Here is a 50,465-nt window from a genome sequence, read left to right as displayed (position 1 = left end):
ACACTGGTGTCTACCACAAAGCAGACTGCGTTTTGTATATACACTTTGATGAACAAGATATTTTTGTCTCTTAAATGACCCCTTATGACCCCTTGCCAAAACATTACCTTTATTTAACCATATTCGGCCAATACAGGATTTTTTCGGTTTTTTTAAAACTGCAGAAATGCAGGTGTAGTCTTTAAAATTACTAGTTTGCTTTAGAACTTAACATAAGTGACTTACTCAACTTCTGCCTCATGATCTCAGCTCCTCCGTGTCGACAGAAATCAGCGTTTGAACACTAAACATTTCACGCCGTACCGTGGAGCCTGCAGTACGATCCTGCTGCCTAGTGGCGCAGTTAGGAACCACAAGCTGCGATGTCAATTTTCCAGCAGCATTAAAACGGTTGCAATTTGTAATACTTTTAGTGTCTTTGTTTAATGTCACTGTCGCTCTCGCATTGTTTGTTGTTGTTTTTGTTCATTTTTTCTTCCTATATATGTGTGTGTGTATTTATATATATACATGTCTTACTTGTAATTCTTTTAAGATCTCTTATTTTGCTTACTGTCATTTAGATAGCTATAACTCAGTCTTCTGTTCTGTGTATCTGTTACTTTTTTTCTGTTTTGAGAATCAGAGAGCAATAAAAGAAATTATTACAATAAAATTCCCAGCTGCGCGCCCATGCTCGCTGCGCGACGGGTCCCTCGGCGGCACCCGTAGACTGACGGTAAAGTCAGACGTGTATCTAAATGGGAAGTTCATCCCTAAACAGCCGCTTGATCAACAGTGGTATGATCGCGCTTTGTTACAGTGTGATAATATACTAATGAATTCAAAAGAGGATGTCATCCGACTTAACGTTAGACTTCGAAAATCATCGGCAATACCCTGCGATGGATAGTGAGGCAGGCATCATCTCCATCGATCAGGAGGGAGAGTGGGGTAAGCAACAGCGGAGCTCACATATTCTAGAAAGACCTATAGAGAGAAGCAGTGTAGCTGACCCAGGATATCAACAGAGACAACACGTATAAAAGAGGAGTGTTTATAAGTCGGTTGTTTTAAAGACACAAGTAGGAGGTTTATGTGTTGTGCTTGTTGTCACACTCCTAAGTCTAAGTTAGCCATTTAGCATTAGCCATGATGCTGTGATGATGTAACAGCAGGTAATTGGAGTTATAACCAGCACTGTAACTGGAGACAGGGCACACTTCACACTGCATTGTCTGATCATTATTACAGATATGTAATACTAAATATTGATAATATATAAAGTGCACAACTTACCCTAAAAAAACAAAAACACGAAGATTGTAGATTTTTTTTCTAATTTTTACTGATTTATTTTAATAATCGCTTTTAAGGTCTCGAAAAGTACAACTTGTTAACAATTTATATATTTATTGTTATCTATTATTATCATTATTAATGCTATTTTTTATTAGGTTACTAATAATAGACTTGCTGTTTGCACTTACTTGTGTTTTATGCTGAATTGTGTAATAACCCGAGGAAGAAAATGTAGAAGAAACAAATAAGATGTTAAAAATGAAAGTGAAACAGATTTGTTAAAGTGTGACCATAATAAACTTGTTTGGCCTGTTAGAGTTTATGCTTTGAAAAAGACAAAAAACAAAGATACATTTTTAAGGGTACATTTTTTGGTGTTAGTAGTTTTGTCTGTAATTGTGTTATGCTGTGTTGTGCGTGTTGAGCATGCATGTTTTTGTGGCACAGTCTGAACTGTATTGATTACTTTTCCAAATTACACATTGCCTGTATGGGCTATTTATTGAATATGGCAGAACTAACTAAATACAGTAAATTTGATCATACCAGCTTGTCTCTTTTACTGGCAGTTAACCGCAAGAAAAAAGCAAAAGCCAAATGTGCCACTTACTTATTTTGAAGATATTTTTTGTAATTGTTTTGTAATTGTCTTCTTCAATAATCTCATGATAAAGATTTCTAATGGAAAGCAATTGTCTGTGTTCTGTTCTCATTGACATACAGACTTAAGCCTGTTCGATGAGCTGGAGAAACTAGGCGATGAGCTGCGGGATGCAGATGAGCTGCTTGAGGCTCTTGATAATGCTGGCTATGTGAGTAACTCATCCTCTTAATATGCAAATACACGGGGAAGTGAAAGATCAGCCCAGTGGAAATCTGAAAAAAATTGACTGTGTGGTGCTGAAGGTAGAGCCTAAGATGGCTACAGCCACATTTTGTTATGCAAGGATAGATCATGCACCAAAAAAAAAAAAAATTCCACCTACATCGTGCATGCAAAAAAAATACTGTAGACTCAAATAAATGTCCCAGAATTCAAACGTGTTTAATTTTATCAGCTATAAATGACACATTGATTGGATTTCCCTACATGCATTTGCTTCCATTCTGCTTTCTCAGGAAGTCCATTTTTTTTCAAAACCATATGTTTGATTTCTCAGGCCAATGGTGTTCCAGTTCTGGACTTTGACATCGACATTCCTCCATGGAATGAAATGGATACATGCAGCATTTCCACAGGTACGTGGTGTCACACTGCAGCACAAAATAAGGACTATATAAATAAATCTAAAAGGGATATTACTCAGGGATAATATAGCTGTTTTACTACATGCATGTAACATTGGTGCGTCATTATTTTTCAAACTTGTCCACCATGCAGTAGGTTTAATGGTCCAACAATACAAAAGTATTGAATGGTTCAATACTTGAGAGACGCATTGGCTTATGCTGAATAAGACTCGCACATATTGCCCATTGTTTCCATGTCCTTGTGCATCCAGATGGTGAGGTGAGCGTGGACTCTCTGTCACCTGCCCACACTCTGAGCTCGGTGCCCTCTCCTGCCTCAGTGGAAGCTTTGTCTCCGTGTTCCTTGCAGGTAAGACACGGTTTTCAACTCTTTGTCCTTCCTGGTTTTTCTGCATTTGAATTTCATTTCCAATGCAAATTGCACTTTGTTTCACAATGTGATTATTTACATGCTTACATGCTTTGAGCAGTTGCAGCAACAAAAATTTTCATCCAGATGGCGTTCAAACAATGACAGCTGCTCTTTCCTTTTGGATGGTCATGCACACACTTGAGACACTTATTACCAAAAGCCTTAAACACCTTGTCAGATTAATAATTTGCCATCCATCTGAAATGTGCTCCAACGTCTCGTTAAAAACAGAAAAAAAGGTGCTGACAGCTTCAAGCATATTAGCATAATTTAGCAGGCAGATGTTTTCACAGCGTGTCAAAACAAGGACAAGGGTTACATCTTTTTCTGGCCTCAACACAGTCTGCACGCATTTGTCTGCTAAAGGAATCGTCCTGACTTCTCCAAGGACACATTTGTCTGCTGGAGTCTTTGAGTACTGATAAGGACTCTATCTGTTTTTATCTGGCGTGCCTTGAGCACACATAGAGTACAAATGGCTTCACAAATTAATTTATAGTGTCACGGGTGAAACGTATTTAAACAGTGATGTGACTACACTGATCATGTCCTTGAAGATACACGATCTAAATCTCATTTGTTTCTTCATTCAGGATGAGGCCCTGTCTCCACAATCGCAGCCGTCTCCTCTTTCAGTCTGCTCAGAGTCCAGTGGCTTTTCTGAAATCTCTTCCCCACCTCGAAAAGCTGCAAAGAGGACCAATCAGGTTGTACGAGGTGAGGCAGCTTCTGCCACCACACGTCTGCTAGCTATTCAGCTTTTCTCAATATTTAGACATTTGATTACTAAAACAGGGAAGATTTGCTATTTTTGCACCACAGTATGGGTTTGCAAAACTCTGGGATGTCGAGTCCTGAAAAAAAAAAGTCCTTTAAGAATAACTTATAACTGTAAATGCATATTTGTTTTCCTGAGCTTAGGATATTTATATGAATACCGTTTCCTTGTCTAACTACTTCCATCCCTGTCCTTTGACATATGCACACATGCACACCAGCCAAGCCAGTGCAGCCGGTCAAGAAGCCGATTCAGATTGGCCCAAAGGTTTCCATCCAGCCCAAACCACTGATTACAGCTGTGCCATTGGCTCAAGCAGCAGCTCCCATGCAGGCCAAGACAATCATCATCCAGCCCCTGCAGACCACTGTGCTCCCTGTGGTAAAACCAGCTCCAGTCAGCATCAAACCAGCACCCCCTGCAGGTCAGGGCTCACACTGCAACACATCAAAACATGCTTCTCCCTCCCTGCACTGTATTGCATCAGACCAATGCATTAGTCATATTAACTGGAAATTTGATATGTCTTACTCATAATACTTTGTAACTCATAATTTAGAGATGATATTCAGGATTATGTTGTCAGTGCTACTGAATCTTTTGTAAGCAATAATTTAATTGTTGTATCTTTGCCAGTAGGTGGTGCTTTAACAACAGTTTTTGCTCTGTGTGAGGCTGTTTCTCACTATTTTGCTTGATGATCAATACATAAGAATGAAATTAGACAGTAGATTATCTTAATCAAAATATGTCCATATTTGCCTAACATTTGGAAAAAAATATGCTCTTTTTAAATCATTATTTTTTAATAAATAGCCGAACAAACTTGCTTTCTAACCAAAAAGTGAGACTGTTTATGGGCTGCTATGTGTTTCGTGCATTAGAGTCATTATTGCTGTTGTTTCTTTCTGGTTTAGCCTTTCTGGGTGACCAGTCAGGCCCTCTGTGTTTGTTACATCAGCAGCATCTAAGCCAATGTAAATACTTATGTCATTGCTTGGGTCCCAAATGGGTGGAGCATCTGACCTCTCTCGAAGTGAATTTGAACTTGGCTCCGCTGTCTGCCTTGTAACGGCCAAGATGGCAGATGGTTAAGGCCAAGACATTCAAATGCAAAGCCCCAGATGGAAATTTATTCAAGCGTGCTCAGTGCTATGAAGGGTATTGTTTTATGAGCTCATCAACATTCACAGCTGAGGAGTAAACCTCCTCAGCAACGGGACGATTTGAAAAAGGAAAGAAAGGAAATGAAACTGTTTATTGATTATTTTCCAACAAACAAACATGCTGAACCAAACGTTTGACGTTTTTTTTAGGCCTATGACTTCTTACACATGGTGAACTTGGGCGCAGGACTTGGTGTTGGCACTGCACACATTCATTAGCAGAACTGGCAAACGCTTGCACAATTAGCATTGACAGGTTTAGCATTAAAGGGGAAGGTGGCAGGGTCAGCTTGATGAGTGGTTCCTGGCACACCGCTCTGGGAGGCTTCTGCATTAGTAAGACCTTAATTTATAGTGACAGTCTTGCATTATGTTTTCCTTGTTTATTGCATTTGAGCTATGTTGTACTTCAAGTGTGGGGACACGTGCACATTTATGTCTGTTTAAGCTGATAAGCATCACAAACCTATCACGGTGGAATGTGCAAGTTTAAGACCATGGGTCAAGATGGCAAACATCTTCTCCACCTGTAATTTAACAAAAAAGTCCTGTTAAAGAGAAGGAGGTGTATGTGGGTCACCAGAGGCAGGGAGGAGTTTGGAGGAACCTGCATCTGCATCATTTTTACAGGGCACATTGGGCTCATCTTTCTTTTGTGTATTGTCACTGTACAAGACGAAGGCTGGATGAAAAAATAAATGCGAAAGCAAAGTAATCTTCATTAGTCTATGTTAATCACACAATAAAAATATGATTAGCGTGGTTAAGACCTTTAATTTGAAAAAGCCTGTGTGTCTCTCTCTCAGGTCACCCTCTTTTGCTGTCTCAGCCAAGCCAGCTACTGCAGATCCAAACACCACAGGCCATCTCTGGGAGCGTGGTCACTATGCCAGCACTCAGCCAGGACTGGTCTGTACCCGTCGCTGCTCCACCAGTGGTTTCGGGCACACTTTTGACCCCATCCTCAGAGGATGATGTGAGTTCTGAGCATTCTCTAAGAATCTTCTTTTATGAGAGTTTCTATATAATCACCCAACACTGAGATGTTACCACTTCTGGTTTAAAAGCTCTTATCCATAAAATATACAGGGAAAAAAAATTCTTTCTTATTTTGTGTGTCATGATTATTCATCTTTCTCTGTATGCTGACTGTTAACTTGTTTTTGTGGGGATTTGTTGGGTGTTTACTCTAAAATCAGGTGCATTAAATGCAGGCACATGTGGTGATATAAGTATAAGTAGTATAATTCTTATTTGTTCCACTTTTCATAGACAGGTTACAAAGTGCTTTACAAACTATACAGAGTTGGAGTTAAAAGTAAATATAAAATTAAAAGAAAGCACCGGAGTAATATATCTGATTATCGTTCAGAGCAAGTTTACCAAAATAAATAAATAAATTACAAGCTTGTAAAACATTTTTATTTTTACCCTGTGTGTTTTAGAAGCATGCAGGCCTTTAATGAGTATTTCAACGACAGTGGAGGAGTATCTTAAGGATAGGTAGGATTTTTAAGCTCACGAAACGCTGTGATGGTCGTAGTCTTTAATTTGCTACCTAACTAGCAATGTGCCCAAGTTATTCACAGGAATAAATGGTGCCTTCAACACCTGTGTTTGTGTGCGCGTGTGTGTATCGACATGCAAGTACTTGCCTGTGTGCGCTTGCATGGAGCAGCATTGTTTTGCATCGTGAGTGTGCGTGCAGTTGCTCACTTTGTGATGCTGTGCTCCGGGTGTTTACGCTTGAACTGGATCCTGTCCAACCCAAACTCCCCCATTTAAACCTTTTTTTTTTTTGTATTAATTTTAATCTCACAAACCATTAACTGTGATTTTTGGCTAAAATGGTGGAAATGAAAAAGCATTTATAGCTGTTGTTTATAATAATGAATCCATTTTTCCACACTGAGAGAAAAGTTATTACTCTGCATGGACCATGCCAGTCACTGAAGACACAAATTGCTGCTTTTTTTTGCATAGAGAGTGAGTACCAGGCACGTTCATTTACTTTATACCAGAGGTGGGACCAAGTCATTGTTTTGCAAGTCTCAAGTAAGTCTCAAGTCTTTATCCTCAAGTCTCAAGTCAAGTCTCAAGTAATGTCAGGCAAGTCAGAGTCGAGTCTCAAGTCACTGGTGTAAAAGTCCGAGTCAAGTCACAAGTCTGAAACTTTGAATTTCAAGTCCTTTCGAGTCTTTAAAAAAAAAAAACGAAAAAATAATGTTGCAGTTATGCTAAATGTAAATATTAGACCATGTAATTTTTTAATCTGTGTTTTTCTCAACACATGACAAAATAGTGAACTTAGAAAATATACACAAATTGTGAAATTGCACCTCTTTAAAATGCAGCTCAATTAAACCTAGCTCCAAGAATAATTTTCACCGACAGTTCTGAGATAAGCTGCATGTTATTCTTGGATGCGGTTGTAGGACCGGCTTTAAAATCGCATGACAAAAATATCATACACATTAAAAAAAACTGTATCACCAACGTAGCCTGGACAACATTTGCTAGTTAGATGAAGTCAGCTATCTCATCGTAGCATATTTATATGCATATTTATAATCATACGGTTCTTGGAGTGAGCGCATACACTCATGAAGTTTAGTAACTTCCGGTCACTGCAACAAGCCCAGGTACAGTTTACCGACGGATGGGTGCAGGACCTTGAAATGCACCGTGTAGAAAGTAAAGACCATCGTACGTATCATAAGTTTACCAGTCTCACAAATCGTCGTCATAAATACACATTCCTTAACCGTTTATTAATAGGACCTTTGAGCTCAACGGTAATTAATTAGCAGTGGAAATAATTTCTGGTAGCATCACAGAAATGTAGCAGTGACAATAATACTGTATGCTGTAATCGTACTGGGCAATTAGTGATACAAAAAACCTGTTTTATCCTGTGAATAAAAGTATATGTTTTTGTCAATGTACCATAATAACAGAAGCGAAACGCAATATTGTGTCAGGACAATTCACTATTTATGCACAATAAACAAAGGAGCATAGCGCGACAATTTCTGTTCAGCGCCAGACTTGCTTGTAACCTATATCACCAATTATGTTATGAAAATGACGTATTAACTACTAAAAAACACTGACCTTCCTGTAAATGCTTGGAGCAGACTAACCTGTGAGCTGGAGGGTTCTGGGACGTTATATTTGATCTTTGAATGGCTGCAATCCAGTCGCCTCTTTGTTACTTCGGAAACATGGCTCGAACAATTTCTCTTCAACGACGTAATCCGATAACAACCGATCTCTTTACCCGTCGGCTTCCCGTGGCTGTCATGCGACCGGCTATTGCAGTTAATAATACAACGGCTTCTTGACATTTTTGTGACATTTTTGCCACGAGTTCCCAGAATCCTTTGCGGTTCTACCCGTGAATGACGTCACATTTTCAATCTCTATATAATATGCATGTTAAATTTTATATTTGGGGTAAAATATCAAGTCTTTTCAAGTAAACCGGTTCAAGTCCAATTCAAGTCCCAAGTCATTGGTGTAAAAGTCCAAGTCAAGTCACAAGTCTTACAATATTTTTTCAAGTCAAGTCTAAAGTCATAAAATTAATGACTCGAGTCTGACTCGAGTCCAAGTCATGTGACTCGAGTCCACACCTCTGCTTTATACCAGGGGCACTCAAAGTGCCAGTGTAGGGAGCCAGTTTATGATGGAGGGCTATAGAAATCCACACGTGAAACACTTACTTTGCAATGTCACTGCTCAGAGGGTGGTTTGTCTTGGTGGTTGTCATTTTTGTGCGAGTTTTGTAGTTTTGGAGGGTTTTGTTTTGTTTTGCGGGTTTTTTAAACCACTGATGAAGTGGCATTTCTTGAAACCAACTCTGTTTCTTAAGACTTATGGTGGCTAGAGCAGAACTGAAAGTTACATGAACTTTTTCTTATGCAGCTCTTTTCTACTCTACATGAGCATTTGAAGTGCTTTATAGAACATGCATTCGCACAAGCACCTTTTTCTGTGCCTTGCCTCTAGACTAGTGCTTTCTCTCTAACGATCGCATACACCTACACTCTGGTGAATGCATCGGGAGCAACTCAGGGTTCAGTATCTTGCCCCAGGATTTCTTGGCATGCAGATCAGTACGCTTGGGCAACGAACCACCAACCTTCCCATTAGGAGACCACCTACTCTATCTCCTAAACCACAGCCACCCCTAAGAAGTTAAAACAGAAGAAAACTGTTCCTTTTGTCTCATTTTGCACCATTATACATAGTATGAAATGTAGAGAATCACATTCTTTCTTTGTTGTGCGCAGGGGCCGAATAAAATGTTAACAACGGCCACCATTTGTGACCACAGACCACACTTTGAGAACCGTGGCTTGAGACCACGTTATGATCTGAAAGGAATGATTTTCACTTTGTAATCAGAGATAAATCTTAAGGAATGCTGCAGAGCACTGAGACGACACAAACATGTAAAAATACAAATAGACGATGAGTGTTTTTTTTTAAATTTGCTACAGTAGAACAGATTACTTTGAAAAGGACGGGACATTGCTTTCAGTATTAATGGCAGAGGGTGTATTCTTTCGTGTGATGCGTTCAGGGGTGATGCCAGGACAGCTGCGCTTTCCCCACACGCATTCGTTTCTCCCTGGTTGATTTTTACGACAGCGTATACATGCAACCGAGGCCCCGTTAACTGCAGCAGAGACTGCCCCAGCAATTTAAAAGACATAAAGTAAACTTGTAGTATTTTTTATTGTTTATGGCACATTTTCTTGGTCTCTTCATAAAGGGTCACCAACTTTTACAAGTGCTTGTCTTATTTTGTGTGGGCGCGTTTGTCGTGATCTTTTAAAGACCTGAGGCTAGCGACTCGCTGGGACTTTTAGCAAATTCGCTGTTGTTTCGGGCTTCGGTCTCCAGCACAGCAGTTACTCATGTCTTGTTCTCATCTGACCTTTATTGGGTTGAGAAACATGTTCTCACTCTGTCTCCTCTTTCAGACTTGTCTGTTTTGTTAGCAGGACTTCCACATTCCCAGCATGTCTCCTTAGCATTAGGCTGAACAGCAAAGTTGCAAAATTGAAAAGTTAACACATTTTGAACCTTTGTTAATTATGGAAAACCATGTGTCACATTTGTGGAATGTCTCTAAAACCATGTGTAGTGATTTCTGTGGTGACAGTGGGAAAATGTATCCAGATTTCTGCTGTTATTATCTCATGGGGCAGTGATATATGTGAACATGGAAAAACAGTTCACTTCATCTTAATTAATATTAACTTGGTTAATCGGGTAATTAAAAAAAAAAAAAGATTCTGAAAAGCGTCTGGGTTTGTTGTGTTTTTTTTTTAAATAAAATGTAATGGTTGACCTCTAGCTGTAAAAGCCGCCCACCCCTAAAAGGGCGTAGAGGAACTTGTCCAATTATCGCGGGCATAATTCAGTCGAGAGAAGCACTTTTTGTGCCAGACATCGAGAGAAATGTCGAAGAATTCCAAACCTCAGAGGCCAAAACAAATACTCCTCTCAGCCATTTGTAAACCCAACCAAGTCAATAAAGTTTATAATAGGTGATTAAAAGAAAGGGTCTGTAAACATTTAATTGTGAGCAGGACAAAGAGATCCAAAGTTTTGAAGTTCACCTTATTTACCAAGAGAAAAAGGTAGTGGAAATTTAAAAAGCTCATCTGAAGAGCCTTTTAAAGGACAACTGGGGCAGTTTTTACACATTTTTGTTAAGGATGGAATGTTTTTATATTTAGAGCAATTTCAATGGAGTTGGTTGTTTCTGTGGCACAACAAGGAGAATGTAAGAGGCTCGACTCTTCGTGAGAGAGCACTGCAGCTGCGTTCACTCATCGTGGTTTGGCTGCAGCAGAGTGGTGGACTTGATAGGCTTGTGGATGTGTAAAATGCCTGTTAAAGATGGCATGCTTGTGCCAGGTGTTGCTGCATGTTGTACAGTAAGTCTGTGTGTGTGTCGCTGATTCTGGTCTCCACAGTGCTGTATTTTGGCCTGCGTAAGCCTGGATGTTAAACGGCTGCAAAGGATTACATGCTTCAGACAGGTGTTGTGCAGTGCGACAGCTGTAAATAGCCATCAGGGATTGGGTCAGTGTAGTGTAATGGGCTCCCAAATGGCAAGGGATTTAGATGTATGTGAGTGTGTGTTTGTGTGCATGTGCATGCATGCAAGGGAAACCAATCCCGTCTGAAATTGCAGGCCTCAACAAAGGTTCCCATTAGTAGGATGGAAGGATTTACAGGGGTGGGCCCCAGGAAGGCCTGGTGGTCCCTGCGTACAGCTAACTCAGATATTTAGGCATGTTTAACTTCTTTTCATCAGAAATATTTCTAAAGCTGGACAGCTGAGACTGAGCTTGATTAAAAACATTGAATCCACTCGCTGGCCACTTTTTTTAGGTATACCTTTCTAGTACTTGGACCCCTTTTTCCTTCAGAATGGCCTTAATTCTTCATGACATGGATTCAACAAGGTGCTTGGACCTATTCCTCTGAGGTTTTGCAGCAACATCACACAGTTGCTGCAGATTTGCTGGCTGCACTTCAATGTTGCAAATCTCTTGTTCCAATACTTTACGTCTCAGACTTAATCCGTTAGATTGAGATCTGGTGACCGTGGAGGCTTTTTGAGTAAACTGAGCTCATTGTCATGTTGAAGAGCCTTGTACCTAATTCTGTTGGAAGCAGCCATTGTAAGATGCATACACTGTGGTAAAAACATGTTCAGTAACAATAGTGTGGTAGGCTTAGGCATTCACACTTGGTACTAACAGGCCCACAGTGTGCCTCTGGCCTCTGACATTAACAGGGCATTTCCACCCAGAGAACTGGCACTCACTGTTTTTTGGACCATTCTCTAAAAACTCTAGAAATGGTTGTGTGGGAAAATCCCAGTAGGTCAGCAGTTTGTGAAATACTCAGAAGTCACTTAAATCACCTTTCTTTGCCATTAGCAGTTGAAGAAAGTAGGCAGTGAGTGAATAACACATGAACACTTAACTTAAGACCCCTTTTTGTAGTCTCACCGTACAAGCACTGTGCACTTCACACTACATACTGCTGATGGGGAAAAATAGTAGTAGCTGTTATATTTTTTTCAGAAGCACAGCACGGTTAATCGCTCACTGTTTATATATAATTCCAAAATTTTGTCCTTAAACTGCCAGAACTCTGATCCAGGGTTATTATAGTAACTAAACTAAAATTGATGTGTTCATTGAGAGTCAGCTGATTTCCAAAAGTTCTACTGCCTGTACTAATTTTCCTAAATCTTGCCTCTGGCTCATGCCCTCCATACAATAATCATTACTAACTAAATTAAAGCTAAACATTTTTAAACAACAAAAAATCAACTGAAACAACCAAACGCACTCTGGAAACGAACTCAAACTAAACTGAATTAATAGACTTAAAGAAGTCAAAACGAAATAAACAAAAATCACATTAGAAAATACACGACTATAATAATGATCCACTCGCATCCTATTAGCAAACTTTATGGCTGAAGTAGGTTCATCATTCTGCTTGCTCTTTGCTCAACATATTGCAACCACATTGGCTACGACAGATCTGTAACTCATCACCTCTCTCCCGGCTTCCTCCTGCATTAGCAAAGATGTTTTCTTTGTCGGTACTGTGCGCATCCTTTCGACTGTTGGGGGACTTGTGATCTCGGCGACTGTCTGCGTCACGCTCGACTGAAATGTCACCTATGGAAACCATTTCACAGTTATGAGGGTTTATGACTCACAGTAAAATCATGAAACATTTACACCCTGACCCGTTAGAGGAAGCCACTATCATCTGGATAGATTAATGGTTAATCACAAACTTCCTTTTGGAATAATCCTTGAACTGTTGAACTGAATGAGGGGTTCCTCACTTGCATTGTGGCGATCAGACTCCTGTATGCTTTTCTCTCTTCACCCATATTCATCTGTTGAAGTGCTGTTGACCAGGAGTTGGGATGATCATGCAATTAGATGCATTCACACGGCGCTGATCAGTAAACCAACAGCTGTCTGCAGCTGTTGCTGTATGAGCTGTGCTTTGCTAATGGGCATTTTCCCCCCTTGTTTGCATTTCCCACTGGCATTCAAATAGTTTGAGTGTGAACAAGTATCACTGTTAGCCTCTCAACCCGCCAAGCTTCTTGAGAAATGCCACTCAGCCCCCTTTTTTTTGCCCCTTGCCCCACATCTTCCTCCCCAGCCTCATTGTGGACGCGACGTGAAGTTCCCCGTGCTCTTCACTCCCTGGTAACTGCTTACTTGCAGTGTTCCCAGGCTCGGGCTAGTGGCACGGCTCCCAGACCTCGGCTGGGAGACAGAAGAGTTTCTCAGGAGACAGAACACAAATACAGGGATCCAAATAACTTAATCACCAGCGGGGCTATTAGACCCTGGATCTTAGAGACTTACCCTTAGGAGGACGTTTGTGTTTGGAGAAGAGGGGCGGCGAGATGGCTGGGGAGTGGGTGGACAATGAAGGTGTTTGGGTAATCTGTGCCACTGGTTCTGCTAATTTGAGAGAGGTCATGTTAACATATGCACTATTTGGGTTAGCATGCGAGACTTTGATTTCAGTTGTCATCTTACTGACGTCAAGTGGAAAGAATCTAACAACTTGGGCGTGTCTTTATTTATTTATTAATTTGTTTATGTTGATATTTTTAAAGTCTTGATTCACACAAACGCCTCAGATAAACAAATCTGAACTGAAAAAAATGCCAGAATTGTATTTATTTATTTATAGTTTACCTTGAGAGTTAAAACAATAGATGCTGGCTGTGGCCGTTCTTATGTTTCCACATTTAGACCACTAACATATAAACTGTTTCTGTGTTTATGTGCCTGATGTGAACCCATTTATCAATGAGTGACACCTTTTCTAAACACACATATAGAATAGAAGCATTGCAGGTGACCTTTTATGCCCCTAGACGATCCTGGTGTAAATATTTTACTTAAAGCATACACTTAAGGGCTCTTTGGAGCGATGTTAATGCCAGGATTTGCTGAAGAATTGTCATTAACCTTACAATACATCCTTAATGTGTCTGTTTATTATTCTATCACTGAGGTAAACTAGAGCACCAGCAACAGAGGGAGTCTCTGGGTGAGAATAACACAGTCGGCACCGGCTTTTATGTTGGGTTTATCTTTCCTGCTTCCATTTATTTTCTGCGTTTCCTGTGATTTCTTTTTTCTCATGCCAATCTCTGCAATTCAAACCTCTGCCTTCTCCCACCTCTCCTTCCTCAGTATTTTTCAATATACCTCATGTGTTCCAAGTGTTAATGAATGAGTGTTGGTTCAAGAAATGGACAGAGCAGATGTCGGAGCACATGTATGTGAAATGAAATGGCAGTAAATACAAATGAATATAACATACGTCTTTAGAATTGACTGTAAAATGATGTTTAGTTTCCCAGAGACGCTGTGGTCAGAGTAATTATGTTTATGGGCAGTTTTTTTTGTTTTGTTTTTATTTTGTGTGGTTTTTTTTGTTTCTTTTTTTGTTAATCCCATCCTCGGTTCTTGTTTGGACTTGATGGTCGACGTCACTGTGAAATCACAAAGCACACGTTCACACGCTTATTTCCCATAATTATCAAAAAAAAATACACTCGAAAGATTAAAGATCAACTACTCTGGGAAATAATAATGTTTTGCCAGCGGTATTCAGCACGATCACTCTGGAACAGAAAGTAAGTTCTGTACCGGTGGTGACTCAGTAGAGATGTAGTGATTGAGTGAATCTCCTCTGATGCTGTATTTATGATGTCTGTAATGCATATTGGATGAGACAGCCGTAACCTAACTTTTTGGAAGCACGAGATGTTTCTAGTTTTCTCCTCATTCCCAAGACACTTTTGGATCATTTTACTAAAAACAACTGCTCATGTGATTCAAAAGACTTTTTATTTAAGTCAGAAGAACCTGTGGTCTGCAGTCCAACGGGTGGCTTAGGAAGTAACTGCTTCTCTTTCCTGTTTGGAGTCGAGGAAGGATAAAATATTGGCGTAACTTCAATAATAAATGATGTCCTTGTTTCTGTTTTTTTCTCACATTCCCACTGTAGTCCAAGTTGTCCCAGAGACAACAGCGCATGATAAAAAACCGCGAGTCAGCATCCCTGTCTCGGAAAAAGAAGAAAGAGTATTTGCTTTCGCTGGAAGCTCGCCTGAAGGTGGCGCTGTCTGAGAACGAGGTGCTCAAGAATGAGAACGGCAACCTAAAGAAACAGCTGGAGGGCCTTCTGAGCAAGGTGAGATACGACCAGCGCTTCCCTCACAGTACAGGCACATGTGCACGTGTTGGAAGTCGTTTTTACTACAATGGGTTTCCTCGCTTTCTCTGCAGAACACAGCGCTGAAAGCAACAGCACCCAAAAGGAGAGCGGTGTGCCTCATGGTGGTCGTGGTGTTCCTCGTTCTTAATGTTGCACCAATGAGGTGAGCGTGGGACACTGAACAGATGAATGCTTTCACTTGCCATAAAAAGTCATTTGATACAGTGATCGATGGCTGAAATTCAATTCAAACCAAATGAGTGCTGATGACGCTGATATTGTCAGGCTGCATGAATATTTCTGCCATGATTATTGACTGAATAGAAATGGGAAGCCCCGTGACTCACAGTGGGAAGCACGCCCTACATGTAAGATATTATGCAAAAAACGTTTTCCTTTTCAGACGATGTCTTCAACTTTTTAACCGCCCCACTCCCTCAAAACGAAGAAAAATCTCTTTTATCAAGTATATTGAACAAAAAGTAAAAGGTGATCATCGGTTGAGCTAATATTTGTGTATATTAAAAGTCATTGACTTTGCATGGTAATACTTTTGGGGGTTTCCCCGTAAGACTTTACTACTATGCTCTGGAGCCAAGCACCAGAGCATAGTACTGAGTAGTATGTAGTCCATTAATGCACATGCTATAAAAGCCCACCTTTATCCTGACCAAAGCCAATCTCTTGGAAAAGAAAGTGGCGATTAATAGTTCATATGTGCCGTATTGTTCTTGTGTGTACAGTTCAGTCCTCTGATGTTGCTGCCAGAGTTTATAGGACTTCTTGACTAATGGATGAATAACTCTCAAAACACTGTGATGGGCTGGGGCAAAAGTAAACTGTTACCACTTGTGAAAGTAAAATAAAATCATTCTGGCTTCAAACATAAGAAAGAAATGCAAAAAGCATTTGCACATGGTCATTTTTCTTATCTCTGCTTGTAATATTAACAATTGGGACAAATTGTAATGAGTTATATAAAACTACACCAAAGGGGGGGGACTTGATTCCTCTCAGCTAGCAGATGGAGGGGTTGTGTAACTCAAGAGCGCAGTTCACCTCCAAGTGTATTGAAAAATTTTCTGTTCTCATTTTATAAAAATGTTTATTTCCTACTGGGAATTTCATTCTCCACGAGGATCCAAGCATATCTTTTCTGGATCTGAAACTTCTCTTTACTAAAATCCACTTTTTTCTTTCCTTTTTATCTAGAGGTTAAACATGGAAACATGCGAATGAGTTTGCTTTTGCGGTTGCATTCACAGTATCTGAAGTGTGTGTGAGCCTCTACCTGTGCTCACATCTGTGGCTTTTTGTGTTTGGGCTCTCCTCTGGAATGTAAAAAATGCCCGCTTTGAGGTTAGATCCCTTTGAAATGAAAATGCCACACAGCGTAGTAATACCACTCAAAGTAACTGTGTGTATTTTTGCTTGTGTGCATGCGCCCTTTGGGTTGTGCAGTCGAGATCAGAGTTCAGATTCTGCTCGTGGCTAAAAACAAAAATCCCTCCTGTGCACAGGATGTGGGTCACGTGCATTTCAGTCCAGCACCAAGTTCTTTTTTTTACATTTCTTTTCTAACTCAAGTGTCCTGATTTTACCTCACCTGCGGGTTTTTTGTTTTTCTTAACTGACTTTTTTCTTTGTCATCAGTCTGTTTCAGGGTGGCCCGGGCTCTTCGCTCGAAGTTGCTTCCACGCAGCACAGTGGCAGACACCTGTTGGGTTTCTCACCAGAGGCAGAAATTGAACGCCTGATCGGTCCTGACGCTCTTGGCAGCAGGCCGTCTGAGATGGGCGACAGGTAATGAGCTAAACCCCCTAACTGCCTTCACAACAGCATGTTTATCCAGTATGTAACTAGACCAGGATGCACCTGTGCTCAGTCTGAACCGGTGAAGCTCATTAAGGCCCATGTAAACACAAGTGGCAGCTGATCACCTACCTTGTCCAAACAGCCGTTTGAATGCCTCCAGCGTCCTTGCTGTAGTCTAGTAGTTGCGCTTTGAACTGCAAGGTGAGAAATTGGGGTCAGTTCTTGTTTGACAGAAAGCTGTATATTGTTAATAGTTTATTTTTCTATGTGCTTATGTATATATTCTTTGTTTTTTCTAAATGCACTCCAGATCCTGCAGTTACATTTGTAAATTGCATGAATAACATTCCTGTTTGGTACCATACCTGACTCCCCATGTCATGAAAATTATGTTTTGCAAGGTGGTCAAACATCTAACGTCTCCAAGGCATCCTGCGTTGTGTGTTAGATCTCTGCCTAGGCTTTGTCACATGTTAATGCAGACTGTTCTTGTGTAGTATCAAGTTTCTCAGCAGCATTAAACACAGCGCAGGCAGGAAGGAACACATTAGCCTTTGCAAAAGGGGTGACAGCACCAAACCCAGCAGTGAGAAGAATGATTGGGGAGATATGCGATCTAATCTTAGGGTCCCACTGAACAGGAAGCTGCTCATGTGCTTGAAGGTTAAAATGGGCCCCTCTTTTAAACTTACTATCAGGCCTCTTTGGTCTGACATGTTGTCTCATGGAACCATTTCCAGGACATTAAGAGGCGGGAAAATGAGGCATAGTCAACAAATTGGCTCACGTTGGTGAGGCCCAGGGGAGGGATTACGTCGCTGACTTACATTTTTCTTAACAAAGCCCCGCACAGGTGGGCACTTTCTTTGGGTAGTCTACATCGGCACCTCGAGAGTTACATTCACTCTCTGTAACTCTCCAACCAGAGTCAGGGAGTAAAATCTGCAGAGTAAAGTCAGGAGGTGCTGCGTGGTGCTAATCATTTGAACTTAAATGTGGTAACGTTTGATTGTTTTCATCTGTCTGTGCTCAGAGTCAGACTATATGTGACCATTTGGGTGGCAGTGCTCAACTCTGTAGCATGTTTATGATAATTGTGCGCAGGATTTACAGCAGCATGCGTCGCTGCACTCGCCCCTTTGATGCAAGTATATGTCTTCATGCATGCATTCAGCGATTGGATCACTGCCACCTCTGCACATGTTGAGCAAAAAGAACCAAAAAATTTTTTTTATTAGTTCCTAGTGTAATTATCACCACATTAAAGCCAAGATGAATTCCAATTTGGTGCCACTTTGTTCCCTGTTACTTATTCCACCATGGGTACTTTGCCTGCAGTGAACTGCATGCAGCCGTATTAGTTCTTGCTCTTTATTCACAATATTTGTAGCAGGTTGACGTAGATTTTTGAGTATCTTAGTGGCTGTGCAAAGATTTGGCTCTTTGGTTATTTCACATCTCTGTGCTTTTTATTCTGTTTTAGATCTGAAGATAAAGCCCTGATGGTGGTAAAGGATCCCATCTTTGTCAGACCGTCTCCGCCCTGCCAGCCTTCTGTCAACAGGACCAAGTGCATTGAGTAAGTAACTTTATTTCATATACAGCTTACTGTCCATATGTTTCCCCTCATGCTAAAATGCAAAGACGCACTGTGTTAATTTGGCAGGCTGGCCCATGAGTTGAGGGGTTGGGTCCACCGTCACGAAGTTCAGCAGACCAAATCGAGACGAGAGAATAACAGCAACCACAAACCCACCAGGACGATTCTGGTAAGTCACAGCAGCGTGTTTTGCAAAACAGTAAAACACACGTAATGGTCCGTGCACAAATTTACGTGATATTTGCTGCTGGCAATACATATTGCAAACTAAACCTCATTTGGATTTCAAGCCATTCCACTTTAAAAGTCTCTTGGCAACCCAGAGCCTGTCTTTCACCACTGTTTCACCTCCAGTCACACCTACCCCTTTTTCTGCCTCTCGTTTCTCTTTATTGGGCTGAATTTAATCCGGCAGCCCTGAGAAAGTAAACATAACACTTAGAGGGGAGCTATGGGATTAGTGCCCCCTGCTCCTTTTTTCCATATTTTTTCTTTTTTTTTTTTCAAAATCTGTCACAGCAGGTCCAGTCTACTAAAGCCAACCATCTGCCCACTTCATATATACACACATTGTTCTTATCTGTATTAACAGAAAAGGTGGAGGTGTTTATTGCCTGTCTGTATTCAGCTGTTTTACCCTTTCGGCCTTTGGAGTTGAACAGTAAATCTGCTCACTCTGATGTAACATGTGCCTGTGGATCACCACCTGAGTCTTTATTTCTTCATGACAGCTGTAAAATTTCTGAACGAGATGTCATTTATCAGGAGAAAACCTTGACACGTGTGTGTGTGTGTGTGTGGATCTCTAGGAGTTTTGAAAGGATAGTCTGCTTTTATGTAGGCAATACTGTTTATTTTTACTGTTCTCTTTCATGGGCATTGATGTGGTTGCACAGATTATAGCTAATTGTCTGGTTTTTCCCTGACAGAAAACAGGAAATAAGGAGGACGAAGGCAGCCAGATTGTGACGGTTCAATACACAGAAACTACTGCGGAAAAGTAAGTAAAGGCCGGCTACAGAAAATTTCAGGTGTTTGTGTTTTGTTTTAATGAAGGTTGATTAGTTGATGCACCTGTAGACATAATAACCTGCCATGTTTTGGTGTTTTAGTAGAATTTGACCAAAGCGTTGCTTTAAATAGAAACTGGAGCGTTTTTGGCATTTGTCCCCTTTTTTTATATTTTACAGTTTTATAATATTCGATTTATGATGCAGTGATTTTTAAAGGATGACCCTTGCACACCGCTTTAGAAGTTTGGCGATGAACGAGAAACTTTTCTGCTGCACAGTTTAGATCACACAGATGGTGTCAATGGCTTTTTGCCGCTTTTAAATCTGGCTACAAAATATCTGAGTTCATAGGAAAATGAAAGAAAATCACTTTCAGAAGTTAACCTCTTTAAGGCCAGATGAAAAAAACATAACACCAAAAATAGGAGGAAGTACTCAATGCTGCAGTGAGATAGCGAAGTAGCAGTTTTTAGGCTTTACTTTGTGCTCCAGCAGCAAATTACTGGGCAAGTCTGTTATACTGAGGCACAGACCACTGGGATGTTTTAGTAGTTGCTGTTTGAGTTGGTGTTTGAACAAGCAGAAATCAAATAGGACGCTGTGATATAAATCATATAGTTGAAATATGGATATATTACAGATTATCCTACATTTACTATCTGCAGTTAATTACAAGTATGCATGCTTGAATGTTTGTAGGTTTCATTGCTACCATATTCCTCTGACGAGTGTTTTCATAATTATCTGCGTTTCTTCCACAGGAGTCCTGGCAGTGAGCTGCAGGTGTACTACGCCCCTCGTCACACGTACACCGACTTCTTTGATGAGCTGAACCGCCGTGGCGACACCTTCTATGTCGTGTCTTTCCGTAGGGTAAGTTTGGACTTGTTTCTAGCTGAGGTGAATGGGGGAATAAGGCACATGAAGCAAAATGCAGCTGGAAGTTTTTACACATCAACACTAAACCGATTTCATTCTGTTTGAATCTGGTCAGATTTGTGATTAAACCAAAATTAAGCAAGGGATTCAAATTTAGTGCAATGTCTCTCTTCTTCAGCAGAGAGGTTTCTTTTGAACCAAAGGCCAGTTTTGAATTTGCAATATTTGTTTATACTCAAATATTACTGTCAGTTATCTTGATCTTTATTAATTGTTGCGCATTTGAGACTAAGTGCCAGGGGGGTACTGGTTATTACTGTTACCTCACAGCAAGAAGCTCTGCTCAAACCATTCTGTGTGGAGTTTGCCGGTGCCGGTACGGGCTTCCATCGGCCATTCCAGTTTTCTGGAAAGCATGCTTGTTTGGTTTTATTTGTTTTAAATTGGCCTGCAAGTTTATAGAACAAAGCACTATATAAATGTATGGTTAAATGTGGCTTGTAGTCTTATCTTGATGATATTCATATCTGCCTTTCATCCCTTCGTTCTAACCAGGAAAAAGGGAAATTAGTTTGGTTCACGGTAAACTTTTTGCTTTGAGTTTTACAGGAGTTTTATTCTTTGCCATCTCACTGAACAACAAAAACGCACAGCGGCTTCCAAAGTGATAGCGCTGAGATATTATTAAATTTGCTATCAAAAACTCTTTTGAAGCTGGAAAACACCTTTTTGTTCTCTCTTTTCATTTTTTTCTTTTTTCTGTGGTTGGTGATAATTAAGCTGGACTGAGTCTAACTGGAAAGGCTAAGAATGTTCCTGCTCTAGACTGCTGGATAATCTCGGTGAAGGTAAGCTCAGGGTTAGTCAGGGCGGTGAGAATTTTGACATAATCCAAAGATCGAGACACAAAGGTTCGGCTTTAGGTTGGCATAGTGACGACAAGGACAAAGGGAACAATGGTGTACCCGAGGTGAAGGTCTTTGCAGGTCAAGTAGCCAGCAGGGGGAGGAGGGTGGTCTGCTTTCTCCAACTTCGTGTCAGAAACCATTAACATTACAGGTAATAATCTCTCTCCCTCTCTCTCTCTTTTTAACTTTCATTCACAAAAGTTTTTTGGCAAAAGGAAACTTTGTGGATATTTTACAAACAATTGAATAGTTCAAACGTAAATTTAGGGCAGCTTTTTAGTTTGATTAACCAGTCATTCCTTACAAAAAAAAAAGGCATTAAAAAGACAGAAAATAACAATAATGAAGCGCTTCAGTGGATTTGTTAGATTTAGGAATTTGTTTCTTGGATTTTGAACTCTTTAAAGGTGAATTGCACTTTATTCAGGTGTTTCTCTTACACTTGCATTTTCCACATTTTAGCCCGTTCCTCTTCTTTCTGTGTGTTATCTGATCTTATCTTGATTTTATTCAACTGGAGATAGCATTCAAAAATACTTTTTTTAATGAATATGACAAAAACATAAGGACGAAATGATAAATAGACACTTCATGTAAAGTGTTTTAGTTACAGGCCAGTCATTCACTGTGACCTTCTTTTAATTCTCACAGACCTCGTTAGCTTTTCTCTCTCTGTTTATTTGCCTGTATTTGGTTTCCTGGGTTTCGGGGTGTGTGTGTCTGACAAAGCAGGAATGCTTTTTCTTTTTTTTGTTCCAGTTGGTATGATGTTATTACAAGACTGCCAAAGTTCTGGATTAAATTGTTTATATTTTAAAGCCAGTCACAAAATTTTTGAGTTTTGTCCCTTGAGACAAAAGTATTTTTTCATTATGGTCTGTTCTTGCACCTTCCAGCAGTTGAAGTCACTCTGTACAGTATGTACAGGTCACGTTTCGGTCAAGGCAGCTTAAGGCCGTGCAGATGCGTTACCACCTGTGTCTTAATTTAGGTAGTAAATGAGGTAAGACGATGGAAAACACAACTCTCAGCGAGCTAAAGAAAGAATCGTCCAGGTGTGTCTTACTCTGCCGTCATTGTGTGGCCCTGTGTCACTTCTGATGCTGTTGTGGCGCCTGTGGCTTTATGTAAGTGTGCATTGGGGCGACGTGATGGAAACACTGCCAGCTTTCAGCCATCGCTATGGCAGCATCAGCTGTCATGTGGACTTGTCAAGCCCCTGATGAGGAGCAGTAATGTGGCTGGTGTTTTCTGTTTTTCCTTCCACTCTCCAATCACAGACACGCCGTCATTTTAACACATAATTTCACCTTTTCAGCTTGCATTTAGTTCCCATGAGCACAGATCACAACATACACTTAACCGAAACAAAATTCTTTATGAATTTTTGCACCATTTTGATGAAACGTTACAGAAACTACGAAGCACATTCTCGTATTCACTGTTATGAAATAGAAACTGTCATTGCCCTATCCTGTTTATTTTCTGTAATCCATCTCCTGGACCCATATTCCTGTCTACCGTCACCTTAGCAACCTTAATTCTTCATGTCACTCACACCAGAACCTCACAGTTACCTGCTCAGGTTCACTGTTGTTAACGTTACACCGGTCACATGATATTGTCTTCAGCAGGCGTCGATGCAGCTGTTTAGGTTTTCTCAGCCTCTATGGGTTCACAAATATGTTTTTGCCTCACAAACTGGGAAAAGAATAAGAACCATCTTTTGTCATCCTGTTTCATTCTTAGACTCTGTTTTGTCTTAATCTCCTCATTTTCTTTGTTTTTGTTATCATTATTATTAATATTAATTAATTAATTTGCTTTGCTAGTTTTACTCATCTGTTAAAATGTGCACTGGATATAGATTAGTTTTACACAGCAGTGGTTCTAATAGCTTTAAAAGTTTCAGCTTGGAACAAACGGCTTCATGCTCTGATAAATAATACAAGCAACTTGTAACGTCTCCCAGCTTCTTCCACCTATTATCTTGCCCGTGATGACAGAAGCCTCGTTAAGCTGCTGAAGCTGATCGTGTGTATTCTTTAAGAAAAGGCTCTAAACTCATTGTGAAAGGCCTCTTTATCATTAAACACATACAAGTCGGATGTTTTGTTTGCTTTGAGTTTGTTGCGTTCTCCAATTTCCAACCTTCTCTTCTTTGTTCTCAGGATCATCTCCTACTTCCTGCCACCAGCCACAATAAAGGAAGTCCACCCAAGATGTCTGTCGTGTTGCCAGCCATGAACATAAATGGTAAGAAGTGCAGCACAGACACAGTTTGGAAGTGCAGCGCGATGTGGCAGATAAAAGGCAGCCCAGGTTCACATTCTCAATCACGTTTGCCCACAAGAATGCATTACTTGTGGCCTCAGACATTTACAGAAAAAAAGGGTTAGAAATTCTATTAGAACAAGAGTTTTGTGTTTTACTTCTGTGGTTGTGTTTTCAAGGGTTTAGTTTAGAAGCAAATTAAACAACAGGCAGCAGTTAAGCAAAGAAATAAGTGAAGAACATTGGTTTCTTGCCTGGAGTGCATCAGTTGACTATTAAACCTACTTGAAAGTCTAAGCACTTTGCTCAGAGTACACTGGTCAATTCATTCATTGTTACTGAGTCACATAATAACTTGTCATTTCATAATCAAATAACTTAAAGCAAATTTCATGTCCGCTTCAGATGGGAGAGCAGAGACACAGCTCATCTGACTCAATTTACTCTTGAAAACGCTCTCGCGGTCCACAGCTGTGGACAGAGTGGGTGGCAATCAGAGCGCGCTTGGTTGCGTTCTGGGGGCTGCTTTCCAGCTCATGTAGTCGCTCATTTATTCTCACCACCTGCCTTCAAAAACAAACACTGGATCAGCAGAAAGCGTAGACTTGCACTTGTGCATATTCTCAAATGATTGACAATTGGTGTATGCGTGTTTTTGACATCCATGACGTTATCGAGACTTTGCTTCACGGCTGTCAGATCTGCAGGATTATCAGTGCGTTCTATCAAAGTCAGGTCATTAGATGCTTCAGTAACAGGTGGCCTGATTTTCACAAAGCACGTGTAGAAGTGAGCTGAGAGAGAACACGCTCAAGAGGGGCTGTGTTTATGTCTGATGTAAGCAAATAGGAAGACACCACACTGTTGTTAACAGTTGAACTGTCATTTTTATTTGAGAACCTTTTTGTTTTCCTGTTAACTTCATACTTGTGAGTGGAGAAGCATCCAATTTGGTTAATGTTTCAGCAGCTAACCCTGGGAGGAGTGAGTGGGTGAAATGTGAGCCGCTCACTCAGCAGGAGAGACGAGGCCATTTAGATTTTTTTTTCTGTGAGATGGGTGTTAGGTGAAGATAGATGAAGGTAAACATTGTTCTCGGTTGGTCTTGTCAGGGAGGAATGTTAAGGTCCAGGCCAGTCAAATGAAACCATTGAAATAAGCAGTAAATAGTGAAATCCAAGATGTGCTTGTGAGCTAATTGTTGAAATGGCCAAACAAAGGTGGCATTTATAAAGAAACGTCAGGTCTGGAAAGATTCTCGATTGCTCAACAAAGGTCTCAAATTTGCATGATCTGTCATGGACGCTTGAATTGAGTTACAAATTCAAAACAGCGGGTTAATGCCTGTCTGTTCGTGTCTTTGCGTGTAATAAGTTGGCTCGATGATGTGGTAGTTCCTAGGGAGAGGGCTAACACCCGTTTTATGTTCAGAAATAACACAACTGCTCCTGCCTTGTGACTGAAAAGTTAGGACTAATGCAAAACCAAGACAGGGAAGGCTGACAAAGCAAAGGTTGCAGTAATTCTCCTGAAGCACAATCTCCACACGGCCCTCTTTCCTTTTAGATATGGAGCCCCATGTGCTGCACAGATAGCAGCCTTCAAGTAGCATTTTAGATTTATGCTGTCCTTGTTTGGACCTTTGAAGTGATTAAGTGCAAATGTATGCATATTTAGTTGGGTGAGACCCTTAGAGAAGGAGAAACACTGTCCTCTTACTGGAGAGTAATACTGTACTGGAAGATAATTCTTTCCAGCTCCCTGTTGCTGCTCTGCTTTAAGAATGCCTTCCTTCTCTAGTCACTAAATAGTTTTCATCTGGAGGAGATGGAGAGGCTTGGCTAATCTGGAGTGATCATTTAGTCTGTCTTGGTCAATAACTGAACATTAAAGATGGAGTTTTTGATCTAACGTCCACACGTCATAGAGTTATTTAATCTAGACATATTTGGTTTTCTCTAAAAATGTATCAGCCACAGCAGTGGCTCCTTATAAGGGCTGTGGGGTGTGTTTATTCAGTAATCCTCTGAGTTTGAAAGTAGCTCAATCAATTGAAAGCGACGTGTTTGAAAGGGGGGAATTTTTCAGGGTTGACATCACTTACAGGTGGATGGACGTATGAGACGCACTGCAGTCTATTTTTACTTCTGTGAGATTATACATGCGCACTGTAGCCAACAGGCTGCCTTTCACTGGGGGTTCAATGTACAGCTCTATACTGCTGATTGACTTGAGGGTCAGATTTTCCTACTTCCCTAATCTAAACAGCAGGGCTCAGAAATGGAGTTCACTCTCACCAAACCAAATGTTTAACTCAAGCCACTCCAGAAAAATAAGACTCCAGTGACTATAGTGATTATGTGCCTTTAGAAATGACTTGTTTGGTCCATCATTGAGCGCTGCGGTTCAGATGAATCTTAACCACTTGTTGGTTGAATTCAGTAAGGCTTCAGTCATAGAGACCAGTCAGTGATCCCCCTGGAAACCTCTGGTTGCTAGGGAAAAATGTGGATTCCCCAACTTGAAAACTTGAAATATTAGGAAATGGAGAACATTTCCCTTCAAAATAAAAGTTTTGCTGTCCCACAGCAGCCAACACATTTTGAAAGGTGCAGCTTTTTTACTTTGAATGCAGACAGACTCTGTATCCAGGACGGTTGGCAGAAATGGCATTTTCTATGGAAATGACCGCAGCAACCTGCTAGCGGGTTAAAAAGGAGGATTTCGCTGCAGCACCACCACAGCACTACCAGCAACCACTCACAAACCAGTTGCAGAATATAAACGTTTCCCTAGTGATCAACAATGGCCAAGGGCTCACAGACTGCAGGCCTCCGTGATCGGGGCTTTAGCAATTGATTTTGCAGCTACTGCTAGCAACTTCTCACCAGACAGTTTTTCCCCCTCACAACTGGCAGTTACTAAGTCAAATCTAAGCGTATTATTCTTTATTTCTAATGGTGAGCATTACTTTTTTTGCTTCTAATTGGCTCTTACATTCTACTGTAGAATGATAGCTTGTAGTTTAGTAAGTTAAAGCCGAACATACTGGAAAAGTTCATTAAAACTGGACTGATGGTTTGTGTGAATGTGACCCTCCATTTATTTTCATTGTCCCAAATCACATTATTTAGTTTGGGACCATACTTACTGATGAATAATGCTTCCTTTTGATGTAAACAAAATAAAAGGCCTTCCTTCATGAACATATCCTTAGAGTTTGTTCCAATCTGGCAGCCAACGTCCTCCTGAGATGCACTCTCAGGTTTCCTCAGATGCACCGCTGCCAGACATCGGGCCTTTATCAGCGTAGACCAGCTCGCTGTGACGCTGAAGGTTTCTGAAACAGATCCAGATGGTACCAGTATAAGGAGGAAATGAGACCACGCAGAGCAGGATGGCAGATCTGGCAGCCTCTTCAAAGACTTGCTATTTGAAAGCTGTGTGTTTGTGTGTTTCCTCTTTCACTGTTCAGGCCTCACAAGCTGTTAGTTAAAAAGACGTTACACAGTTTGGCATTCTGGTGAAAGACTGATGTAAACAGAGTCGAGTATTACATGTAAGTCCTGAGTTTGGATAATGGTTTAGGCAGTAGCCCAGAAATGACAGGGTCATTGCTGTACACTTAAAAAGTATTGATTTCATTAAGGAATAACAAAGTGCGACTGAAATAGTGAGTATTTGTATTTACAGGAGCACTATTTGGCAAATAGAACTAAAATGGTAAACACAGCATGTTAGCAGGCTGTTTTTAGCATTTAGCTCAAGTAACCGCTTGGCTGAACAAAAACAGTATTTATTCATCTAATGTCTGCTAACAGCAGCTGAACTCTGCAAGCAAGTGGTCACATAAGTCCAAGTGTAGCAGCAAAAGCCGCGTTCCTTGCCATGGGTGGATTTTATTGCTTTTGAACGTAAAAGGCGAAAAATGTGTAAACTCACTGTGATAAGTCCAGCCTCTCAGAGGCACGGGACCTTGAACCGATCCAGCCGCAATATACATGATTCATTTTTCCAGTCTCCTTCAGACCTAAATTGAGAGGGTCATAAAGCGACAAATCCAGATGCAGAGAATGACTTCCAGAGATGTCTGCTGAAACACTGAAGCTATTGGAAAAGCTCTGGTTTCAGTGCAGGTGCAAAATCGGAGGTTTATCAGCAGATGAAGTCAGAGTTACCGGTACTAGCTGTCTAATGTTATGAGCATCAGTGGAATCTTCCGTCTTGAGAAGGAGCTATTTTATAGCCTCTGTACAATCAGATGAACTCCCACTGCCTCCAAATGTATGTCCTGATGAACGATTAGGAAGCTGATGGCTTACACAGGTATGTGGAAAAATGACCAAAGCTTTTTAAAAGATCTTTGCAGGCTGTTTGGATTGGGTGTGATGCATATGGGGAATTTTATCTCAACCCCCACACAAAAGAAGCCGCAAGTTATTTGTTAGTGTGAATATATAAGCGATCCTTCAACATGTTTTAATTCCCATTTCTCCCCAGAAAAAGTTTATAAGAATGTCCACTTTAAAGGGTGTTTTTTCCGCCCCAGGCTGAGTGTAGATATCTTGCTGGATACCACAAACCATGAACCACTTGTGTGAAGTCCAGTATCTTTTTCCAAGTTTAAATTTTCCAAAATAAAAGCAGATTGCTTGTTTGTAGGTCAAGCTTTCAGATGACTCTGTGAAACATACAGTATTTAACGTTGTCTGCACTGTACACCATCTGCTTTCCCCGGGTTTCTTCTAACACAACAGCCTGACTCATCAGCGGCAAAAACTTTCTGACTTTTCAGCTTTGCCAAACTTTCTCTTCGTCTCTCAGCCCAGCAAGAAGCATCCTGACTCATCATCTGCAATCACTCTTTCTTTCTCCCACACTCTCGCCAGACTTTTCTTCTTTCCAGTTCGCATGTCCTGCTCTTGTTTAGAGATGTTTTGTTTATCTCCACGATGGAGAAATCCAGTGTGTGACTCACCTCTGGACTCCATCTGTGTAGCCCAGCCTCCACCCAAACTCCCTGCAGTTATCCCCCCTACCTAATGTCAACTGTCTCAAACAATACTCGGTACACTTCCACTCGCTCCACTCGAGCAAACACCAAAATGAAGGTACGCTAACTTTATTTGCAGATTTATTTCACAACCTTCTTCTCCCTTTCTTGCCTTACAGACAGCATTATAAGGGACAAAGACTTTGAGGTGATGATGCAGATTGACTGTGTAGTAACAGACACCAGGATCCTCCACATCAGATCTTCCACCATCCCGCCTCTGCTCCGGGTGAACCGCTCTGACACGTTTTACCAGAACTCCCCAGCAGAGAACAAGGTTGCGCCTCCTGTCGGCGTGCTAATGGGGTCTGCGTAAGATCATCAGCGACTCCTGCGTTCTTTACACCTCCTCATTAAAACTCATAAACGGAAGCACAAGATAACACCTCAGTTAATAATTTTTCTCATTTTTATTTGTATGAATGTGCTCTGCAGAAAACTAGTCATTGGAGGTTACAGAGGAAGCTCAATTTGTCCTCACCGTTCAGCCCCTTTCTGGCTGATTTCTGGAGCTGGACTGTAATAGGGTCCAAGCAGCAGCAGACTAGCTCCTTGTGTGGCAACATTGACTTACCCGTGTAACCCCAGATGCTTTATGTAAGGGTAATTGTTTAGCGGCAGGGGGCAGAGCATTGAACCTTGAGTTACCCCATCATAACACAAATACTTTTACCCCTTACAGCTTACTTTCAGTCGGCTCTTTTTTTCTGCACAAGCTCCAAAGCTGTGTGTGTGTGTGTGTGTGTGTGTGTGTGTGTGTGTGTGTGTGTGTGTGTGTGTGTGTGTGTGTGTGTGTGTGTGTGTGTGTGTGTGTGCTTAAAAAACATTAAATACATTATAAAAATGCATTTTTATTTAAAATGACCTGTTTGTTTGTATCTGATTGCTATAAAATGGAGTGCTATAATCATTTCTTTCTGTCTCTGAATAAAGCAAATCTGATCAGTGATGTATCAGACATGACAGATGAGTTATCTGCAGCAACAGAGGCACAAACTCAGGAAGTTAAGTGATCTTTGAACCCTATCTGGCTAATTGTTCTGTTATCTGCTGGTTTCTATTGCTGTTGATGAAGATTTTCACTAGTTAATTTTTTCGGGTCTTCGCTGTGTTTCTATATTCATGGACAGGTTTGGATATTGTACATATTTATTGCTGTTATTATGTAACAGCACACATCTGTGGTTTAATCCAATTCCCTCATTTTTTTTCCTTTGAAAAATTCAGTAGTCAAGTTTTATTTTCTTTCATTTTTATTTTGGTGATTTTTTTTTAAAATAGCTTTTTTTGTTATTCCTGTTGACTCCAAAAAACATGTTTTTTTTATATATGAAATAAAAAATGGCAGATAGAAAATCTATTTATGCATAAAAACTAGTTTCTATTATCCCGGAGCATAAAAAAAAGCTTCATCATATCTTATAAAAGCTCGTTTTTGCCACTGAATTAAAAAAAACATTCAACAAGTTTCAGTTTTCTGTATCAAAATTTCAACTTACTAACTCGAACTTATGAGACGATAAATCCTAATTGATATAATGGCAAAAAATGCCTTTTTCAGTTGCATAAACACTTAATAGTTACACTAAAGGCCTGATGTTTAACCTCTGGTTTCAAAAAACAAACTGTGAGTACTTCTCCGTCCACACAGCTCCTGCTTTTATTTACTGCGTTTGAGAACAGTTGCATTTTTGTGCAGAATTATGATGGTCTATGATCTGTTTTGCTAATTTGAGGGTAAAATTTGCACTATTAATGCAGAACATTGGATGTACTGTTCTGGCTTTTAATTTCTTATTTGTTTTTTGTCAAGCTATGAATAGAGACAGATCTTATATAATAAATCACATATAATAAATATGGCGATAAAGCGAAGTAGTCTCTGTATCGCTGTGCGTTTCTTGTCGTTGCAGGATTGTGCTGTGCTTCTTTTCTTTCTTTCTTTGCAAACAAAGGCCTTCTCTTTGTCTGTAAATTCCTTTCTGCTTACAGAAGTACATTTGGGTCACCACAGTGTTTTCGCTGCATCTCTGCTGTATATGGGGGCAAAGAAAAAGTACAATAAAAAAACTTGTTTTATTTTTATTTTTTTGTATGTGCAGAAACCAAAATAAACACTGGATTTTCTGTAGCCGTGTGTTCGTACCTGTTGAGCTGTTAGGGGAAACCCTAAACAGAATACGTTTGATTTTTTTTCCTCAGGTAGAAAAGCTGTTCCAGGGTATTTTCGCCCACAATAACTTTACAACCAGTAACAGTGGTTTAAATTACAGGTTTGAACAGTCATTCATTTTATGTCTGTATTTATGTTCTTTTCTTTTTAGTCCTTTCCTGCCTGGTTTCCTTCTATCCTCACAGCATTTGACTTTAATTAATACTTGCAAGCTATGATTAGAGCCAATTAGGTGTTATCCGTGTTTAGCCAGACAATGAAGACATTTTCTGTTAGCATCTCAAAACTTTATTGCAGTCTCCTCAAAGCAGTCTGATATGGAGGGAGTAAGCGCTTTCATGTGAGGAAGGATGTGTGGCGTATAAGGCTGAAAGTTCAAAAAGGATACAAAACCGTGTATGAATTCTGTTTCTTTGAACAGAGCTGTCGATCAGAAACATTTCGACATTATTCAGCTACTCTTTTATAGCATCCCGATGTTCATTCACCGGCCACTTTGTTAGGTACACCTGTTCAGCTGCTTATTAATGCAGCCGATCAAACTGCAGCAACTGAGTGCATTTAGGCATTGGGGAAACGACCCTATCCAACTGGTGAAACTGAACATTACAATGGGGAAAGGTGATTTAGGAGACTTTGCAGAACTTGGCGTGGTTGTTGTTGCCAGGTTGGCTGGTCTGTATATTTTTGCTGAACTACTGGGGTTTTCCCACATAGGCATACGTAGGCTTTATAGAGAATGCTCCAAAAAAAGAGGAAATATCCTGTTTGCAGCAGTTCTAAATGCCTTAGCGATACCAGAGATCAGAGAACTGTATGAGCTGTTGGACGGCATCAGTAACTCAAACAAACACTCATTAAAACCGAGCTATGCAGAAGAGCATGTCTGATTGCACATGTTGTAGTTTGAAGCAGATGGACTACAACAACAGAAGACCATGCTGGGTGCTGTCAGCAAGGACCAAGAAATTGAGGCTACAGTCTCCACAGACTAATCGACATTTCACTATAGATAAGATTGAAAAGAACATTTCTTAGTCTGAGCCTCCATTTCTGCTGGAACTTTCAGATGATTGGGTCAAAATGTGGTGTAAACAACATGAAGGAGCCAAAAGGCTCTCTTCCACAGCTCTCTTCCAATTATGTGCCCCTGAGTATTATTACTCACCATATCCATCTCTTTATGACGCAGTGTACCCATCCTTTGGTGGCTGCTTCCTGTCGCCAAGTTCAGATGAACTCAAAGTAGTTTCTTAAACATGACAATGAGTTCACTGTTACTTCACTGCTCACTCGTTAACTTGAAATGGCATCAACAACCACCAGATCGCAATCCAATAGAGTGCCTTTGAGATGTGGTTGAATGCCATCATGCAGGTATAGCTAATAAATGTTCAGCAACTATGTTGCTACCGTGTCAATATGGACCAAAATCTGAGGAATGTTTCCAGCATCTTCTTGAGTCTGTGCCATGAAGAATTAAAGCAGCAGTGTATACCTAGTAAAGTGGCTGATGAGAGTATAGAGCGCAACTTGATGTGTCGACTGAGGAGTAATTCTTATTAATTTATTTTAAGTAGAAATACAAAAAAAATCTTAATAAGAACAATTTTGAACACAATATATTGAATTTTATACATTTGGCCCCTCGCTTCTCTCCATACATGAAGCCATGTGGACTGATCTACAATCCATAAACCATAGTATTAACAATTACACTTAAAACAGATCCTTACTGAGCATCAACATAGGCAAACTTTATGTTGTATGTGACTTGGTGTCCATTGTCCCATGCGTACAAAACACCCTCCTTAGGATTGTAGTCAATCTGTGTGGTGTAGGTGTAGTTGTTGATGAAGGGCATTCTGGGAATCATTTGAGTGTTTGTGTGTGTGTCGAAGGCATATTCCAGGTTGGCGTCTCTTTGGTTATAGCTGTCAACAGCATACAGGACGCCACACACAACGAAGCAGTTCCCGAAGTGGTTTCGCTTGAGCCCCGTTCTCCAAGTGGTCTCCCTTTGCATGCTGAGGTCTGAGGGGTCCAGTCGACTTAGGACAACCACTTCCTGTAAGAAGCCCTCATCATCCAGTGCCGGGTAGATGATCCACAGGCCGCTCTCGTCCACAGCAAAGTCGATGTCCGAGTGGCTACGCCAATCCCAAGGCGATGATGAGTCTTCATACAGGGCATCGTGCAGCATGGTCCAGGCAGCCACGTAACGCTGTCGTAGGTCAAACTTGATGATGTCACGGGAGAAGGCGCGATTGTAATAGAAGGCCCCGCCATAGACCACATGGCCTGTGCCAATCCAGTTGTAAGGAAGCTTGTAGGAGTTACTGAAACGGCCTTGAAAAGATACGTAGACGATGAGATTTATTACATCTTATCAAAAAAATGTAAAATTAAAGCTAGTTCTAACTCCAAAAAGCACACATTCTTACCTTGCTTGAAAACTTCCAGGTTGCGGAATTCCAGAAGGTTGTTTCCGTAATAGAAGTTTGTCACATAAATTTTGCCATTATCAGATTTTGGATCCTTCATCCATGCTCCCTCGTTTCTGCCATAGGTGTTGTGAGTGACTGGCTCGGAGATTGTTGCCAAAGTGTCCTTGCACTCCTCTGTAAAGAAGACAGAGCTCTGAGGGAAGTTTTAAAGGCACTTTAACATCATCCAGACCTACGTCAAAGGGTCTGAAAACAATTAAAGGCTTTTGTTTTAACCAGCTTGAATCACGGAAAGGGGAGGGGTAACACAGAGAAGAGAGCCCTGTCTTGTAAAGTTCGGTCATTCACAAACAAATATCAGTTTCTGTTTCTCTAAATGAAAATGTGAGGTAAGTCCGTACATTTGAAGTGACATATGCTGACAATAATTTCTGGCTATACTCTGGCTCTGGCTGCAGGTGGACACAGATGGCACAACGTTCTTTATTATTTACCGGGTTTCTTTGGCCTGGATTCCTCATGCCTCTGCATCGGTTCGTCTAGTTCCATGTGTCCTTCCTCTTCCCAGCTGATTTTGTATCTCTGTTTGACCTGAGCAGCCTGTTTGGTAGTGGTAGTGGTGGTAGTTGTGGTGGTGGTGGTTGAAGACGAGGTAGTTAATGCTGCAGGAAGCAAAGCTGTTGGTGTCTGTGGCAAATCTGAGCCTGAGAAGTTGGTGGATGTTGTTTCTTCTGGTTGTTTTGTAGTAGCAGCCTGTGTGGAGGTAGCAGTTGTGGCAGCTGTTGTGGGATGTACTGGTGCTGTGGTCAGGTCAGCGTGGGTTGTGAGGGTCATAGTAGACTCCAGGCTGGTAGTTAAAGGCTTTGTTGTTGGATTTAGTTCAACAGAGCCTGGATTAGCTGAAGTACTGCCAGCTATGGTTTGCAATTGGTCTTTTAGCTCCAGACCAGAGGGTTCCTTCACACTGGTGGGTGTATTTGTTGTTGTGAATGCTTGCGCATTTTCCTCCATCGTTGTATTTTCAGAGGCTTGGACTGAGGTTTTGTTCTTTTTCTGCTGACTAATACTTAAAGAAATGTTTGCTGCTTCAGTCAGCGAAGGGACTGGTCTGTTGGTGATTCCAGCAGTGACTGTTTGAGTGGTCTGAGGCACGAAGTTTGTGGTCCTTTGTTTGTTTTCTGCAATAGGTGGTCCAAGGCTGATGCTTCTCACTGTGGATGTGTCACTCGGTGCAACTGAAGACACATCCACTGATGTGGTTCCCATGGCACTGATAAACCTTTGATGAGTTTTTAAGGGCTCAGTTTCTTTTGTGTTTTTTGATTGGCTGGTCTTCTTAGGTGCGTGCAAAGGACCTGTTGTTTTTGTTCGAAACAATCTCAGTCCTTCTCTGGTCCAGGGCCAAGGAGATCTGGGTTGAAGCAGATTCTCTTCGATAAAGAGGTTATCTGGGCCGTCACCGCTCAAACCATGATACTCAAAAACTAAAAGAAAGAGAGGAAAAAGATTTGAGTACCACAAGAAAATGTTAGAAGCAGAGTTGAAATACAATCAGAGTTCTGCTGTTTGTTAGCTGAGAGCCAGCAAAGCTTCTGTGACCATCTCTCACTGCTACGACACATCCTGAACTGTACAAATGAATATAATTATACATCCAGAATAAACACTTCTCTCTTTAAACACTAATAAACACTTCTCTCGTTGCTTTAATGCCGCTTAAGGTAACAGACAGATTGCACTCACAGTTCTCTCCAGGCTCCCCATCATCTGCCACCATCGGATCAGGCTCAGATTTATAAAAAGTCATTCCTCTGATAATCATTCCAGATGATCCAGCCTTTGACACCTGAGAAGCCTCCTTATTAGCGCTACTTTTGAGGGTCACCTGAGGTCTGACCTCAGTGATCTGACCAGAGCCGTCTGTGTGTAAGAAGGGTTGATTTTCCGCAATGACCTTCCCGTCAAGCTTTTCCTGTTAGACAACAAGGTACACACAACTTCTGAGGAAATCGTTCACTCTGTATTAAGAAGAGATCAATTACGACCCTTTGGCTATAAACTGTACAAACAGCTGTCAAGAATTTGGATTGGTGTAAGAAAGACATTTGTGAAATCTTGAATCATAACATGTTATTCAAAAAGTACGTTATGTTTTTTATTTTTTACTACCAGCAAAAGAGAATTTGGAGTTGTGTAAATAATGAGTCGGTGTGTGGCAAAGAAACTGTGTTCAGATCTAGTGAGGAGAATAGCATAGAAGAGCTGAAACTCCAACAAGCTACAATGATCCCAAATGATCCCACAGTGCAGAGGAAAGTTTTAATCAAAAACCTAATCTAAAACATTTGCCTTGTTTTACTGTCACTTTAATAACCTTGTTGGATGTTTCCTGTAAATTTTCTAGTGAATCAACTGTGTTTAAAGTCCAAGACCATGCAATCCTCCTGGATGGGCTCTCAAGTTTATACTCAAGCTGTCAGGGACCAGGGCCCAGCAGTATGCTCTGTGGTCTGAGGTCTGCTATCGTCCTGCCAATCCTTTCAATTACATCAATAACTTTCTTTTACACGTTTCTGGGCCTTAATCATGGAGACAATGATTTTTATGAAGGACTTTGTGGAAAGAACACGTAATTGTTCCTTTTGCTTTGGAGGAATGTTAGCAGGCTAAACAGAAACATCTGACTGTGATCACTTCTTTGATACGTGTTTCCTTCAGCCAAAGCCTTGCATTCAATATGAAATATCAGTGGTGCAAATTAAAAGTGACTCCTGATACAATGTTATCTCAGTATATTACCCATGATGGCTTGATGTACTGCAATCATGCAGTACTTGATGCAATACTTACTGAACCATGTAGGTATTCTCATTTTTAGTAACAAACATTTGCAGTTGAAAATAATTTTATTGTAGCTGTATTTAAATAGTTAATAAGAAAACAGTTATTTCACTAAATACAGGGAAATAATTACCTGTAGAACCCGGTAATTGTTTAGTTGCTACTATGTTATTACAGCGTCTCCATAGATTAAGCCTGTGATATCAGTATTGTCACACTTACCTCTGGGTCTTGATTGGCTGCTGCCCTGCTGACCTCACCAACTGTCTTCCCATCCTTATGCTGATTTGGAAGAGGAGTAGGTGGGCTTTCAGTCACACTTCCTTGAACAGAAGTACTTTCCCAAAACTTCACCTCATCCACAGATGGATTCAGAGACACCAACTGCATGCAAACATGGTGAAAGGTAAACAGACTGGTTCTTATAGAGCGCTTTACTCTCGAGTATTCAAAACACTTTATACACTTTGCCTCATTCACTTTTCTCTATTTTCTAACATTTACACACATCTCTCTACAAGTGACCTATTCATTTGCTATAAATGAAAATAATTGCTATGAATATAACATTAGATGTGCCTGAGTATAAGCCATCAGGCGAGTAAGCTGTTTGGGGCTGTATTTCTGGAGGTAGAGCAGGTCATCTAATTAAAAGGTTGGTGGTTTGATCCCTGGCTGCTCCAGTCTGCATGCCAAAGTAGTCTTGAGCAAGATACTGTACCCCAAGTTTCTCTTCGATGGGTTCATTAAAGTGTGAATATTAGACAGAAAAAAACGCTTGTGTGAATGAAGCACATCGTATAAAATGCTTAAGTGGAGTAAAAAGTGTTAGTTAGAGATAAATGTACTTTATGTAGGCAAAATTTGTTGTCTAATTTAATGACAAAAACTACAAACTTTCTTGGTTTGTGAACTGAATAGGGAATAGTTAGTTACAGTATTTTGTTTTCCCTTCGATAATATTCACATTTTGCACCAATTGTTACCAAGCAAAGACAGAGTTTGCTATGGTGCTAAAGACAGGCAAATACTTATCTGTGGAACTCAGTAGTTATGTAGTTACTATGTTATTACAGTGTCTCAATAGGTTAAGGCTGTGATATATCCATGTTAAGATGTTACACTTACCTCTGGGTCTTGATATGCTGCAGCTCTGCTAACCTCTCCAACTATCTTTCCATCCTGAGGCTGATGGGGAAGCGGAGTCGGGCTTTCAGTTAAACCTGTTTGACTAGTAGGACCTTCCCTGGGCTTCACCTCATCCAAAGGTGGATTCAGAGACACCGCCTAAATGCAAACATGGATACATCAAGCTACTAACATAAGTGTTATATTTTTGTTAACGATCAGCAATCATAACACTAGCAGAGGAAGAAAAAGTATTTTGTTAATATATTAATATGAATTAAATCAGGAAACCAATCAAAGTTTTAAAGCAGCAAAAACAATGACACACATAAAAAAACATCTTGTAGCCAGTTGTAGACCTCGTTTCAACTCTGTGGTTCAACTTTGGTAGGTGCAGGCTCCTATCTTTATTATTTGGCGAACAGACTGACAGCACGCTCTGACAGGTGTTTTCAGTTATGAGAGTTGTACTCTCGTCTGCATAAGCACGCAACCCTCTGGTTCATTTTGCTGCACCTGTTCGAGGGGAAAAACTTGATGGTTTATGTTGCTATTGGCTCATTTCAGTATATGGAGTTCAGTGAGTTCAACAAACTCCCAACTGCTTCACTCGAAGTCCATGTGAGAAGAGCATAAACATTCAGGTAATGTATTAAATGTGCTGCTTTTAGGTAATTTGGAACTTCTATATGTTCGTGCTGTAATTACAGTTTTGCTCTTGTGTAAGTTTATAGACTAAAGCCCAACAAACACGTACTGTATAAAAATCTCTGGTAATTTACTGACTAAGAAAAAGGATCCAAAGATCCAAAGAAAAGCTCTGGCAGATAAAGTTCCACATGTAACAGAAACTCTGAGCACTGCTTCCTGGTCAAGCTTCTTGTAAATCTGAAAACAGCACCTAAGGGAGTCTTTAACAGGACCTCCAGAAGCCACCACTACACGCACACCTGTTGTGTTTTCTGTTGCGCTACCTTTTCGATGTGATCCACGCGATCAATGAGCTTGTTGGTAACGGAGTGCAGCTTCAGTAGATCCATGCCATAGAAGGATCCCTCCAGCAGCTCAAGTATGGTGGACAGCTAAAACAACAACAACAACAAAAAATGATCAAGTGAATTCCGTCAAAGTTAAAGAATTCATAACATAGAATGCATGAAGTAGGTACATCCCCAGTCCATTCAAACTCTGGTTGTGGTAAAATATTGATTATCCTTTTCGGAAATTGATAAATATCAGACATCCATGCCACCAGGGGTCCAGGTCCATCTACAAATCAACAGTCAGATGTCGCTGGAGCATGAACACCTGCGGGGAGGCTCTGGCATGATAAATGGTCAGGAGGAAACTTCACCTTGACATTTTCGTTCCCAGCTTCCCTAAGCTTTTTTAGCCTGTACTCTCCCTCGCAGGGGTTGACCGCTGATGGTGGGGCGATGCAGGCGCACTTGCACTCCGGTCCAGAAGTGATGGTCTCCACGGTGTAGAAGTCCTGCGCAGAGGCGCTCCCTTCTTCTATCCGTCGACAGGCGCTCCTGCTCAGGGGTCTGACAACACATTTACACCGACAGTCAGAGCCTTCCGACAGGGCTTTCACTTTGTCATAATCACCCAGCAGCTATAAAGAGAAGAGGACGGATGTATTTTCCACCAGCAATCGGGAACTTTTCAATTTTTGCGCACAAAGTGTAAAATGCAGGATATAAGGAAACACATTAAATGAGCTATTTATCCTACCTTGGAGAGAATGTTCTGTCGGCCTTCTATCTCCTCTTGCAGTCTGTCATTTTGCTCTGCACTGCTCTCAAGTTGGGACCTGGGATTTTCAGCCAGGGGCTTTGGCGCTCCAGATCCCCATGGAAAAAACGCGCAGCTTATCACGATGACAAAGCCTAACTTGTACATTATGTGAGGCTCACAGTGCGCAGATAAAAGAAATAACAAATAGCCCGTCACCAATAAATTCAGGTGCACGAAAAAGTCATAGCCTACCTCTGATTTTAAAAATCAGAGAGTGCGTGAAAAAATGACATCAAATATCCGGATTAGGTTCTATGGGTCATCTTTTTCAGAGTCACAATGAACGCAGACTGATGAGACTGAAGAAAGAGTGCACCCTGTGGGAGAGCAGCCGGCATCTGGTGCTGGAGCTACGCTGACAGGAGGCGGGCCTGATCAAACTGGCGAGGAGGAGTTGAACTGCTTCAAAAGACTTCAGAGACATGATGTGCAGCTTGTTAGTGTTAGTCATGATTAAAATGCAACCCCCAAACTCGGATTTTATTTCAGGTTCAATTTAATTTGCAGTTCCAGATTAAAGAAGGTGTAGTTTGACTTCATATGCAAACTTTATGCTGCTTTTCAAAATGCCACCAAGCCTTTTCACAGACGCTGGAGACAAGTTTCAGATGTGGATTTGCTGCCCTCTGGTGGCAACAGTGTTCATTCCAGTCACAAAAGACATTTAAAATTCTTCAGCGTTTATTTTTTACTTTAAGGCACATATAATTTATGTACTTATCTTCATTCTTTATTCCGTAGTGTAACGTGTACATATACATATAGACAAAAAGGACTTTGTATGTTCAGTTAAGGCATGTTGGTGCCATGCAAGTTTCCGAATCACAGAAGACATTTGCAATAACAATTAAAAACCCCATTGCCGTGATACCAAAAGAATTGTTCTTCCTTCTATCTTGTGACTCCAAGTATTTATTAAAATGCAGAAATTACCTTCAAAATTTTAAATATAATGCAGAGACCAAATAAACTTACAATTATCTGTTCATAATTACATCTGATCAGAGAAATGACTTTAAATCCCATACCATAATGATTCTCATTCATTCTGGAAGTCCACATCTGTATATTCAATATCCTTGAGGTCTACTACCTCCCAAATGATGAATTACCCAGCTTAGTGCCCAGATTAAAAGTTCAGACTAGAATGAATGCTTCTGCTCTCTAGCACCCTTCAAGCTCTATTCTCTGCTCTGCTGCCACGGGGAGGATAAGGTGAGAAATACGACTCCACAGTCCACCATATTTGTCCAGGTCCATCATGTCAAAAGACACTGGGTGGCCATGAGTGAGGAATTTTTTTTGAAGGTGGTCATCCACCATCTCCTCAACAGCACACAAGCTAATCTTAGCAGGAATCTCGTCTTCTTCCCCCAGCAGTACAGTGAAGATCAGAAAAGTTTTCTTGTATGCGGCATTCTCGTGGTCGCAATAACGATAAAAAATTAGCGTGGAGCCCGGAGGTAGCTCTTCAAAGCGATGAATGACGGCTACAGGTTTGTCTCCATCAAAAGCTCCCTGCAACTTCCTGTCAATGTCCAGTTTGACGTGGTCACTGTCCTGGCTGGCTTTGCTGGCTCCATCTATGTGGAGGACGGAGGCGTTCAGGGCAGAAGAGTAGGCGGAGGCCAGGTCCCGAGCTAGGCAGTTCAGCGTCTTCTCAGCTCTGAGGCCTGCAGTGAGAATCAGACTCACGGGCTCCGTGGGCTGTGTGGTCTGAAGGTGTCTCTTAAGGTGGATCCTGCCCCTATTCCAGAGCTCAGCACGCTGGTTAGGAAACCGAGTCTTTACTTTTTCCAGCTGCCTGAGGAAGACGTCTATCTTCGGTACATCATTCGTCTGAGGCGGAGATTCTGGCTGAAGAAAATGCAGCGCGATAGCAACAATTGCCACTACTATAGCAACTGCTAGCAAGTATTTTCCACTTCCTACGGAGAAAAGGCCTGTGTTATTTAAACATCTACTTCATAACAAAAAGAATTATTTAAAAAAAAAAACTATTACAAAAAAAAAGAACAAATGTACTAAGATTACCGCTAGTAACTTGTGGATCTTCAGTTTGACTAGCCTCTGGGGTGGTAGGACCGATGTTTTCAACATTATTACCGTGGTCATCTAACTGCTGTGTTGGGCTCTCAGGTTCTTGCCGTCTTTCCTCTGAAGCTGAAAAATTGTTCACAGGGAAAAAACAAGTTTACACAAATAAAAGATGGTAAAGAAAAGAAAAAACTTACACACTTCCAGTTTCCTCGTGGAGTCATAGAAAGTCAGCAGACTGAAGCAAAAAGTTTAAGGAACAAATTCTAATCCGTGATGTTCCAAAAAGTTCTGACTCACCATCTCCAAATTTATTATCTGAGTTGTTCGGGGCTGAAATGTTTTTCTTTAGCTCAGGTTCCGGTTCATCGCCCTGGTCATTCGCTTTGTCATTTGGGATTTGTAAAGTTAATTCTGATGGTTTGTTCGTTGTGACGCGACTTTCATCTAACGAAATAAAAACAGTTTAACTTTCACAACATCCTAAGACTTTGGATCTTTAAATATTTCTGATTCTTGTGTCCCATAAGATTAAGCAAGTGCTTCATCTTTAAATATGACTAGAAAACTTTTATTACAGCAGTAGTTTCCTTTTTAATCTTAGAACAACGAGGCTAAATGTATGTTTTAAACCAAAGTAAATATAGACTTTGTCTTTCAAATAAATCCATAATAATATCTGAATCAGCTGTTACAATACTCTGACAGGAACACTAACCTGATTTTGGCGCTATCGTGACTTGTTTCTCATTTTTTGATAACAATTGTTTGCCATCAGTTTGACTAGGATTGCTTTTCTTCTCCGTCTGTGTGCTGTCCTTATCGGGAGAATGTGCTTCTGCAACAGGTCGCACCTCTTTTTTAGACGAATCCCTGTCTGCAATAAGCACGTGACTCATTTATGTTAATTGCCCATGAAATCTGTCATATCTATTCAAGATCCCACACGTGGTCTCTTTAATATTCCTTCCTTACCTTGAATAGTATCGCTGAAGTCAGCACGTTGAGATGGTAAAGCTGTGGCTGATTAAACAGGATCAAAGCAATTTTTGATCAGTAGAAACATTTGGTAACAAATGTTCTCTTGACTCTGAACGGTTGAACAATTTACCTGCTGTAACTGTGTGTTCCTGAAAATGAGCCTGATCACTGTCTAAGTTCTCACAGGATCCGTCTTCACCTTCACTGAACTCTGTAAAAAAGAAATCACAGTTTTGTTTGTGGAGTCACAGAAAGTTAGCTGACTGAAGCAAAAAAAGAATTCTAATCAGTGATGTTTCAGAAAGGTCAGACTCACGGTCTCCAGGCTGACAGACTGAGACTGAGATTTCTTTTTTCTCACTTTCGCCTCCATCTATCCGATCATCTAGTTTATCTTGGGTTGGTGGAACAGTTGTTTCAGATGCTCCCTGTGTCGTGGTTTGACTTGTGTCTGTTGAAATAAAAATAGTTTAACTTCCATAGCAACCTAGAACTTCCGATCTCTACATATTTAATATTACTGTGCCCCAAAAATCATCTTGGATCAGGCATCTGCAGCATCCTTAATGGAGATTTCTTTTAACAAAGCCCAGGGCAACAGTAATTCCCCTTTTAATCTTGGAACAATAAGACTGACAATAGGTGAGATATGGAACATTCTCAGAAAACTTGACCTCCGACCTTGACCTTAAGTTGAGATCACTGAGATTCAAACTCATCCAAGGTTTTATTAGATGCACCTATGGTACGAATTCCAAAATCCTATGTCGCCTCATTCTCGTTATCACATTCAAAAACCTGGGTGCTAGCCCCGCCCACCCGGCAGGGTGCCGATGATACCCCATTAGCTTTTTATGGCTGAGGGATAAAAATCATCCTGATCATTGAAAATCTGTTCTAAGTCCAGCAGCAACAAAAAGAAAAGCTGCGATATGTTGGAACACAGGAAGACAGAGTCCTGCTTTTTCTTCTTTTGTCTTCCACTTCTTCACCTTACAAGAACACACTACACACCATGCTGAGTATCCCAAATTTGATCCCAACAGTTCTTTGGGAATCACCTGTTTTAGTGCAAAATGCCCATCTTTAGCATATTTTAGAGCTCAGGTGGAAAAAATTATATGTTTTTAGCAAAGTAACAAAGATCCTAAAATACAATTCAAAATCAGTTCTTTGTTGTCTGTTACAACAGCGGCTCATCCTTGAAAATGAGTGAAAAAGCACTCAGTGTCCAAAGAAACGTTTTAAAACTCCTTCAGAAAGCCCGGAAAGCTCTGTCATTGCTATTTAACAATAAAGCCTGCCTCATTGGAAGAAAAAAGAAAGGAGGAAAAATGAGGGGTGGCTCAAGACTTATGTCTATAACAAGATTTGTAAAATGAATATGGCCATTTTAGAAGCACAGCAGTAACAAAACTTACAAATGACTAATAACTAAGACAAACAATGCTGGTTGATGATGTTCCAAAGTGGGGTATATAATATAACTGATTGTTGACTAATATCTGAATTATGTGCTGTAACACTTGGACAGAAACACTGACCTGAAGCAGTCCCTTCTGTTGTGGCTAATTTCTCTTTTTTTATTGTCTCCTTTTTGCAGTCACCACGATTTATAACATCAGCTTCACTTTCTTCGCTTTTCTCCTCCATCGGTGGGCTGTCCTCACCAGGAACATGTTCTTCATTACAACATTGTACCTTATTTTGCACCCTTTCTGCAAAAAACACGTTTGAATTTTCATTAATTATTTTACATTGGTGCAATAAATATATGTGCTATCCTTACAATGCTTACTCTCTCTCTCTCTCTCTCTCTCTCTCTCTCTCTATCTCAATCTTTTCAAAAGGTTCAAAAAAGTAAAACTTAATAGTGATAAACATGTTCAAGATAAACATATTTGTTCTATACAGATCTTGGTTATAACTGATTTTTTTGTATTTATTTACATTTCATCACGAGAAACAAATAACATTTTAGTTCAGAAACATGCTATAACTGAAGTAAATGCCAAATATTAACCGTACATGTGTTCAGTATTTCTTGAAATAGAGATAAACATTAGTTATGTCTGTACTGCTTTAATAATGCAGCGAGTCGACCACCAAACAGCAAACACTGGCTGAGCAACGTAGAAATATTAGAATTTTACCTGCTGCGTTCGGACTGGGGACTTCCTTTTCCATGTCTTTAGGTAGATGGTCTTCCTTTTCTTCACTTAGGGTTCACTGGATGGTTCAAGCGTGAATAAAACAAATAAACATTACATGTTTTTCTTTTTTATGCGAAGCCACGAGTTACAGTTTGTCGTCACATGTTCAAAGGTCCAAACAAATAATGTAAATCTGCTTACGTGCATGTCAACAGAGCCAAGCTCAAAGGCAGTCTCGCTAAAGTTAAAGAAGAACGAGAACAACCATTACGCTCCTCAACTTTTCAAACTGTCACTAAATAAAAAGGAAATATGTACATTGCATTTTGGAAGTATTAATTTGTGGCTGTGCTTTCGTGGATTTGCTAAATAACGTTTTGCTACTAAATCGAAACTGAACTTGCTGCGAGGTGACAGTAAGCAAGCCGAAGAAAAGCTAGTATAAATTATTGCGAGAGAAATAACTACTCGCCGGGAACTAAGCTCTAATGACATGCACGAAACGTAAATTGTTGGTAACCATAATTAAAGAGAACTAGCTATTTAAGTGACAAAGATAACTAAGCTAGCCCAGCCAGAGTGATGCTAATTTAGCCAACAGTTACCAAAGCATTACTTGGGTGTTATTGTAAAAAAAAATGCCTTCGTGTAACTCAAAAGTCATAACGATACGCTTTTCTGATTACTGCTCCATACCAAATATGTCACGGATCATATCGCCGTAGATCATACGCTTCCTTAGCTTTCAGTTAGCATGTGTGGCACTCATAGCAGACTAAATTCTGAAGCGGAACGTTTAACAGTGCCTTTGTTTCTATAGAGATAACTAAACGTTGCACTATTTTCCGGGCGGCAACGGTGTCCTGTCAAGAAATGTCCCCCCAGCTACAGGGAAGTCCAGTGATTGTAGCTTGTTTGTACGCGCGATGCTACGTCGCATTGTTTAGTTGAAGTTGTTTGGCATCGCTCAATTGAATTTGAGTTACAAATGGATACCAGAGACTCTGAAGATAAGCTCTCTCGTCCCATGACTAGATCGACACGACGGATGTCAGGTAAAGGTGAGCACTGTTCGAGTGGTATGTCAATTAACTAGCTTAGCCATCGGAATTAGCTCCCTCATACTCACAAGTTTAAAAGAAAATCAGATTTGGATCGGTGCTTTGGCTAATGTTAGCAGGCTTCACCGGTGTAAATGATCCTCAGATAGGAATCTGTATTAAAATTAACTTAATGTTTCAGTTCCTGGTACGAGTTCAGGCACAACTTTAAAACCAATGAGTTATCTCCTTACATTGAAATGCTTTGCTACATATTAGCCATTATCTATGTGAGGGTTTTTTTTGTTGTTGTTTGTTTGTGTTTTGTTTTTTAGCGCTGTGTCTCGAAACAGTTTACAGCAGCAGCGAAGTTAAAATCACAAACTGACTTTCGCTTTTAGCACTGGCGGTCAGTGACAGGGATCAACGTTTCATTAAGCCGCTAAACACACTGATATATGGGCAAACTGTGAAAAGCAAGGTTGGACTGACTTGATATTGAGTGCAACTAGTCTGTGGAAATATGAGTTTTCCTTTTAAGAGCATTCTGAAGTCAATGACAGAGTAGTTCAAAAATGAAAATTCACAGGCTTTTACTGTGAAATCCAAAATAACATGGCATTGACGGGGCTACTGGAGTACACGGGTGTGTCATTTGGATGTAACATTAGAGTGTGTAAACAAGACTAAATAATATTTGTTATTATGTACTTAACATATCTGCAAATTAACTCGAAGCTTTTATTTTGCAATTAGGTTTCGAATGCTTTTATTTTGAAATGATGGTTAATGTTGAAGCTACATTTACTTGAAGGTGGTTTTTATTTTGAAATCAGGTTTCCGCGTCTCTTGCCGTAATACTAGAATACATAGGGAACACAAAGCAAAATGGAGGCTGGCTGGACACCAGTTCTGTTTCAGGGTTTTTTCTTCTTTTGGCTGCTCCTGTCAGCGGTCCCCACAGGGGATCATCTCCGTCTTTTTCGCCCTGTCCCTAGCTCTGCATGTCCTCCTTCACATCATCCAGGAATCTCTTCTTTTGTGTTCCTCTTTTCCTCCTGCCTGGCATTTGCATTTTCAACCTCCTTTGCCCAGTATATTCACTATCCTTCCTCTGCACTTGTCCAAACTATCTCAGCCTTGCCTCTCTATTTCTCTAAATAACTTATCCTGAGCTGTCCATGTGATATACTCATTTCTAATCCTGTCTTCCAAAGGGTCGAGTTTTGAGGCAACTCCTAGGCAGCCTATAAAGAGGACCAAAAGAAAAAAAGCACAAGCTGACGCTGCTGATGCTCCTACATCAGTTAATGGTACCAAAGATGGGGAGCCTGACTTTGAAGATGGAGGTTAGTTGCTGGAATTAAGTATTTGCCTAATTTTAATGGCTGATTACCCTTAGTTACCCTCACTGTTCAAGGCACTGTTAAAAAACAAACAATCCGTGTCTATTATTTATTACCTAACAGAGTCCCCTAGCAAGAAGAGCCGACTGGATGCTGAAGAAGCAGTGTTTGACGAGAGCGCTGAAAGTAAGATGGATGTTGAGGAATCATCTGGAGACATTCAGAAAAATGAAGACCAGGAAATGGATATTGAACGGGATTCCTTTAAAGTCACTGATCTGCCAAACATACACAAAGGTTTGTACTACAACTAGTGAACATTCATTATGAAATAAATCATAGAGATTAGATAATATTCCCTTTTGATTTATTTTTATTAAATGTAAAGAACAAATGGATAATACAGTAACTTAAAACATAGGGAGGCTGTATAAAGTGTAAATAAAACAGGACTGAATTAAGTTATCAAAACACCACATTTAAATGTCCAAAGATTGATTCTGTTCATCAACCTGTTCCAAAATCTTCTACACAGTACATTTGCTAAATGACTGAAACTATGACTATGCAAATGTACTGTTTATAAGGTTGGGGAAACCTGCAGTCAGCTGAGATTGGCGATTCTCCCTCTGAAAACACTACGTCCAGATGAACAGAATCAGACTTTGGAGATTTACTTACCTGGATGATTGAGAATGCATCACATTTAAATAAAAAAAATTAAAATAAAAACAAAGGCAAACATCTTGGACCAATACTTTATTTTTACTATATAAGCCATATAATAATATACAAATACACTTTGTGTTAAGTTACTTTTCTTTTATGACTTTATTAGGATTTTATCTTAAAAATCTTCTGCTTAACACAGATGCTCTCGGAGATAGGAACTTAAATCCCCGTGTAGTGCTTGATGAGCTCTACAGACCCAGTCTTAAGACTGAGGATCCCAACTTGATGAAATCCAAGAAAGGTAGAAAAATGCTCCATCTTCCTTGACATTCAGAGTGTTAAATTATGGTCTAAGTTATTTGACCTAACCTATTTTGTTTAGTTTCAGCAACACCAGCACCTAAAGCACCTGCACCCCCCACCAAGCCTGTCGCACAGATCAGCGCGACAGTGAACAGACATCATTCACCGGCTCTCAAGCCGTCCAGCATGGCAGACTACAAGAGGACGATGATGCTCAAAGCCCAGAGCGCTGGTATTGTGCTGCTCATATTCTGTATAGAAAGGTTGAGCGTCTGCGTGATGACTTTTGATCTTTGAAAAGATGTTTTCTTTTCTAAATTTAGCCTCATCTTCAGATTTATCCAAAGTTAACCACCTTACCCCAAGTGTGCATCCGAGACGTGTGAATAACGTTCCAAGAAAAGAGACTATTCATTCCAAAGAATCTGGTATTGCTGCTTTATCTCAGTATTCTCTCTCTGCAACACCTGCTATAGTGGTGACATCTGTGCATTAATATAATCATGTTTTCTTTTATTAAAAGACAAACAGAAACCTGTTGCTACCAAGACACGCCCCAGAAATTCCTCTAGAGGTAAGTTTGTCATTTTAATTATTATCTTTAGACCTGATGATGCTTTTTAAACATTATTTATTAACTTTGTGTGTTCTTTTGTTTCTGTGTTATTAAAGGGTTCACGTGGTGTTTGTGGGGTTTAGTTCGGCTGGTAGTTCTCCTGTTAGTTCTCCTGGTACTATTTGTGATCGGGACATTGCTGATATACAAGATCATCCCATTACTCCAAGACATGAAACGTGGTGGAGGGCAGTCATCCAGGGCTGTGAAGCCAGAAAGGTTTGCTGATCAATTGTCTGATCTTCAGACTCAGTTCCCCAGTCAGCGGCCTGAGTTGTGGAAGTTGAGCAAAATCCACCTGGAGAAGCACCTTAAAACAGCCCATCCCTCTGAGCCAGTCAGTCTGATTTTCACTGCAGGACAGAAGGCTGAGAGGACACTGCAGTGCCTTGCTCGGGGTCTGGCTGCTTCCTTCTCATCTGCCCTCAATGCCTCTTTCCTTGACATTGATGGAAAAAGCAAAGCAGGCCAGGACAGTGATAAGGTGAAGTTAGACATTGACAGTCAGCTGCAAGCAGCGTTTGAGGGAGAAAAACCTGTGGCCATCATTCATCGTTTGGAAGAGCTGCCACCAGGCTCCACTCTCATTTTTTATCGCTACTGCGACCACGAGAATGCCGCATATAAGCGGGTTTTCTTGTTGTTTTCTGTGCTGCTGCCTCAAGATGAGATCCCGAAGGAAAAGGGTTTAAAAGAGGTGGAAGAGATGGTGCAAGACTATCTTAAGGAGAGGCTGGTGGACACCAGTGGCAAAACGTATAATATAATGAATAATGATAAGTTTGGTGGTCTGTGGAGTCGCATCTCCCATCTTGTCCTGCCTGTGGTGTCTGAGGTGGAGAAGAAAGGATGCTAAAAAAACCAAGCTGCCTGATTCTTCTTTGCACTGTAGAAGGAGCTACGAGAAAGGAAAAACGTGGAAGTATGATGTGTGCTGTGATAATTCATTTACAGCATTCGATAATTGTGTTATTCTCTTTCTCTCAGAGATTACATTGTACTTAAATTGAAGTCAAACGCATATGATTTGGTTCGACTGCACAAAAATTTAAACAGTTTTTACTCATGCATGCATGTTAAAAGAGGTTACAGTGTTACACCATCATTCCACTTCACAAGTGTGGCGATAATCTTTTCTCATGTGCATGCAATCTACGAAACACAGACTGACTGAGCTGTTTAATTTTTTGTTGCCTGTTAAAGCCTGCATCGTTTCTCAGCAGCTTTTAATGACCATCTCATTTTTTCCGTCATCCTCAGCTTTTCTTTACTGGAACTAAAAAAAAAAAAAAAAAAGTTTTGTTTTCAGTGAAAATTCATATTTCATCTTTTATTCTGCTGTCCAAGACAACCAGGTGAATTCATTTAATTCTTTATTTTTTGTGTGAGTGCTGGAAATGCTTGGTTTTGACTTAAGTGTCTGTCTTTTTGAGCAACAGCTTTTTAAGGTGAATATTTTATATTCTTTGCTTTTTTCTAAATATGTATATTTGTGTCATGTTTCCTGGATTGAGGTATTTTTTTAAAGCTGTGTATATGTGGATTTGATATTAAATGGTCTTTTGAACATGTTGTCACTTCACATTGTGAGCTACTCGCAATGTGGTTTATATCTGTAAAAATATTTTGGATAAATACTGATTAGCTCGTCCCAGACTGTGCCTTAAACACATATGAAGAATACACTGTATTTAATTAGAGTAAAAACTTTCTCCAGTCATTTATACTAGCGCACATGACAACATGTGAACTTGTTTGTGCTGTTTCCTGTCATACATCTCATTCCTCTTGTTATTCTGAGCACTCATAAACACCTGAATATTATCAATAAAGATAATTTTGATACATAGAGGAGTGAATTGTCTAATTGTTTATGTTAATAATGAGCTAGGCTACTACTGTTAGCTACAAATATGAAACTGAGGCTACAGTTCTTACAGGCTCAGCAAAACCAGACAACTAGACTGTAAAAATGGTGCCTGGTCTGATGAGTGTATTGTAATGTTGTGACAGTAGGGTCAGAATTTGGTATAGACAACGTGCGAGCATGGATCCATCCTTCTTTCTCTCAACGGTCAAGGTGTTGGTGGCGACATAATTCTTGGCATATTTTAGAGTCTTAACACTTGTTGAGCATTGTTTAAATGCCACAGTCTACCTGAGTGTTGTAACTGTTTATGACCACAATGT

At 40.4% G+C, this 50,465-nt stretch overlaps 4 protein-coding genes across 8 annotated transcripts; 2 read left to right on the top strand and 2 right to left on the bottom strand.

Annotated features, from left to right (window-relative positions):
• Nucleotides 1-700: 700 nt before the first annotated feature.
• atf6 (activating transcription factor 6) lies at nucleotides 701-30,613 on the top strand. The gene is made up of 16 exons (XM_085399493.1): nucleotides 701-933; nucleotides 2,005-2,093; nucleotides 2,442-2,520; nucleotides 2,784-2,881; nucleotides 3,538-3,661; nucleotides 3,943-4,146; nucleotides 5,695-5,864; nucleotides 14,987-15,172; nucleotides 15,268-15,359; nucleotides 16,850-16,999; nucleotides 18,495-18,590; nucleotides 18,678-18,780; nucleotides 19,541-19,611; nucleotides 20,386-20,497; nucleotides 23,583-23,667; nucleotides 28,858-30,613. Exons 1-16 carry the CDS (start codon nucleotides 834-836, stop codon nucleotides 29,052-29,054), a joined length of 1,956 nt encoding a protein of 651 aa, XP_085255619.1. The 5' UTR covers nucleotides 701-833; the 3' UTR covers nucleotides 29,055-30,613.
• A 315-nt stretch (nucleotides 30,614-30,928) lies between these two features.
• On the bottom strand, nucleotides 30,929-39,491 carry olfml2ba (olfactomedin-like 2Ba). 2 transcript variants are annotated; one of them, XM_085399491.1, is made up of 9 exons: nucleotides 39,065-39,491; nucleotides 38,682-38,945; nucleotides 38,302-38,409; nucleotides 37,328-37,486; nucleotides 36,422-36,583; nucleotides 35,102-35,330; nucleotides 33,853-34,842; nucleotides 33,356-33,532; nucleotides 30,929-33,260 (listed from the first exon to the last, which is right to left on the bottom strand). In XM_085399491.1, exons 1-9 carry the CDS (start codon nucleotides 39,230-39,232, stop codon nucleotides 32,644-32,646), a joined length of 2,874 nt encoding a protein of 957 aa, XP_085255617.1. In that variant the 5' UTR covers nucleotides 39,233-39,491; the 3' UTR covers nucleotides 30,929-32,643. The 2 variants fall into 2 exon arrangements, with proteins under 2 accessions (XP_085255617.1, XP_085255618.1); XM_085399492.1 differs by having other exon boundaries at nucleotides 30,930-33,260; nucleotides 38,682-38,874; nucleotides 39,065-39,198.
• Nucleotides 39,492-39,790: 299 nt separating this feature from the next.
• LOC146640976 (torsin-1A-interacting protein 2-like) lies at nucleotides 39,791-45,109 on the bottom strand. Of its 3 annotated transcripts, XM_085399495.1 has the most exons (10): nucleotides 44,995-45,109; nucleotides 44,299-44,374; nucleotides 43,690-43,863; nucleotides 42,462-42,596; nucleotides 42,276-42,356; nucleotides 42,140-42,187; nucleotides 41,883-42,041; nucleotides 41,465-41,611; nucleotides 41,162-41,290; nucleotides 39,791-41,055 (listed from the first exon to the last, which is right to left on the bottom strand). In XM_085399495.1, exons 2-10 carry the CDS (start codon nucleotides 44,330-44,332, stop codon nucleotides 40,292-40,294), a joined length of 1,671 nt encoding a protein of 556 aa, XP_085255621.1. In that variant the 5' UTR covers nucleotides 44,333-44,374; nucleotides 44,995-45,109; the 3' UTR covers nucleotides 39,791-40,291. The 3 variants fall into 3 exon arrangements, with proteins under 3 accessions (XP_085255621.1, XP_085255622.1, XP_085255623.1); XM_085399496.1 differs by lacking the exon at nucleotides 41,465-41,611 and having other exon boundaries at nucleotides 44,995-45,105; XM_085399497.1 differs by lacking the exons at nucleotides 41,465-41,611; nucleotides 41,883-42,041 and having other exon boundaries at nucleotides 44,995-45,105.
• A 45-nt stretch (nucleotides 45,110-45,154) lies between these two features.
• LOC146640975 (uncharacterized) lies at nucleotides 45,155-50,124 on the top strand. Of its 2 annotated transcripts, none has more exons than XM_085399499.1 (8): nucleotides 45,155-45,353; nucleotides 46,556-46,687; nucleotides 46,808-46,981; nucleotides 47,556-47,657; nucleotides 47,739-47,891; nucleotides 47,983-48,087; nucleotides 48,183-48,233; nucleotides 48,332-50,124. In XM_085399499.1, exons 1-8 carry the CDS (start codon nucleotides 45,287-45,289, stop codon nucleotides 49,129-49,131), a joined length of 1,584 nt encoding a protein of 527 aa, XP_085255625.1. In that variant the 5' UTR covers nucleotides 45,155-45,286; the 3' UTR covers nucleotides 49,132-50,124. The 2 variants fall into 2 exon arrangements, with proteins under 2 accessions (XP_085255625.1, XP_085255624.1); XM_085399498.1 differs by having other exon boundaries at nucleotides 45,155-45,359.
• Nucleotides 50,125-50,465: the final 341 nt, after the last annotated feature.

The sequence above is a fragment of the Rhamphochromis longiceps genome, linkage group LG23 (assembly GCF_057381845.1).
Source record: "Rhamphochromis longiceps isolate RC_006_pf linkage group LG23, R_longiceps_female_GT1.1, whole genome shotgun sequence".
Lineage (NCBI taxonomy): Eukaryota > Metazoa > Chordata > Actinopteri > Cichliformes > Cichlidae > Rhamphochromis > Rhamphochromis longiceps.
The sequence above is the reverse complement of the archived record's forward strand: the minus strand, read 5'-3'. Positions and strand labels throughout refer to the sequence as shown.

Coding starts and splice junctions, on each gene's coding strand:
- atf6 (XM_085399493.1), top strand. CDS start 834: ATGTCATCCGACTTAACGTTAGACTTCGAAAATCATCGGCAATACCCT. Junction 15,173..15,267: donor TGGAGGGCCTTCTGAGCAAG/GTGAGATACGAC, acceptor CTTTCTCTGCAG/AACACAGCGCTGAAAGCAAC. Junction 17,000..18,494: donor CCGTCTGAGATGGGCGACAG/GTAATGAGCTAA, acceptor ATTCTGTTTTAG/ATCTGAAGATAAAGCCCTGA.
- olfml2ba (XM_085399491.1), bottom strand. CDS start 39,232: ATGTACAAGTTAGGCTTTGTCATCGTGATAAGCTGCGCGTTTTTTCCA. Junction 37,487..38,301: donor GCGTGGATCACATCGAAAAG/GTAGCGCAACAG, acceptor GTTTGCATTTAG/GCGGTGTCTCTGAATCCACC. Junction 34,843..35,101: donor TGGGGAGCCTGGAGAGAACT/GTGAGTGCAATC, acceptor TCTTTCTTTTAG/TTTTTGAGTATCATGGTTTG.
- LOC146640976 (XM_085399495.1), bottom strand. CDS start 44,332: ATGGAAAAGGAAGTCCCCAGTCCGAACGCAGCAG. Junction 42,357..42,461: donor AGTCTGTCAGCCTGGAGACC/GTGAGTCTGACC, acceptor TCTTTTTTACAG/AGTTCAGTGAAGGTGAAGAC. Junction 41,291..41,464: donor AGATAATAAATTTGGAGATG/GTGAGTCAGAAC, acceptor ACAATTTTTCAG/CTTCAGAGGAAAGACGGCAA.
- LOC146640975 (XM_085399498.1), top strand. CDS start 45,287: ATGGATACCAGAGACTCTGAAGATAAGCTCTCTCGTCCCATGACTAGA. Junction 45,360..46,555: donor ACGACGGATGTCAGGTAAAG/GTGAGCACTGTT, acceptor TGTCTTCCAAAG/GGTCGAGTTTTGAGGCAACT. Junction 46,982..47,555: donor TCTGCCAAACATACACAAAG/GTTTGTACTACA, acceptor TGCTTAACACAG/ATGCTCTCGGAGATAGGAAC.